Here is a 72,089-nt window from a genome sequence, read left to right on the forward strand (position 1 = left end):
ATGAGCCTCAAGTGAAGTAGAAGAGGTATGTCAAGCTTAGTGACGAGCGTTAAACGAGCGCTTCTTGGGAGAGCAACCCGAGCCTGCACTAGTTTTCTAATTTCTAGTATAGAACTTACATGAATAAGAGCTTAAAGTATTGGTGTCTTAATCTTTTTACATGCTATTGTTTTTGTTTTCTTATGCATCGTTGGTATTGTCATGTGCTTAATTTTGTTGCAAAATTCTTGGTCATTTGAGCATGTGTTTCATGATTCTCTGAATTCTGATTGCATAATATAGGTAAGAGCGTCAAATATGTGTAGATCTTCTACAAATTTTATGCAAAGTCGAGTCTAATTCATCGGAAGACACACGCCCGTGTGGAAATTCAACTGCAATAGTGTGTTTTCATTTAAAGTTTCATCATGAGGAGGACACCGGGCGTGTGTCTACCCATATGAATGACAACCTTGTGGTATTTACTGCGCTTGGGTGATGGAATTTCCACCGCGAGGCCATGTGTTTCTGCGGAGGGTTTAAAGCTCCTCCGTGGAGACGCGGAGTGTGTCTGTCCCTTTGTTGACCACATGCACTTTACACCGTGGGTAATCTCTGCCTCGTGTGAGATTCTACTTGAGGGAGAGACCTTGCCATCCCAAAGCCGGAGACTTGTGGATACACTGTGGTGATCACGCTAATTTTCATAGGGGCATGTGGAACACTTAGAAATTTTTCTCTATTGGACGGAGAAGCTACAAGGCGTGTGGGTGTCCCTATGGGTCGAGGCACAGGCGTGGAAGAATTTCCTGGCAGCGTGTTGATGCGTTCGGAGACAAAGTGTGCTATCACGAGGCACATAAGGGCATCTATGCGCTATGAGGCTCTCCTCTGGAGTCACATGGCGTGGGTAATTTCCACACACCCGGTGTGGATGTCTTGCAGGCCAAGAGGCGCGGGTTTTTCTTTAAAATCTCTTGGCGTTTCTTTTATCTTCTCACTCCCAAATACTTTGAGAATACATCCTTTCATTCTCGACTTAAATCCAGTCATTTTAGATGGATTTTACTTGAGTTTTTGGCCCGATTTTAAGTTTTATTCTGTTTCTTGATAAACACTTGTTCTCTCTCTGCTGAAACCTTGAGTTTTCTCTCAATTAAAACTAGTCTATGTGTTCGTTTCTTTTGATTAAATGGTTGGTGCATGACATGACCCGAATATGCGTGTAAACCGCTATAAGTGCATGGGTGTCAAAGTAATAAATCCCGGATGAGTGGAGTATCGTATCCATAGGGAATGAGTGAATAGAAATACAAGGGATTGCTATCTAACTATGATGAGAATAAATCAATGGCATGTTGAATGAGATTGATATAAAAAGAAAGAAATAAGAGAGAGGCACAATAATTGAGAGGAAAAAAGACAATCGATGTAAATGAGGGGTACTCGGATATTGTTCCACCTAGGATTATTACTTCAAGTGCAAAACCAACTATTATGCCTCTAACTAATGCATTAATGAGTCATGGAGATCCTATGATACATGGTCCCAAATCTAAGGTTGACCATGACTAACTCTACCAAGTCTGGTAGAGAAATCGATCGATCTCAACACCTCGCATTGTGTCACAGGTTGCAAGATCTTGTGAGGGATTCCAAGTGATAAACCCTATTCTATATGTAGACCTAACCCTGCGGTCCGGGAGGAAGGTCCCTAGATTACGAAATGAGCTTTGAGGTGCTAAAAATCACATCAACGCTTCGCTCCGTTGCCTTTGCAACTAAGCCCGTGGAAGGTCATCCCATAGCCCATTCACTCTACTATGACCGCTAAAAGAACTCTTGGGAGATAGTGGAGGTGAGAGTAAATCAAATCGAAGGGGAAAGGGACTCCGCTATCTCTCGACTCACCCTCTCAGCCTCTCCAATCTAGCTTTGAATAACCCTCATGGCGTGTTAGCCGTCCACAAAGGTTACCAATATAGATTCTCAACCCTAGTGTCACTCTAAGGGAGAAATCATTCAACAAGCATTCAAGATTGGAACTCAATTAAAAACATCAATAAATGAAAGCATAATAAAAGGTTTAAATAAATAATAGCATCCTAGGGGTTTCCCCAAATCCAAGTACCCTTTGAGAGGTTAGCCCTCCATGGAGCTAGTTACAATCAACCATGAAATCAAATGTAAAAACAAGTAATCCATAGAAAAAAACCCCCTCGGTGTTCATGTCGATGGTCATGTGGGCAGTGGCCTCGATCCTCTCTAAAGGTCCCCTTGTCAAGCCCTAGGGGCACACCTACGCCAAATCGGTGTCGATGAGCTCCCCAATAACCTTCTTCCAAGTGGGCCAGCGGTGTCAAAGGCTGGAGAACTACTCCAAAAAGCCTTGCCAAAAACCCCTCTAAACCCTAGGCTGCAACCCTCTCTCAAGTTGGGGAAAAGATGGAGAAAAGAGTATACTTTGAAATCGGGCTAAAAAAATGAAGCTTTTAAATAAAGGGTGGAATCGGGGCATCGACACAGACTGTGGATGTTCCACAAGCCCCTGTGGAATTTCGACACGGGCGTGTGGAATTTCGACACGCCCTTGTAGATTCTCTGGAATTCTGATTTTTCGGCCAGCTGTGAACAATAACTACTATAGTATCCCCCGCCAAAAACACTCATGAATCCACTTTTCATCGAGGGCAACATAAGCAGGCTACGTTTATGTCGTAGATTACATCGCTTCTTCAATAAACGGGTCCATTGGTGAAGATCTTGCTATCATTGCACAAGTTGGGATACGCAAATGTAACTACCTTCATTCCCCTCCAACTCATTGTAATGGCTTGAATACATAAAGGTTGGCGTACATTCATATATCTTAGAGCCCCACTTGTGTGTTCGCATTTGTTGCTTCTAACATTCCACCAAATAATGCATACGATCAACTTTTTGGCTTATTTTTCTTAAAAACATATCTTCACTGACCCTACATGCCCAAAAGAACACAAATACACATGTATTAGCGTTCAAACCTGATAAAAGTAATTCTCATTGTAAGGAAAGAACACTTCGCATTCTTAACACACAAGCACTTATCAGTGCATGTTTAGAATGAGTTTAGAAATGATTTTAGGGTGTATTTTTTTGGATTTTTAGTATGCGACCGTGTGGTTTTTAATGCCCAGTGGATGCACCACGGGGGTGTGGTATTTTCACACAACCATGTAGGTTTTACGCAATTTTGTTCGATGAGTTTAACTTATCATTTCTTCTTTCAACAATTTACGGACATGGCCTCCGGGATAAAGAAAGTGGGTGGCAAGCACTCTCGAGAAGGACTCACTTGAGCCGGAGCACATAGAGTTACGCCATTCTACGCAGCTGACAAAGGTCCCCTTGCGTATATCCAGTAAGTGCAGGTTTGTCGAGTAATAATCTCGGATGAGCGGTATCGAATCCACGAGGAGTAGGGAATAAAAACACTTAATCCGCTTCTTAGCTATGTGAAAGATCAATAGTGATAAGTGTGATAATGATTCAATTCTCAAAAGTAAAAGAAACAAGTAAAAGAGCACGAGTAAAGGAGGAGGTAAGGCAATCGATAAAGATGGGGTAGTAATGCTCCGCCTAGGTTAATTGTTTCAAGTGCGAGAACCCTCTATTATGCTTCCTAATCAATGCAATGGTGAGTCATGGAAATCCTTAATTACATAGTCCCAAATCTAAGGTCAACTATGCCTAACTCTATACATGTCCCGGAGGAGAGATTAGATAACCTCTCAACCTCGTGACTCGAATAGAGTTGCAAAGAGCTCTAGAGGATTCAAGTGATAAATCTCTTCTAATTATAGACCCTAACCCTTTGGTCCGGGTGGAAGGTCACTAACCAGCGATTAAGCCCTAGATACTATGATCACCTCAGCGCTTCACTCCGTTGACTCGCAACTAAGCCCAGTGGTCATCACTTAGACCATTCACTCTGTTATGGCCTCAAAGAAATCGAGGCAGGGTAGAATCTATCACGTTGGAGGAGAAAGGGAGCGCTCCTGTACCTCTCGACTCACCCTCTCGATCCTCTCCAACCTAGCTTTGTCTAGCAGCTTGTGGTTTTATTACTCACTCACAAGGTTACCAACAAGAACTCTCAACCCTAGTGTCACTCTAGGGAAATGTTTATACAATCAAGCATTCAAGGTTGGAACTCACAATAAACATCAATTAATTGAAAGCATAATAAAGAGATTCAATGAAACAAATTTATCCTAGGGTTCACAAATACCCAAGTACCCACTAGGGGTTTAGCTCTCCATGGAGCTAAGTACAATCAAAAGAAATAGAATGTAAAAAGCAATGAATCCATAGAAAATGCCCTCGATGGTCGTGTTGATGGTCTTGTGGAAAGTCCTCTACTCGTCGTCCAAAGATTCTCTCGTCCGGTATAGGATACGCCTCGATGGAAGCTCCCTACCAACCTTCTTCCCTAAGGAATGACGATGTTGGAGCCATAGAACCTCTCCAAAACCTTGGCCAATACCTCTAAAAACCCTAGTCGAAACCCTCTCTCCAAGTTGGGAAAAGATGGAGAAAAATCTGAAATCGGGGCTGAATCGGCTTTTAAATAGAAATGTGGAATCGAGGCGACCACCGGACTGTGGATTTTTCACTACGCCCATGTAGAATTTCCACACGACCGTTTATAATTTCCCTGCGCTCGTGTGGATTCTCTGAATTCTTGTTTTTCTCGGCGGCTATGAGCGAGTAACTACTACGGTGATTACTACGGTGATTGCTACAACAACACCTTTCTGATGAATTTGCCAAAAATACTCCCGAATCCACTTTTCATGGAGGTAACATAAACGGGCACACGTTTATGGCATGGATCTTGTTCTATGTGCATAAGCGCCCTTGTGCCTCTCAAATGGTTGTGCAAACTCAAATACGGGGAGGTTGGCACACACTCTAGCATCACGCAGCCCATTATATTTTAGCGTTTGAACTTTGTAGATTTCCTCAAAAATCGGTGCATTATGATCCACATTGGCTTCTTTCCTTCATACTCGGCCTCACAACCCTACCTGCACGAAAGTAACATAAAAACACACATATTAGTGTAAAAAACCCAAGAAAAGTAATACTCAACATAAGGAAAAGAGCGCTTCCCATTCATATCGCACAAGCACTTATCAAACTCTCCCACACTTAAGCTTTTGCTTGTCCTCAAGCAAAAAAATTAAACATTTTGTGCATCAATGAAGAAAATATTGAAAGTGCTTGGCCTTAGGTTCACCAAAGTATACAAAGAGAGGATTCTACAAGTAAGGGAAATTTCAACACTAAATATGAAAGATCGAAGCTCTAGTTAAAAACTTGAATAAAAAAGGACAACAAACCCGAAATCGTGAAAGTGTGTGGACTCACTCAAGTCAACCCAAGGTATACTTCTCAAATCTCTAAGTATAAGGGACTTATTTATCTACAACAAGAAAGTAACAAAAATTTTAAAGATGGTAGTAGCTTCACACATTCTCTAAGGTAGCCCTTTCCCAAGCGGCCGCTAAGGTGACTTTCACACTTTCGAGGTGGTAGCTCTTTCTACTGGAGTGGTAGCTTTCACTCATCCTATGAGATAGCTATTTCTCTCATTAGGGCATAACTAGTATCCGACTTATGAGAGTAGCTTCCTACTACATAGGTGGTAGCTCTTTCGAACAAAAATGCAAAACAAACAAGAAAACTATTTTGTTCCCTCTTTTTATCATTCATTTTTTTCATTTTTTTTCAGAATTTAACACAAAAAACAACTATAACTAGTCCCTTTAACATCGAACTTGAGTTTCCAATAGAGTTTAATGAGTGAGTAGTGCACTGAGTGTAATTCGGGCAAAAATTCTTAAAAATTCAAATAAAACTAGAGCATGAAGATATTCAATGTTAAAAATTCTCCTAAACTCAAGAATACAATCATTGCAACTAAGGTGAACCACCATTAGCTATATGAGCATGTATATCAATCAAGAACAATAAAAAGGATGTGTACACTATGAAACTCCCCCCCACACTTAAGTTGTACATTGTCCCCAATGTACACATGCAAGCTCACTCATAATGTATATCAATGAAGAATATATGTGGGAGAGGCAATCAAAACAATACTCCCCTGACTCCTAGTGCTGCATTTGATGAAGCTAAATCCTTGGGAGTAATGTTCCGAGCCAGGTTTGTGTAGCTCACACGGGCAGAGTGCAGAGCTTACCTTGGCCATGCCCATGACGAGTCTCAATTCCCATGATGATAGGACCATCCGCACGCATACGAGGGGGTTCGGTGAAGCTCAATAAAAAAACAAAAATAACTCGAGTATATATAAAAGATAGACAATGAATACAACTCGAGATAATAAAATGAAAATAACTCGGAAGGAAAGTCTTTTCTGAGAATACAAGTCTAAAATAAAATACAAAATAAAGAAAATGCAGAAAAATAAAGTCAAATGTCGGTGTCACGCTCTATCGGCTCCTCTGCTGCTGGTGGTGGTGGAGAAGCACATGGTGGATCCTGTGGTGCTAGAATAGGTGATGGAGATGCTGGAGGTGCCGAGGGAGCCTGAGGAGTCCTCGGACGCAAGACAAATGAGGAGGCGACGTTTCTCTCTAAGATCTGCTGTAATATGTCAAAACGTGCCATGAACTCTGTGTACTGAGTGGCCTGCGTGGCCCTGATCTCGGAGACCTCTGTTCGCACCACTCCAAAAGCATTCTCGAGCCTCTCATAGTGATCATGGGCTCGAGGTGGTGTAAACAAACGTACAGGGGGTACGTTCTTCGCCGCTGGAGGTGCCTCAGTCTCCATTGGTACTGACTGAGGCTTTTCACTTGTATCCTTGAATGGTATGTTCAGCACATAAACACCATTTGGATATTTATTGACCAATCCCATGAGCCTCATTGTCTCTTACCCGAGTGGTGCTGGTATTATCGTCTTCTCGGCTCCGCTGATTGTGTCTCGTAGACCCATCCCCAAAATGAGTCTAGTAATGTATGGGCCCGAGAAAATGATACCTAGTCTAGGATACTATCCTTGATGCTTCAAATACTCTGCTAAAATGTGCCCCAGACAGATCGGCTCGTTCCGAACCATGGAGTATAAGTACAGAAGTTCTTGCTTGTTTATGACTCCCGTGCTATCACCGCGACCATTCACTGACTTGCTTATGATGGCGTGAAGATATCTGTAACTAGGTCGAGATAAACATGAGGCCTTAGACACTCCTGGTTCATATCGCCCCTTACCACATAGTATTTTATACGCCTCCTTGGGAGATAAACCCGACATGTCAATTGGAAGACTCTCATACTCCTCAGTTTCAGTATACTCCTCATCATATAGACCAAGTCTAGTGGAGAACTGTGTGCCGCTCATACTATGATGTTACCCAAAAGCTCTGAACTGAATAGCGCCGACACTATCAAAATGAGCATAAGAGCGGTCAAACTCAAATGAAGCAAGAACCTCTAAAGTGAGTGAGCGGATAGCGGGGTAATGAATATTCAAGAACTTGTGCCAACTACCGACTAATAATAGTTTCTCGACCTCATCAGCCATGTCATCTACTAGTTGCACCTTCCTGAGTGACCCAACATCCGGGATTCGCGTTTGACCAAACTTAAGCTTCGCTAACCGCTCAAACCGAGCTCGATGCCCAGGAAGTGTGAATTCCATGACATCCGGCTCAGGGGCAGGCCCTCTAGGACATTTAGCAACTGCCTTCTTCGATTTGGTGGCCATACCTGCATGTATTAGAAAAAGAAAATCAATAAGTTTCATTCAGACTACAGGAAAATAACAACACACGGCCGTGCGGAAATTCCATATGCCCGTGTACTTTCACGGGGCGTGGAAAACGGACGGCCCTTGTAGCCATTCTTCCAGCTACACCCCTATCTCACTTCCAGATCTTCTCAAAAACAAATCATAACCATTTTAGTAAGAAATCAATGTGCATTATCCATTTTAATCGCAAGTAATCAGCTAGACTCAAAGGAAATCGGTGATGAGAGGAAACAAAGGCTTACCGATGAGTTGAAGCTAAACACCCCTACAATTCGTGCAATGCACAATCAATCGATTCAAAGACAACAATAAGAGGACAGGAGAATGTCAGAAAATGTTCTTTGGGCAGCTTAGGGTTAGCTTAAGAACAAGGTGTGACCAATGTATTGGGAGAGCAGACAGTCTTTTAATTCCTGGAGATCCACACGGGCGTGCGGGAATCACCCACGCCCGTACACCCTCAAAATGAAGGCCTCACATGGGCAAACGCATGCCCCTGTGGCTTCGCTGGATATCAGAGAAAAAATCGCTAAGTGTTCTACACGCCCGTGCAGAATTTCTGCACGGCCGTGGGTATTCACAGGCCCAGCTCACAGGGGCACCCACACGCCCTTGTGTCTTCTCGGGATGGCGAGAGCTCCTCTGCAGAGATTCGCACGGGCGTGCGGAAATTACCCACGCCCGTGCGGTTTTCACAAGGTCGTCCACAAGTGCGAGTTCACGCCCCTGTGCGCTCTCGGGATAATTTGACAAACTCTGCAGGAAATCACATGCCCTTGTGGAAATTACCCACGGGCGTGCGATATTTGCATGGTCGTTCACAGGGGCAGCCGCACATCCCTGTACCTTCTCTGGATGAGCTTGCAATACAAATCCACGGGCGTGCGAAAATTCCACACGCCCGTGCGTTTTCATTGGATGCCTTAGAAAAACCTGCAGGCTCTGCAGAAAGTTTCTGAACATGTTTACACACTTAGAGCCTGCCCTAGTATGCAAGTTTTACAAGTGAAAAACATGGAATAAAGCTCAAACAACACAACTTCGCCAGTTCCCCATGGAAACACACGATGAATACACAAAGCTTTCAAGAAGATCTCAGCAAAAGCATCTAAACATCAAAACACCAACACTTAACAAGTTATTCATGAAAACAAACTAAACTAGAATATAAGAAACAGTAAACACTTGGGTTGCCTCCCAAGAAGCGCTTGTTTAACGGCACTATGCTTGACGTACCTTACCTTACCTCACAGGGGTTCATGGAGGAAAAATACTTCTCTATTGTCACTACAAATCTCTCCGCCATAGTATGGTTTTAACCTATGTCCATTCACCTTGAATGTACCCTTCTCCGGATGGTTAATTTCAATAGCTCCATGAGGTGAAACTGTGGTTATGGTATACGGACCCGACCACCTTGATTTGAGTTTCCCCGGGAATAAACCTAGGCAAGAGTTTAATAATAACACCTGATCGCCTGCTTTGAAGTCCTTTGGAGTCTTAATATGCTTGTCATGCCACTTCCAAATTCTTTCCTTATATATCCTTGCGTTCTCATATGCCTTCATCCTCCATTCGTCTAACTCGTTGAGATGTAATATTCGTTGCCCTCCAGATTTGTGCAAGTCGAAATTCATCACTTTAATTGCCCAATATGCTTTGTGCTCTAATTCCACTAGTAAATGGCAAGATTTTCCATACACTAAATTATAGGGAGTGGTCCCTATTGGGGTTTTGTATGCTGTTCTATGAGCCCAAAGTGTGTCATCTAACCTTTCGGACCAATCTCGTTTCCCTTGCTCCACTGATTTGGTTAAGATTCTCTTGAGCTCTCTGTTTGTAACCTCCACTTGCCCACTCGTTTGCGGATGGTAAGGAGTAGCAAGACGATGATGAACTCCATAACGCTTTAACATTTTAGCCAAATGTGTGTTACAAAAATGAGTTCCCCGATCACTAATGATAATTCTTGGAGTTCCAAATCGAGTAAATAACTTCTTCAAAAACTTCACCACAGTTCTTGCATCATTAGTTGGAAGAGCCTGGGCTTCCACCCACTTGGAAACATAATCAACCGCTACCAGAATGTATTGATTGCCATTGGATTTTGGAAATGGTCCCATGAAATCAATTGCCCATACATCAAACACCTCACAAAATTGCATAGGATTTTGAGGCATCTCGTCCCTTCATGATAAGTTTCCAGCCCGTTGACAACTATCACATCGTAAAACGAATTGATGAACATCTTGGAATAAGGTTAACCAATAGAACCCAGTGGCTAAAACCTTCTCTGCAGTTCGACTTGATGCATAATGCCCCCCACTGGGCCTGAATGACAATGCGCAATGATATTCCAACCTTCCTCCCTAGAAACACACCTTCACACCACCTGATCTGCACAAATACGGAACAGGTAAGGATCTTCCTAGAAAAAATTCTTATGGTCACTGAAAAATTTCTTCTTCTGTTGAAAGCTTAAACCCTGCTTCAATACCCTTCCTGATAGATAATTCCCAAAATCTGTGAACCATGGAGTATCTCTTGATTCTGAATTCTGTACCGCATACAGATGCTCTTCAGGGAAGAAATCATTAATTTCCTTGCTTGCCGGTTCTTGCCCCTCACAATCTTCTAATCTCGACAGATGATCTGCAACCACATTCTCTGTCCCCTTCTTATCTTTTATTTCCATATCAAATTCTTGCAACAACAATATCCACCGAATCAATCTCGGCTTCGCATCTGCCTTGTTCATGAGATAACGGAGTGCAGAATGATCTATGAACACTGTGACATTAGATAGGATGAGATATGGTCTGAATTTATCAAAAGCAAACACTACTACTAATAATTCCTTTTCAGTAGTGGTGTAATTCTCTTGTGCACTTGTGAGAGTCTTGCTAGCTAGATCGGTTGAAATTGCTTATTTCTCCTCTGACCCAAGACCGCTCCCACTGCATAATCACTAGCTTCACACATTACTTCGAATGGCTCATCCCACTTCGGTGTTATCAGGATTGGTGCTTGCACTAACTTGTCTTTCAGCACATTAAATGCATTCAGACAGTTGTTTCCGAAATCAAAAGGAGTATCCTTCTCCAAGAGTTTGGTCAACGGTTGGGAGATCTTCGAAAAGTCCTTAATGAACCTTCTGTAAAAACCTGTATGACCCAAGAAACTGCGGATCCCTTTCACATTCGTAGGTGGAGGAAGCTTTTCAATTACCTCACCTACATGGGAAATCTTATGTTCAAGGACAATGCCTTCTTGCACCATAAAGTGACACTTTTCCCAGTTGAGGATGAGATTCGTCTCTTCACATCTCACTAATACTCTTTCCAAATTATTTAAGCAAGCATCGAAAGAGTCCCCGAACACTGAAAAATCATCCATGAAAACTTCCATAATATCTGCGACAAAGTCATCAAAAATGGCCGTCATGCAGCGCTGGAATGTTTCAGGGGCGTTACACAACCGGAAAGACATTCTTCTATAAGCAAAAGTACCATAAGGGCAAGTAAATGTGGTTTTCTCCTGATCTTCTGGGGCTATTGGGATTTGAAAATATCCCGACATGCCATCAAGGAAACAGTAGAAATGATGCCCCGCTAGTCGTTCCATCATTTGGTCAATAAATGGCAAAGGAAAATGATCTTTCCGAGTGATGTCATTCACTCTTCTATAGTCAATGCAAACTCGCCAACCAGTAACTGTCCTAGTTGGGATTAACTCATTCTTTTCATTCTTTACTACTGTCATTCCTCCTTTTTTCAGGACAACTTGTGTCGGGCTCACCCACTTGTTATCGGATATGGGGTAGATGATTCTTGCATCCAAAAGTTTTATTACCTCCGCTTTGACAACCTCCTTCATATTCGGGTTCAATCTTCGTTGAGGTTGGATCACAGATTTGTAGTCATCCTCCATTAGGATCTTATGAGTGCAGAATGATGGGTTTATACCCTTAATGTCGGAGAGCTTCCATGCAATAGCTGATTTGTGTTTTTCAACATGCTAACAAGCTTATCCTTCTGCTCCGCAGACAAGTTTGAAGCTACAATCACAGGGAGTTTAGAGTCCTCCATTAAGAATGCATATTCCAAATGTGCTGGAAGAGTTTTGAGCTCAAGTTCTGGTGGTTCAATAATTGATGGGCGCAAGCTGCCCTCTTTCAATATATCAATCTCATCGAAATCATTTGCCTCATGTTCACAGTTATTCTCAACTTCTTCCACCTGGGTATCTATTTCTTTACACTCTATAGTGGATATCAACGTGTCCATTCCACATAGTTCTGCTTTTGAAATAGCAACTCCCACTGAAAAGAGTTCTTGCCTTTGGTCTTGATAGGAAGAATCAAACTGAGCAAGGATTCTTTCTACACTTTAATCCAATTGATCACTCACTGGCACTGCGTGGATCTCTCAAACTGCTTTATCACATTATCTAATTCACAGTTTTGCCCTTAAATCCTGGCTATGTACTCTTCAACTGATTCTTCTACTGGCTGTTGAGTTGTATATTGCTCATGATGAGAATAACACAGTATGCCGTGCAATGTAACTGTTTGAACTTTCTGCTCTACATTTTCGACCATTCTCATGATAGTGTCAAATGACTCAAACATGTTATTCATTTTCTACAATAAAAAAGAAATAAGGAAAAGTCAGAAAAATAATAGAATAAGAAGATATGAATTATAATGTATGGTGAAATAGCTAAGAAAACAAAGTGCAAAGTATCTCTAAACGCCTACTCCCCGGCAACGGCGCCAAAAACTTAACAAGGTCCCCTTGCGTATATCCCACAAGTGCACGGGTTTGTCGAAGTAATAATCCCAGATGAGCGGGTATCAAATCCACAGGGAGTAGGGAATAAAAAACACTTAATTTGCTTCTTAGCTATGTGAAAGATCAATAGTGATAAGTGTGATAATGATTCAATTCTCAAAAGTAAAAGCAACAAGTAAGAGAGCACGAGTAAAGGAGGAGGTAAGGCAATCGATAAAGATGGGATACTTAATGCTCCGCCTAGGTTAATTGTTTCAAGTGCAAGAACCCTCTATTATGCTTCCTAATCAATGCAATGGTGAGTCATGGAAATCCTTAATTACATAGTCCCAAATCTAAGGTCAACTATGCCTAACTCTATACATGTCCCAGAGGAGAGATTAGATAACCTCTCAATCTCGCACTCGAATAGAGTTGCAAAGAGCTCTAGGGATTCCAAGTGATAAATCTCTTCCTAATTATAGACCTAACCCTTTGGTCCAGGTGGAAGGTCCCTAACCACGATTAAGCCCTAGATACTAAGATCACCTCAACGCTTCACTCCGTTGCACACGCAACTAAGCCCCAGCGGAGGGTCATCACTTAGACCATTCACTCTATAATGGCCTCAAAGAACTCGAGGAACGGAGGTAGAATCTATCACGTCAGAGGGGAAAAGGGACGCTCCTGTACCTCTCGACTCACCCTCTCAACCCTTTCCAACCTAGCTTTGTCTAACGCTCGTGGTGTATCACTCATTCACAAGGTTACCAACAAGAACTCTCAACCCTAGTGTCACTTTAGGGGAAATGTTCATACAATCAAGCATTCAAGGTTGGAACTCACAATAAACATCAATTAATTGAAAGCATAATAAAAGAGATTCAATGAAACAAATTCATCCTAGGGTTCACAAATACCCAAGTACCCACTAGGGGTTTAGCTCTCCATGGAGCTAAGTATAATCAAAGAAATAGAATGTAAAAGCAATGAATCCATAGAAAATTCCCTCGATGGTCATGTCGATGGTCTTGTGGAAAGTCCTCTACTCGTCGTCCAAAGATTCCCTCGTCCGGTATAGGATACGCCTCGACGGAAGCTCCCCTACCAACCTTCTTCCTAAGGAATGATGATGTTGGGGCCGTAGAACCTCTCCAAAACCTTAGCCAATACCTCTAAAAACCCTAGTCGAAACCCTCTCTCAAGTTGGGGAAAAGATGGAGAAAAGAATACTGAAATCGGGGCTGAATCGGCTTTAAATAGGGCTGGAATCGGGCGACCACACGGGCCTGTGGATTTTTCACACGCCCATGTGGAATTTCTACACGCCCGTGTGGATTCTCTGAATTCCTGTTTTCTCGGCCGGCTGTGAACAGTAACTACTACAGTGATTACTACAGTGATTTCTACAGCAACCTGCTACAGTACTCTGCTAAAAAAAATACTCCTGAATCCACTTTTTATCGAGGTAACATAAACGGGCACACGTTTATGCCGTGGATCTCTTTGCTTCTTCAATGACGGATAAGTTGATGGAGATCTTGTTCTATTTGCATAAGTCGGAATGCTTGAGTGTGACTGCCCTTATGCCCCTCCAAATGGTTGTGCAAACTCAAATACGAGGAGGTTGGCACACACTTTAGCATCTCGCACACGACTTATATCTTCGCGTTTGAACTTTAGCAAGATTTCCTCCAAAATCGGTGCATTGTGATCTACATTGGTTTCTTTCCTTCATACTCGGCCTCACAACCCTACCTGCACGAAAGTAACATAAAAACACACATATTAGTGTAAAAACCCAAGAAAAGTAATGCTCAACATAAGGAAAGAACGCTTCCCATTCATATCCCACAAGCATTTATCAAGCACCAGGCTCGGTTTGAGCGACTATCGGAGCTTAAATTCAGTCAGACACGATTTCCAGACTAAAGCGCACTCAGAGAGTGAAGTTGGTAGATGACATGGGCGATGAGGTTGAGGAGCTCCTCTTAGTCTGCAGCTAGCGCAGATTACTGACAATCCGAGAGCTAGCTATTCGTCTGCTCACTTTGGAGGTGCTCTCATCCTTTGAGTTTGACCAATTGTACTCCAGATTTGATAGTATCAACGTTATATATTTAGAGCATTCAGACATCATTAAAGTATGAGCATTACACAGTTTTCAGTCGGTTTGGGCATGTATGATGAGGCTTACACAGATATAGAGGAGTACAATCGAGTACCTACTGATTATCCTGATAGTTTGACCCCGCAGAGAGCGTACAGTATGTTATGTGGGTAGGATCAGTATGAGCCGAGAGTGCCAAAGACTACCTGCCTCTCTCGACCGAGTTATAGATATATTCATGCCAACCTGAGCATAATAGTGAATAGCCACTATGACCGCACTGGAATCCTAACCAAGCAGGAGTTATTATATTTGTACTCTATGGTGCAGAGCGAGCTGGTTTACTTAGGACATATCGTGGAAGAGTATCTGAGACATCAGGAATATTACACTCGGATCGTATTCCTCCTCTCAGGACCCTACATTACGAGACTCATTATTTGTATGGGTCTCCTGGATGCGATTAGAGGGGCCGAGAAGGTGATCATACCTGCACCCCTGGGCATAAAGACGATGAGACAGATGGGGATGGTACGTAGACATCAGCAGGGAGTTCATGTCCTGATTACAAGCACACTAGAGGCAGACGAGGGAGAGGGAGGAGTCTCAGCCGGCACAGGCTCCCCAGCCTGAGCAGATAGAGACAGAGGAGTCTCCTGCACCACAAGAGCCACCACCAGTCTGTATTTTTTCTCAACCTCAACCCCATGATCGCCTTGAGAGGCTCGAGAATGCTGTAGGGGTGCTCCAGAGTGATTTGGGTGAGGTTCGTGCGCTACAGGCCGCGAACCCAACCGAAACCTAACCTTCTTCATCCACCAAACCATTGCCGGATATCATCATTTCTTGTTCTAATTCATCTCCTAACCTCTTTGAGAAGTCGATTTAATGGTTTCCTTCAAGCTCCACTCAAGTTTTCTCAAGCTTTTGTTGGTAAGAACCTTGATGGCTTAAGTTTATGTTCTTCTATTCTTCTTGCTTTCTTGAGCTTATGTGTGGATTGTTTCAAGATTTTAGCTTGTCTTGTGTGGTATGAGCATCATGGATTTGAATTTTCTTGAATTTATGTACAAATTTTTTCGAATTTCATGTTGATGGGAACCTCTTGCAAATTGAATAGTACCCATTTTCATGCCACATTTTGCATTATCTTGGATTCCTCTAAGTCTCACATGGTTTTTTATTGATGTAGGAAAGCTGCTCGTCATGAAACTCACTTCTAAATGACCAAGGAATGAGTCTCACACCCCCGAAGCACCCCGTTTCTCAAGTGCTCTTCACAAGGCTCACTATGAAATTTTAAAGACCAAGCCCTTTGGTACTTTTCGTCACATTGAATGGAGTATTCCAGGAGTGAAGGACTTATTAGCTCATAATGGTTGGACGGAATTGTTTTCAATCGATGAACCCATTTTTTGCCAACTTAAATTGGAGGTGTTGAGCACATTTGAGGCAAAGCAAGATGAAAGGAGTGTTATCATTTGAAGACAAGGTGCCATTCGATTCCAAGCTTTTGGAAGAACTCATTACATGCACCACATGGAATTTATGATGATGAATTCATTAGCATGTTGCTGCTTAATCAGGCCAGCACTGATTATCTACTAGGCATGAGTGCGAACCAGCATTGGAATTCCTTAGCACCTAGTGACATCAAAAATATGCGGAAGACAACTCGTTTGGTGAACCTCATACACAGATACATTGATGCCCTCATTTCACATTCTATTGGGTGTCGGAAGGAGAGCACTGGGGTGGTTACACAGTCTGACATGTTCACTATGTATGGTATCATTGAGCATCATCCTATCCATCTTAGGTACCTTATTGTCAAAGCTTTCATTCATCAGGGTCAGTGTGTTCATCTGGGATCCATCTTTGCAAGACCCTACATCACCAGATTGATTCGCGGTATGAATTTGTTGGACCACACTCGAGGCATGACTATAGTCATTGATGTGGTGCCTCTTGGAGCGCCAATCTTGTGAGCAATTGGGATATTAGAGAAGAAAAGTGGCACGTACAGACTTGCTCCACACTTGTCTACGGGAGAATCCAGTCAGCGCGAACCAGATGATTCAGGGTCTGAATTTGATGGTGCACCTGCTCATGCTACCCCTTGTACTTTTTTTCCATCCGACTTTGACTCTCGGTTCAAGGTTATGCGAGGTCAGATTTACCAGTTTTTAGAGGGTCAGCGCTAGCTCACAGAGCACTTCCATTAGTTCATCATCTCCTCCTATGGATCATCCTCACTGGCCACTACTGTTTCCTGCTCCATTGCCCCGCCATCTATAGCACCTTTTGATGATCTCTTTCATTTCTAAGCATGAACACTTGTTTTTTTATTTCTGCAGCCTGTTATTTTGCTTTACTTTCTTCATGTGTGTTTGTTTGATTTTAAAAAGTTGGGGAGGGGTTGCCCTACATAGCTTGTGTAAGACCTTTTTTACTTTATCTAGTTTGTGTATTTGACTACTCCCTAGTATTTAATTTTTGCAATTTTAAATTTTGTTTGGAATGATGATGCCCCTTTATGCCATGCAGGGTATTAAGGGAATTTGGTGACCCTCTCCACATGTCATGGAAGCTGGACCCGACATGAAAAGCTTGCAACACCTTTTGTTCGGGTCACATCTCGGCACTTGCACATGATGAACCAGGGAAGTTCATTTTCACCCTCCTCTATTGTTTTCATTGCCTATATTGCCATGTTTTTCATGATTAGTGTACATTGGGGACAATGTACAACACTAGGTGTGGGGATGGGTGTATTTTATGTATTAGGGTTATTATATGCATGCTAGTGTTACCAATGATGGCTTGTTCATTCTTGTAATATTTTTCTACCATGGATTAATGATTGATGTGAGTTACATATTTGTCATTGCACTCTATTGAACCCTATCTCACCTCTAGTACTGTCTTGTGCACTGAATTTTTTTTATTGATGCCCTGGGAATAGCAAACTTTACTACTCTAACTCCCTTGTATGCTTAACACACAACTTTGAGTATTTGGCCTTAGAACACTAAATTCTATCTTTCAATGAACTCTTAAAAACTTCTAAGTCTTGTTGAGCTAACCCTAGTTTTGTGGCATGTAGAGTAGTATGAAGATGTGATCTAGTGTGAATAAAAAAATTAAAAAATTTTAAAAAATTTAAAATAATATGAGTCTATGTCAGTATTCCTCTGCTAATGAAGCATTAATGCGTCAATGTAGAGTGTAATCGAGTAGTTGGGTGGCTCTTGTGCCTAACCAGGATGTGCACCATCTAGAAAGATTTTTTGGTGCAGTCTATGTTAGTCGGACTCGAAAAAAATGAAATAAAAATGAAAAAACGCTAGTGATCTTGTTGACTGCATACTGGAGGTTCTAAGAAGAAAAATGGGAGTTAGTTCAAGTTTATGAATTACAAAGATATTATTTGTTTATTGAAGTAGCACTTAGCATTTTAAGACTTAGTATTCTCTGCATGTGGAGTGATTAGCATCTAGAGCTGTACTGATTGAAGTTAGTCGGCTAGACCAAGTCAGGGCAAATGAGATAGAACATTCACACTCACGGCACAGACATAAAAGAGGTGAAACAGGATCTTTTTGTTGTGCTTATTGTTTGTAACTCAACATCTGTATATCATTTTCCATCGCTTGTGAAGTCTTGAATTTATTCAAGCCATAGGTAATACATTTAGCCACTTATCATTCTCTTTGTTTTTTATGATTTGTTTGCTTGGGGACAAGCAAACGCTTAGGTGTGGGGATATTTGATAAGTGTCTAAATGTATTTATTTTAATATATGTATTTTGTACTTCTAGCATGTATTTTATAAGAATAGACACCTAATCGTGTATTATTTGCTTCGCAGGGCATGAAAATGCCATGGAAGACATCAAGATACGATTTGGGCGCAAAAAGAAAAGAAAAACCAGGTCTCGGTAATGGAGCATATTTACTGTAGCTAAATACTGTAGCTGGAGTACTGTAGTAGTGGCACTGTACTATCCACTCTAGCACCTGGAGAATTTTTGAACCGAGAATTGATTGAAGGGATATTGCCTCAATGAGGAGCTCATTGACCCAGTATGGACACTGTTATAAGAGAAGAATGGGTTTTTTCTTGGTTCATATTGCCTCAATGACCCCTCATTGACCCAGCATAGAGCCCCTCATTGACTTAATATGGACCCGGTGTGGAAGCCTTTTGGGGGAGTTTGAGCCTCATTTTATGCCACATACGACCTCCATTGGGTGAGTATGCTTGGGGGTGTATAAGAGAGGATTTGGAGGACTTCGAAAGAAGAAAACTTTTTGGCAGCCAACATTTGGGAGGAGGAAAACTTTTTGGCAGCCAACACTTGGGAGGAAGAAGGATGAGAACAAAGACATCTTTAGAGATCTTGGCTTGAGGCTTTGAGGTCATCAAGAGCTTGAACTTCAAGGGGAGAGCTTCATCATCAAGGGAGGAGGAGCATTCGGCATTCATTGGGCTAGAAGAAGCGTCATTCGGCCGGCATTGTTCTTCTTCATCATCATTCTTACTAGGGGAGTGCCTCTTATGCATTTGTTTTGTGTTTTTCTTGAGTTTGTTATGTTTGTTTTTATGTTGGCACACTAGACCCCCAATGCCACTGGATGTAGGTGAACCATGGGAGGTTCATCATGTATTTTGGAAGCTAAACTTTTATTTGAAATGCATTTGGGTTGATTTATATCTTGGCTCATTGTTCTTCATGTTTAGAACTATAAAATGGAGATATCCTTAGTTCTTTGTTGAGTTGTACGTGTAGATGTGACCTACGCACATGTACTAGATTGTTAATGAGCTAGAAGGGGTATTCTTGGATCGACATGCTGAGAGATTGGATGTCTATAGCCCCTCCGAATCTTAAGAATAGACTTAGGGTAAGTGTGTCCTTATTGCGGGATTTTCCTACACTTAATATAATCGTAGGAATGTGATTAGGGAGAGGTCCTTATTGACATTCGTATAGGATTAGGGTTCAATCACCGAGAAATTAGGATTGGACTAGTCTTGAGATCCTTCGGCATAAATGACCCTTGCTTTGCCATTACTGTGCATCCATATATCATGATGACCCCTTAAGGGGATCCTCATCCCTAGGTCTCAGTATTTCATTGTTGTTCTTGTGATCTCCTGTGCTGCTTATAGTTTTTATTCTTGCAAGTTTTTTATATTATTACACTTGTTAGAGTAGTAAATCATGCTTAAGTTGTAAAGTTAGATAATAGGTGATGGAGGAGTAATAGGAGCTCCTTAGCCCCATGGAATACGACCCCTGTGTCACTCATAGGTTATTACTTGGCGATCTTGTACTATTGAGGGTGAGCATATCACTAACAAACACATATTCCCCTAAGTTTGAGAATTTCCAACATTTAGCAATCATAGATCATCATTAGCAAAGCACTAATCAATAAAGGCAAGCATGCAACCCTCTCTTACACTTAATTGCTACATTGTCCTTAATGTAGAAATGCATGTCATGTATATAAAAATTGAGAACAACACAACAAAGTGGAATTGAAATGACTTTCCTGAACACGGAGATTGATGGTACCGCTCTCAACGTGTGTTTGCTATCCAACTCCAAATAACCGCACAATGCTTGAAACCAGTTGATAAACACAAGTGAAGTCCAAGGAAATAAATAGAAAATATTATAAACTAAAGTTAACAGAACAACAAAATTAAGCAAGCCAAAATGCAGCAGGGGACTTCCCTTGCCAGCTGACTACAAAAGATGGAAATAAGAACACAAGACTAAAAAGAATAGAAAGACTGGCACTGTAACGGTAAGCAAGGTGTGCTTTCGAAATCGCCAGAAGAAGAAGAACTGGCCTGAGAACCCAAATTGGATGTATCCACTCCAATATGACTCGTGGGTCGCACAGGAGAAACTGGCTCAGGAGACAGTAGCACACCTAAATGCTCAGCAATACAGGTCACACTCCTCTGCACCCACCTGAAAGCTACGGATGAACAGTTAACCTGGTCTGGGTGAATAGAGAGGGGGCGAGGTAGAGAGGTAGGAGTAGTATCACCAGCCAGAGGACAGACAGAAGCAATAATCAAGGATGAATTAGTGTGCCGCTTGACTCCGTACTCTGCCCTTCTAGCGGTCTGGACATGCTGAAACATCCCTGTCGAGCTCAGTATCTCAAGAGTCATAGATGCAATGCTGCCAACTATTCTCATCCTATTAGTCCCTTCTAGAATACCGAGGTATCTAATCATACGCGTGACGTAGGAGCCAATGAAGAGAGAGCTAATGCGAGGGTTGGTCCCTTGATGAGAGTTGGAGATGGCAACCTTGTAACCGAAATGTAGATGGAACCAATCTACCATTCTCAAAAGAAAATCAAAGTTACCATGACTGATGACTCTAGTACTGTTGCCGTATCCTGTCAAAGTGTTACTGAGTACAAAATGTATATACCAGAGTGCTAGAGTGCAGAGGATGGTGGCATTGGTATAGTGGGGGTCATAGGCAGGAGCAGTACTCAACCTCCTCCTAGTATTCTCATGTGACTCCTCAAGAGTCCAAGTGAACTCTGCATTGTAAAATCCTAGCTGGATAGAGAAATCAGTGAGACTCATCCACTGCATCATGCTGAACACTTGAAATTAATTGAAATCGGCGCGATGGAATGAAACAGTCCCCCACGACTGTTCAAAAGCAGCCTATACCTCAAGCGGCAACTGCTCGTAGGTGTTGTCTGTGATAAAAAAAAGTTATCACCATGCCCAAGCACTCAATAAATACTGGTCCTCTATCTCTAGATCAACGTCAGGGAGGATATCCGACTCAATTTTTCTCGAATCACCAAACTAGTGATGAGAATGTCGTTCATAGCGCTCTTTGTGCACCTACATATGGAAGGTAGGTACGTAATTACTGTTAGGAATGGAGGCCTCAGTTCTGGGCCTCTTGGAGACAATCTTCTTCATATGCATGGTTTGTAAGGGAAAATAAATATAATCAGTACACAGGTACCAAGGAAATAGATAAAACATGGTCGTGCTAATGGTACTTAGACCGTGTTCGACTCCGGATGCATGATCATGCATCGGGCATCATCATCCTGAATGAGCCCTAACTCGCCCCGCAAGAAAACTTAAAGATTTCAAAGAAAAAATAAAACTCAGGAGAGGTTGAAACAAGCATTAAATCAAGATGATGGACAATGGAAACACCAAATCAAAACAACGAAATTAAATGGTGGCTTACCAAGAACGACGGAGAATGTGTGAAAAATGGTGATCAAACGCGAAAAAGTAATAATTGCCTATGTACTAAGAATACGAAGTATTCTTTCCTTATGATTAGCATTAGTTTTATCAGATTTTAGCACTAATACATGTGCTTTTGTGTACTTTCGCGCATGAAGGGTTGTGAAGCCAAATATGAAAGAAAGAAGCCAAAGTGAATTATGATTCTACTTTGTTGATTAAGTCTTGGAGTGAACAAATGTGAAGACACAAGTTGTGATTGAAGATACGTGAATGTGTGCCGACTTCCATGCGCTCAATCGATTAGATTGGTTTGGAAGGGTACAAAGGCAGTTATATTTATGTATCCTGACTTCTGCAATGATAGCAAGATCTTCACCAATGAGACATTTTATTAAAGAACCGATGTGATCTACGGCATAGACATGTGCCCGTTTATGTTGCATAGATGAAAAGTGTGGATTCGGGAGTATTTTGGTGGAGTACTGCAGTAGGTTACTGTAGAAAATCACTATAACAGTTTACTGCAGCGGTTATTAATCACAGCCCGCAGAAAAGCAGATTTCCAGAAATCCACATGGGTTTATGGAAATTCAACACGTCCGTGTGGATGCTCGATTCCAGCCCTTTATAAAGCCGTGACTTGTACCGATTTGGGGATCCATCTTTCATCTTTCTTTCCATCTTTTCCCCATCTTTTGGGAGGCCGGTGGATAGGGTTTAGAGAGACTTTGGCAAGGCTTTTGGAGTGGTTCTATGGCTTTAACACCGCATTTCTCTTGGAAAAAATTTATTGGGGAAGCTTTCGTCGGCACCGATCCGTCGAGGTTTGCCCTAAGTTTGAGAAGGGGTCCTTTGGAGAAGACGATGCTACTCCACAAGACCATCGACATGAATACCAAGGTGGTTTTCCTATAGATTACATGTTTTTACTTTTGATTTCATTATTGATTGTATCTTGCTCCATGGAGAGCTAAACTCCCTAGTAGGTACTTGGATTTGTGAACCTTATGATGTATTTGTTTCATTAAGTTTCTATTATGTTTTCCTTAATTGATGTCTTTAATTGAGTTCCGATCTTGAATGCTTGTTGAATGATTTCTCCCTTAGAATGACACTAGGGTTGAGAGTCCATAATGGTAATCTTTATAAGTGAGTGACACACCATGAGGGTTAGACAAAATAAGATTAGAGAGGGTCGAGAAGGTGAGTCGAGAGGTAGCGAAGCGTTCCCTTTCCCCTTCGGTGTGATTTATCCTACCTCCACATCCCAAGAGTTCTTTGCAGTCACAATAGAGTTAAGGGTTAAGGGCTGAACTTCAATGGGGCTTAGTTGCGTGAGCAACAAAATGAAGCGTTGAAGTAACTTTAACAACTAGGGCTTAATTGTGACTAAGGGTCTTTCACCTGGACCAAAGGATTAGATCTGCATATAAGAATAGGGTTTATCACTTGGAATCCCTAGAGCTTCTTGCAACTTTATACAGTGTGAGGTGTTGAGACTAGTTGATTTCTCCGGCGGGGTATAGTATAGAGTTAGTCACGGTTAACCTTAAGTTTGGGACCATGTAATTAAAGATGTCTACGACTCATTAAGCATTAGTTAGGAAGCATAATAGTTGGTTTTGCATTTAAAGAAATAATGCTAAGAGGAATAATATCCGAGTACCCCACTTTTATTGATTGCCTTATCTCTCATTTTATTGTGCCTCTCTTTCTTATTTTCTTTAGCTTGTTTGCGTCAATCTTCATCCACACAATTATTGTTTTATCTCCACTTAGTTAAGTAGCAAACTTGGTGTTTCTATTCCTTATTCCCTGTGGATACGATACCCCACTCACCTGGGATTTATTACTTCGACAAACTCGTGCATTTGCGGGTCACACGCAAGGGCCGTTGTCAAGTTTTTGGTGCCGTTGCCAAGGAATAGGCATTTTGGAAACACTTTACAGTTTGCTATTTTGAGCTAAGGCTAGCAGTTATAGGTACGCAGTCAAATATTGTGCTATTTCGAGCTGAAGTAGAAGGTGAAGGGTCCGAAAATATGGCATAGCAAAATAAATAATAGACAACACTTTCTAACTATGCCAGACTCGCAGTTATAGGTACACAGTCAAATATTGTGCGACCCCGATTACATCTCCAAATTTTGAGCTAAGGCTAGCATTCATCCAAATGATACAGCAGTCAGCGCAGTTCAATCGTTTGGCCGATGAGGATCCAAACAATCATATTGAAAACTTCTTTGAGGTTTCTGACATGTTGAAGATCAACAGTGCTACAGATGATGCTATAAGATTGAGGGCTTTCCCATTTTCTCTAAAAAAAAGAGCCAATCAGTGGCTCTATTCATTGCGAAGAGCTTCCATTACAATATGGAACGAAATGGTCAAAGCCTTCCTTGCAAGGTACTTCCCTCCGAGAAAGTCGATAAAGCTTCACAATGAGATATCTTCATTTGTTCAGATGGAACTTGAATCCTTGTTTGAGACTTGGGAGCTATTCAAGGACCTCTTGTGGAAGTGTCCACAACACGGGTTCCCCGAATGGATGATCATTCAGACTTTTTACAATGGGTTGAGTCCAAGTATAAGACAACTTCTAGATGGCGCCGCAGCAGGTACAATGGGGAACAAGACCCTTGAAGATGCCCTATAATTGGTAGAAGAAATGGCCATGAATAGCTAGCAATGGAATGCAAGAGAAAAGAAGAAAGTGGTCGGACTCTATGAAATTGATGCAATTACATCTTTGGCAGCCCAAGTAGAGGTATTGAGCAAGAAATTGGATATATTGACTTCACCGAGGGTAGCCTCTATCACAAGTTGTGATGGTTGTAGGGGTTTACATATGCCGTATGATTGTCCTATTTCAATTGCTACTTCAGCCCCATCTAAACAATTAGATTTTGTGGGCAATTCGGGAAGAGTATAAGGCAATCCTTATAGCAACACCTACAACCAATGGTGGAGAAACCACCCAATTTCGCATGGAGTAACCAAGGGCAGCAAAAGGCCATGGCACCACCAGGTTGGCAACAACAACAAGCCCTAAATATAGAGAATCGAGTTTCAGGCTTGGAGACCCTAGTGATTGATCTAGAGAAAGCTTTGACCAGATTTGTGCAATCATCGTATACACGATTTTCAATCAGTTGAAGCTACACTTCACAACCACACTACTTCATTACACAATCTAGAGAATCAGGTGTGGCAAATTGTGAAGTCTCTATCAGAGAGACCTCAAGGGAGTCTACCTAGAAATATCGAAACTAATCTGAGGGAACATGTGAAGGCGATCACTTTGAGGAGTGGTCGTGAAGTTGAAGGTAGATCTCCTAGTGGGAAGACCAATGTTAAAGAACCTGAGGTCATGGAGGTTGAGGAAAGAGCAAACAAAGAGAAGGAGGTGGCACCCCCACCTTACAAGCCAAGAATCCCTTATCCTTCAAGATTGAAGAATGACCAAAATGATGAGCAATACAAGAAGTTCTTGGGTCTATTCAAGCAATTGCACATCAACATTCCTTTTGTGGAGAAGTTTTTGAAGGATCTTTTGACCAAAAAGAGGAAGTTGGAGGGAAGTGCATCAGTAATTCTAGATGCCTCTTATTCGCCGGTTTTGCAAAAGAATATGCTGAACAAGAAGAAAGACCCTGGAAGCTTCATCATTGCTTGCAACATTGGTAATTTGGGTGAAGATATGGCATTGGCGGATTCAATGGCTAGTATCAACATCATACCGTATTCTTTTTTTCAGAAGATAGACTTGGGAGAGCCTAGGTCCACTCAGATGACATTACAATTGGCGGACCGAACGGTGAGAAATCCAAGGGGTATCATTGAAGACGTGCTTGTCAAGGTTGACAAGTACATATTTCCTATAGACGTCATGGTGTTAGATGTCGATGAAGATGTAGATGTTCCTTTGATACTTGGGAGGTCATTCTTGCGCACTTCCAAGGCACTTATCAACATGGACGGTGAGGAGTTGACACTGAGGGTTGGCGACGACAAGTTGACCTACCACCTCGCCGAAGCCATGCGATATTCTCTTGACTTTTATGATTCTCTTTCTTTTCTTGACACTACTGATGAACTAATTAATGAATATATGCAGGAAATGTTGAGTCTGGACCAGTACGATGGGTTACTAGACCAAGAGGTGGATAATAAAGATGTGATGATGATTTGTCTAGAGGAGAAGGTACCATCTACACCGGGGATCATGAAGAAAGTTTGGAAGATGAAGCGAGCGAGACGCCGCAAGAAATTCCCCAAGGCTGTTATGGATGTGCAAGAATGGATCAAGGGTGACGAACCCTTATGTGGTAACAATCTCAATAACTCTCCCTCCATCTTCAAAAGACTATGTTCATCATGCTTCCAAGTTATGGGTAAGAGGGAAACCTTCATCTATGAGCCCTTGTGAGGTAAGAAGAGATACGTCAAGCTAAGTAACGTTAAAAAAGCACTTCTTGGGAGGCAACCCAAGTCCTTTACTGTTTTCTAGTTCTTCGTTTAGTGTTTGCACGAGTAAGGCTTGAGTGTTGTTTTCTTGATGTTTACATGCTATCATTGTGATTTTCTCGTGGATTATTTGGTGTTTTCGTGTGCATAAAAGTGTGTGACGGAATACCTTGGTTGTTTGAGCATGTGTTTTATGATTCTTTTGTTCATTTTGCATTGTAGAAGCAGGTTCTGAGTATGTATACATGTTCAGGAATTTTTTGCAGAGCCTGCAGATTTTCCCAAGGCCTCTGGAGAAAACACACAGTTGTGTGAAAATTTCACGTGGACATGTGTTTGCATTCAGAGATTATAACAAGAGGATACAGGAGCGTGTGTCTGCCCCTGTGAACAACCTTGTGACGGTAACACGCTCAAGTTGAATTTCCACACATGCATGTGTTTCTCTGCATACGTTCAGAAAGCTATCCCGAGAAAACATAGAGGCATGTGTCTGCCCTTGTGTTTGATACTATGAACTACACACGGATGTGCATAACTTCCTCAAGCCCGTGTGAATTCCTGGTGAGAGTTCTCCTCTATCCTGAGAAGACAGAGGGGTATGTGAATGGCCCTATGAGTTCCACTGAGATGGAAAAAGCTACAACCTATAAAGTATGAAGCTATTCTCATAAGTCAGATACTAGTTATGTCCTAATGAGAGAAAGAGCTATCTCATAGGATGAGTGAAAGCTACTACCCTGGTAGAAAGAGCTACCACCTCAAAAGTGTAAAAGAAACCTTAGCGGCCACTTCGGAAAGGGCTACCTTAGAGGATGTGTGAAGCTACTACCACCTCTTTACTTTTTTTTGTGTATAAAAAATTCCCTTATGGTTAGAACTTTGAGGACTATACTTTGGTTGATTTGAGTGAGTTCACACATTTACACGATTTCGGGTTTATTGTCCTTTTTTATTCGAGTTTTTAGCTAGAGCAATAATTTTTTATATTTAGTGTTGAAATTTCCCTTACTTGTAGATTGTTACCCATGCATGCTTTGGTGAACCTAAGACCAAGCACTTTCAATATTTTCTTCTTCTATGCTTCAATGTTTTAGTTTTGCTTGAGGATAAGCAAAAGCTTAAGTGAGGGAAAGTTTGATAAGTGTCTGTGTACTAAGAATACGAAGTATTCTTTTCTTACGATGAGCATTATTTTTATCAGATTTTAGCACTAATTCATGTGCTTTTGTGTACTTTCGTGCATGAAGGGTTGTGAAGCCAAATATGAAAGAAAAAAGCCAAAGTGGATTGTGATTGTACTTTATTGATGAAGTAGTGAACAAATGTGAAGACACAAGTTGTGATTGAAGATACGTGAATTTGTGCCAACCTCCATGGGCTAAAGCGATTATAATGGTTTGGAGGGGCGCAAAGGTAGTCACATTTGCATATCACGACTTGTGTACTGATAGCAAAATTTTCACCAATGAGACCTTTTATTAAAGAAGTGACACGATCTATGGCATACCCGGTTTTTTACTATAAATAGCCCTTTTGCACAATTCTTTTGAGACTTTTTGGTAGCATTTGAAAGGCAATGCGGCTAGGGGTTTGAGAGGAGGTCTTTGGCATTTTTTGGGGGGTTTCTTCACCAACTTGGATAGATCTCTTCTTCGTCATAGCATCAAGGGAGCCTTCGGTGACCTATCTTCGGAAGGGATCCTCGAAGACAATGAGAGACCCATCAAGGCCATCATCACGAATTCAAGGGGTTTTATTCCATGGTTTTCATTGATTTTCATTGCATTATTAATTCCTTTGTAATTTGCCCCATGGAGGTATAAACCCTAGTAGGTATTTGGGCATATGAACCTTAGGATCTTGTCTTTGTATTGATTTCTATTAAATCCGAGTTTGATTGAGTTTCAATCTTGTTTTCTCATTTCTTGCATGTCGTATTAACTTGTGATTGATTTGTTTGCATGATTTGTTTATCTTGGTGTGAGAGAGGTCTCCATTAGGGATATAACTCCAAGATTGAAGAGAGTTCAGATAGTGAGTCATGAGATAGTGGACTGTCTCCTTTCCTTTTTGATTAGTCCACTCTATCTCAGTATTCCCTAAGCTTTATCTAACCATATTTGGTGTGAGGCATGAGATTAAGCAATTTCTATGGCTAGACCTTGTAGGGGTTTAGGGACCTTTCACCAAGAAGTAGGGTTAGGTCTATCCTTAGGAATCGGGTGTACTCCTAGGTATCCCTAGAGTCTATTGTGGTCATATGTGGTGTGAGATGTTGAGATTAAGCGATTTCTCCACCGGGACCTCGTAGGGCACTATCATTGGCGGCCTGGAAGCAAGGACTAACTATTCTTGGATTACCACGACTCGTTTAACTCAGTTTAGAAACACATATTGAGTCTTGCACATCATGTTGGATCCTAAGGAGAGAATTGCCCAGGTACCTCACCTTTATTGATTGAGACTTCCCTCTATTTTTCATAGCTCGCATGCGATATTCATATTCTTGTGATTCAGTTGATTTCAATATAATCTTGATTCTGACTAGATAACTGAGAAGTAGTTACCACTGATACTTCCATTCCCTATAGATTTGACTACCCAACTCATTGCTTACTTTATTACTTCGACACTTATGTACTTGCGGTACACGCACGCAAAGAGATGTGTCAAGTTTTTGCCACCGTTGCTGGGGAACGGGATACTAGGAACACTAGGACTTGGTTACTTTAGTTATTCACTTTTTCATTGTTTTCCTACTTCATACTTCTTTCTTTAGCCATTTGACACACCCTTTGCGTGTGTCTACCGCAAGTACATGGGTTGTCCAAGTAATAAAGTTTCCTGGTGAGTGGGTAGTCGTATCCATATGGAATAGTTATTAGGAAGAAAGTAGTGATGCTTTTTAGCTAACAAGTGAATCGATTCATGATTTGGGTGAACAATATCAATGCAAATAAAATAGAGAAATGAGAAAGGAAACATAATAGGAATAAGGAGAGGTAATCGATAGAAAGATGGGGTACCAGACATTGCTCACCCTAGGACTATCGTTTCAAGTGCAAGACTAATCATTATGCCTTCTAACTGATATTTAATGATTCATGAAAATCCAAAGACATACGGTCCCAAACCAATGGTCAACGATAACTAACCCTACACTATATCCCGGTGGAAAAGGAATGCTCTCAACGCCTCACATTGTGTAAGGTTGCTTAAAGCTCTAGGGACTCCAAGTGATAAACCCTATTCCCTAATATAGATCTAACCCTTTGGTCCAGGCGATAGACCCCTAGTCATGATTTAGCCCCAACACTAAGGATTACTTCAACACTTCACTCTATTGCTTGCGCAACTAAACCCCAGTGGAGTTTATCTCTTAGCACTTCACTCTATCATGACCACAAAGAATTCTTGGAACATGGAGGTAGGATAAACCACATCGGAAAGGAAAAGGGATGTTCCGCTACTTCTCGACTCACCCTCTCGACCCACTCCAACCTTGGTTTGTTTAATCTTAATGAAGTGTCACTCATTCACAAGGATTACCAAGATAGATTCTCAACCCTAGTGTCACTCAAAGGGAAAATCAGTTCAACAAGCATTCAAGGTTGAAAGTCAATAAAACATCAATTAAAGAAACATAATAAGAGTCAGTGAAACAAAATCATCCTAGGGTTTACAAGTCCAAGCACCCACTAGGGGTTTAGCTCTCCATGGAGCAATACACAAGCAACTATGAAATCAAGAGTAAATATATACAATCCATAAATAAAACCCCCTTGTAGTCCATATCAATGGTCTTGTGGAGCCGCCTCGTCTTCTCCAAAGGTTCCTTTGTCAAACCTAGGACACACATCACCGAATCGATGTCGACGAAAGATCCCCCAATAGTTTTCCTCTAAAGGAACTTGACGTTAAAGGCCGTAGAACCACTCCAAAAACCTATCAAAAGCTTCTCCAAACCCTATTTGAGAGTGCCTCCAAAGATGGGCAAAAGATAGGAAGAAGATCCCCAAAGACTCCTCAAAACGTGGTGTCTATAGGGGATGGAATCGGGCATCCACACGGGTGTGACGAATTTTCACACATCGTGTGGATTTCCAGAAATTTGTTTTCTGCAAGCTATAAACAGTAACTGCAGCAGTGATTTTACTATTGTGATTTGCTACAGTGAACTGTTACAATACTTTGCCGAAATACTCCCAAATCCACTCTTTCCATCGAGGCAATATGGATGGGTAAACATCCATACTGTAGATCGCGTCGTGTCTTCAATGAAATCACATTGAGGGAGCTCTTGCTAAAGTTACATGAGTCTGAACAAATGAGTGTGATTGCCTTTGTGCCCCTCCACTTTGTGTATTCTCTTGAGCACAATGGAGGTTGGCACACACCGATATGTCATTGAGCACAACTTATGTCTTCACCTTTATTCAATCCAAAATCTTAATCACAATCATGTCCATGATCTATTTTTTCTTATTTTTCTTCTAAACTTGACTCCATAACCCTAAATGCAAAAAAGAACACAAATAAACACGAATAAGTGATAAAATCTTATAAAAGTGATGCTCAATGTAACAAAAGAATAGTTCGTATTACTTATACACAAGCACTTATCACCATTCTTATTGTTTCTTTTCTTGATTTCAGCTACATGTTCTGACCCGAGGGAATCCTTCAACATTGGTTGAAGAAGATCCTGAAATTGACCACAGATTGCATTGAAGGGGCAAGGAACCTTTACAAGAATAGAATTTTCCAGCTGATAGAGGTTGAAGAATCTGAAAATATGGTAAAACAAGACGGGCAACAAAGAACACTTTTAGATTTTGCTTGACCTACAGGTCATAAGACAAAGTCGAGCATTGTTAGGCCACCAATTGTAGCCCATAATTTTTAGTTGAAGGCAAGTTTCATTTAGATGGATTAGCCCAAGAAGAATCGAACAACGACATCGAGAATTTTCTTGAAGTGTATGACATGCTGAAAATTAATGGGGTATTGGATGATGCAATTCGCTTGAGGGCTTTCCCATTCTCATTGAAAGGAAGAGCTAAACAGTGGCTCCATTCATTGCCAAGAGCTTCCATCATAACATGGAATAAAATGGTAGAAGCTATCCTTGCAAGATATTTCCCTCTGAGAAAATCGTAAAGCTTCAAAATGAGATCTTGTCATATGTTCAAATGGAGCTAGAATCATTATTTGAGATATTGGAACAATTTAAAGATCTCTTACAGAAGTGTCAACAACATGGGTTTCCCGAGTGGATGATCATTCACACATTCTACAATGGGTTGAATCCAAGCACTAAATAGATCCTTGATGCCCCCGATGGAGCAACATTAGGAAAAAAACCCTAGAAGAGACTGACAGTTGATTGAAGAAATGGGTTTGAATATGTATAAATGGAATGCAAGAGAGAAGAAGAAAGTGGTCCGAATTCATGAGATTGATGTGGTTACATCCTTGGTAGGCCAAGTAGAGGCATTGAGTAAGAAATTGGATACTCCAACTTCACCAAGTGTAGCCCCAATCACAAGTTACGATGGTTGTGGGGGTTCACATATACCACCCGATTGTCCTATCTTAATTGCTATTTTAGTCCCAAATGAACAAGTAGACTTTGTGGGTAATGCGGCAAGAGGACAAGGCAACCCTTATAGCAATACCTGCAACTAAGGATGGAGGAACCACCCAAATCTTTCATGGGGTAACCAACGACAGCAAAAGCCCACTGTCCCACCAGGATTTCAGCAAACACCTTTGATTCCGGAGAGAGTTTCAGAGTTAAAGAGGGTTTTCTCAAAGTTCATTCAGTCAACTGACACAAGGTTCCAAAATATAGAGGAAACACTTCCCAATCACACTGCTTTCTTACACAATTTGGAGAATCAAGTGGGACAAATAGAGAAGTTATTAGAGGAGAGGCCCCAAGGAAGCTTGCCAAGCAACACCGAGACTAACCCAAGGGAACATGTGAAGGCAATTACTTTGAGGAGTGGTTGAGAGCTCCAAGAAAAGCTCACTGTTGAGAAAAATTCTAAAATTCTCAAAGAAAAATCCCCCACTGGGAAAACTATAGAAATTCCTCAAGAAAAGCGAAGGGATAGGGTACAAGACAAGGAGAAGGGAACAGTTGTGTCACACCCTTCATATACTCTATGAATTCCCTATCCGACGCGTTTTGAAGAAAGACCAAACTGATGAGAAAAACTAAAAAACTCTGGATTTATTCAAAAAGTTGCACATTAAGATCTTGTTTGTGGAGGCTTTACAACAAATGCCTTGGTATGCAAAGTTCTTGAAAAACCTGTTGACCAACAAGAGAAAAATGGAGGAGAGTGTAGCTGTGGGTTTGGAAGGAAATTGCTCAGCAATGCTTCAGAGAAATTTGTCAAACAACATGAAAGATCTGAGAAGCTTCATCATACCATGTGTAATTGGAGGTTTGGGGAAAAACAACATTAGCTGATTCGGGAGCCAGTATTAATGTCATGCCATACACTTTATTTTAGAAATTAGGGCTAGGAGAGCCAAGGCAAACCTGCATGACGTTACAGTTGGCCGATCACTCAGTTCATCATCCAAGAGGTATAAATGTTTTTGTAAAGGTTGATAAGTATATTTTTTTCTACAGATTTTGTAGTGCTTGATGCTGATGAAGATGTGGAGGTTCCACTAATTCTAGGGAGACCATTCTTACGAACTTCTAAGGCGCTCATCGACGTGGATGAAGGCGAGATGACACTACACATAGGAAAAGAAAAGATTACATACTGTATCCCCGAAGCAATGAAGCATTCTCTTGACTTTGATAATTCATGTTATTTCTTAGATGTCAATGATTAGATTTCTAATGAGTATTTGTAGGAATTTTTACATACGGATCCATATGAAGAGTGGCTAGACATTGAGGAGGAGAAGAAGAGTAACCATATATAACAAGTCCTCGAAGAGCAACCAAAAAGAGGATTTCTAAAACAGATTTTTTTATCGCATGAAGACATCGAGACATCGCCATAGAAAGCACTCCAATGCACTTGGGCATAAGCACACATAGGTATAGAGTGGCACTCCCTCATTCGGTAACATGTTCAATCAATTCTCCTTGAATATGTAGAAATTTTGTCCTCCATGTCTGCAGGTTGCAAAGAATGAAATTTTCCATCTCTATGGGCTACCGTGAGGTAAGGACAGTTATGTAAAGCATAGTAACATTAAACAAGGGCTTCTTGGGAGGCAACCCAAGCTTTTAATTATTTTTCTAGTTAGTTTTTTATTTTCTACAGTAATAAAATTAATGAGTGTGTGTCGTGATTGATTTTTGTTGGTGTTGGAATTTTCATAAAATTTTTTTGATGAATTAAATTATTTTTCATGTGTGTGGCATGGTTTAGAGTGTAGTTCATGTCTATAATCAAAGAATTAGTGTTAATTTGTAGAATGAATGCTCGCGTGGACTGTCTGCAAAAAAACTGTAGTCCACACGGTCGCATGGAATTTCCATGCAATGTTGTATTGTACACATTCAGGGGTGTGGAATTTCCACACCCCATGTGGCTTACAAGAATGTGAATGGATACTATAGGAGTGTTTTACCAGCCTTTACACTGAAGTTCATTCTTCGATTCACATCGGTAAGCCCCCATCTCTTCCCATCTTCTCAATGCCCTCATTTTCAAATCTATGGAGATTTCTTGGTTTTTAGTTGTTATTTTTCATTAAAATTCATGGTAAACACTTAAGAATGCATGTAAAATCAGTTTAGTGAGGCATAGAGGTCTGACCTTGGCCTTTGGACAAGGTCAGGCTCCCACATGGTCACATGGATAGCCCACACAACCGCATTGGTTGGTCAAGCCTACCAAGGTTCCCACGCGGTCGTGTTGGCTAGAGCAGCTTGGCTAAAGAAACCACGCAACCGCCTAGCTGGGCCACGCAACCACGTGGCTGGACCATACGGTCATGTGGCCCTTCTGCCATACTAGACAACGCCCATGCAGCCATGTGGGCTGGAACGATGGCAAACAAAGCCACGCGGACGTGTGGCTTGCCCACACGCCCGTGTGGATTCCTGCAATCACCAAATTCATGCCGAACTGACTTCTTTTGATGTTTTACTCATTGGTATGGAGCCTAGGACAAAGAAAGTAGCTCACAAACATCTACGCCAAGATAGGGAGCCAACCCCACCACCAAAGATAGAATTTACTAGACCTGAACACCAGCAAATGTTCGAGCGTCTCTAGAAGCTTAAGTTTGGACTATCACGCCACATCGATTGGGATACACTTGGGGAGATCAGACTTGCTAATGAGGTTTGAAAGCTTTTTGATGTGGGAGATTGGGACTGGTTTCTTACTATTCATGATCCCGTCCGGTGAGACATAACTATGGAGGTCCTTTCCTCGTTCTCCTTTGATCGCTTCATGGCAGACACTGATTTCGACTAGGAGGACACTATTCATTTCTGAGTTTTTAGTCCGCCCCATGGGATGTCGTTGACCAAGTTTGTTGTTATGCTCAGATTGTACGATGAGGATTATATTGACATAGTGGAGTATGCACAGCTTCCTACTTATTATCCTACTGGTATTACTCCAAGTCGAGTATTTCATGATTTGTGCGGAGCCTACCAGTATATTCTTGGCAAGTTGAAGGGCTCTCTGCTTTCAGGACTAGCACACAAGTATATACATGTTATTCTCAATAGGTCAATAACAGGTCGTGGTGATGGTACGGATGCACTTAGCCGATTAGATCTTCTATACCTATATTTCATGACTCAAACAGAGCCCCTTCATCTTGGGTACATTATAGTCGATTACCTCCACCATCAGAGTCAATATTTGCGGATAGGAGCACTCTTCACTAGGCCATACATTTCTAAGCTCCTATTTAAGATCGGTCTTCTTCGTTGGATACGAGGGTAGGAGAAGATCAGTACCCCGCACCTGTGGGACTGGTTAATCTCTGACTGATGGGCATAGTGAGGCACACAAGTTCAGTTGGATGCACGGTAGTGGAGTCATTGTCTGAGGATGATGATGAGCCTACTGACGCTCCTGATGCACCACCTGAGGGAGAGCCTGATAAATGCTTGATTAGACATATTTTTCTATATGTTTTACATGCATTGAGCGTCATTTTTATCATGGTTTATGTCTCATAAATTTTATTTGGTGTTTTTTTGTGCAATTAGGCTGTGAATGCCTTGAAGAAAGAAAAGGAAGTAAAGATAGTTTATGAAAGCACATTTTGGGAGTTTTTGTATAATATAAGGATCAAGACACAAAAGGAGCTCACAGACATGGGGATGTGTGCCAACTTCAAACAAAATTCAAGCTAAATTATGAGTTAGAAGGGTAGCCATGTCTGTATTTATGTGCAGAATGCAAGAGCTTCCCAATGATGATTCCATGATGAGAAGCATTATAACCTACCATGTGGACATGTGCCCGATCATGTGGCCTCAATAGAAGAATGTGGCAAAAAAACTATGTATGCAACGGCGTGAAATTTCCATGCGATCATGAGGGAATTTCTGTAGCTCACGTGGTCCTGTGGGAGGCTCATGAGGTTACGTGGAGGCACGTGATAGCCCAATTTCTAATTATATATAGCTGTTTTGCTTTATTTTTTTGACATCTTTGTAAGGGTCTTGAGGGGTGAGATAGCTAAGGTTTGAGGAAGAGGTCTTTGGGGCTTAGGAGGCACTTCTTCATCAACTTTAATCGATTTCTTCTCTGTCATAGCATCAAGGAAACCACCGACGACCCTAGCTTCGGAGTGGATTCCATCAAGACATTGAAGCTCTCCATCAAGGCCATCAGTTCATATATACGGAGGTTAATTTCTACAATTTTTTTATACTTTCATTTATTAATGGTCTGTTTTATATATTGCTCTATGGAGAGCTAAACCCCTAAAGGGTATTTGGGCTTGTGAACCCTAGGATTCTAATCTTTTTGTGGATTTTCTTTGTGTTTCTATTTAATCCAAGTTTGGTTGAGTTTTAATCTTGTTCGCCTTATGATTTCTTGTCTTAGTGATCTTATGGTTGTTTGGTTTGCATGATTTGTCACCTTGGTGAGAGAGAGTTCTCTATTACGGTTAGAACCCCTAGATTGAAGAAGGTTGAGAGGGTGAGTCATATGATAGTGGAGCATCCCCTTTCCCCTCTAATTGGTTTATTCTATCTCCGTATTTCCTAAGCTTTGTGAAACCATATTTAGTGTGAGGCATAAGATTGAGATATTTCTTTGGCTGGACCTTGTAGGGGGTTAGGAACCTTTCACCTAGAAGTAGGGTTAAGTCTATTCTTAGGAATCAAATACACCTTTGGGAATCCCAAGAGTGCTTTGCTATAGGGGACCAGTATCGGTGATCTAGAGGCAGGATCTGATTATCTTTGGATTTTCATGAATTAATTTACTCATTCTAGAAACACTTTGCACACCCTGTACTTAATACCTGAATCCTAGGGGGAGCATTACCTAAATACCCCACTTTTACTGATTGAGATCTCCCTCTATTTTACCCTTGAATATTTATGTTCGGTATTTATTTCTTTACACATTAGATCATCACATCATTCCATTTATCATTAGGCTAGATAGCAGAGAAGCAATTAGTACTAGTAACCCTGTTCTTTATCGATACGAGTACCCGACCATTTGGGTACTTTATTACTTCGACAGGCATACACTTGCGGTACACACACACAAATTGGTATGTCAAGAAACAAGCCATGGAGAGCTTCCAATGATGCCACCTAAGGGATGGCTTCCTTGTTGTTTACAAGCTTCTACACTAGGAGATGAGGGGAGATCTTGCCAAATCTTTATTCTTCCTTTGATTTTCACTCCAAAGAATGTCTTCTTGAGCTTTCTTTACCCCAGATCTAGTGGTGGAGAAGAGAGGTCTAAGGTGGGAGATTAGTTGCTCTCAAAAGCCCTAAAATCATGTTTTAAAGTCCTTCTCGGATTAGCTTCCCGGCCATGTTCACAGGTGTGAAGGAATCGGCCAGAGTCTTGTGATTTTTGCCAAAAATTCCATAAAGTGCTATAAAACAAAATATTGCAGTAACCATCGTAAAAATTCATGGAATGCTACATTGTTTTAAAGTCATTTTTCAGTGTCTATTTCTTTATTATTTGAGTTGTTGAGCTCACTAATAATTGCTTGTGTACTAAGAATACTAAGTATTCTTTTATTATAATAAGTATTACTTTTATCAGGTTTTATTGCTAATATGTGTGTTTTTGTGGTTTTTTGCACATATAGGCTTGTTGAGCCAAATAGAGAAGAAAAGAGCCAAAGTAGATTGTAAGAAGCAAGTTGTACTCGAAGACATATGAGTGTGTACCAACCTTCTTTATGCTTGAGGGGCACAAAGGCGGTCACACTCATATGTTCCGACTTATGTAAGGCTAGCAAGATTCCCGTCAAATGTGCTTTTACTTGAAGATGTAACACGATCTACAGCATTGACGAGTGCACGTCTGTGTTGCCTCAATGAAAAGAGTGGATTCTGCAGTATTTTGGTGGAGTACTACAGTAGGTATTGTAGGAAATCACCATAGCAAAATTTTATAGCAGTTACTGTTCAAAAACTGCCGAAAACAGTCTTTCTGCAAATTCACACGGCGTGTGGAAATTCCACACGTTCATGTGGATTCCTGATTTCAGCCCTATAAAAAGCCACGATTCAGCCCAATTTGAGGATCCTTGACACGACCGAATATGCGTGTAAACTGCAAGTGCAAGAGAGTCGAAGTAATAATACCCAGGAGATAGGGTAGTCGAATCCACAGGGAATAGTGTTTAGAACCACCAAGTTGAAATATACACTCAAAGCCTGCCTGACAATGCAATTTTAACAAGAGAAAACATGAAAAACACGCTCAAACGACCAAGATTCTTCACCACACACGATTAGGCACAAGATAACACCACAATGTCCACAAGAAAATCACAGCGAAAGCATCTAAGAATCAAGACAACAACACTCAAGGCCTTATTCATGCAAATACTAACTAAAAACTATAAAAACATTAAACACTTGGGTTGGCTCCCAAGAAGTGCTTGTTTTGCGTTAGCTTGACACAGTCCAAAATCTCAAAATGGTATTCCGCTTCTTCCTTTTAATTCTCTGCACCAATGTACTCAATTTGCCCAACTTTTTCATTGTTGTTCACTACCACATCATTTCTATAAGGAACTTGAGTTGCTTGCTAAAATACTTGTTGTTCCTTGGAGATTGTGTCAAGTATCCCTCCTAATTGATGCTCAAGGTTTTTAAAGGAGGTTCCATGACATCTTAGTGTGGTCTCAATATTTTGGACATGGACATTGATTGCTTCAATAAAATTAGCTAATACTTTTTGCAATTGAAGTGCATCGTCTCCAATTATCTCATCCTTTTGTCATTCCTCTTGAGGTGCTTCCCAATATTGTCCATCATTATTCCACAAGAAGTTTGGGTAGCCCTTTTCAATTGGATGATATGTGTTGCAACAAGGAATGCTCTGTTGTTGTGAAGCAATAATTTAATCAACTTTTTCACTCAGAGTTTCAACTCGACAATACAGAGCAATGAGCGGATCAATCATCATTTAAACTCCTTGCAGGAAAAGTAAGCATGAAAAAAGAAAATAAATGAGAATGATGGAAGAATAAGAAAGTGTGAAATAGAATGTATGATAAATAGTTAAAATAGCAAAGTGCAAAGTGTTTCTAAATGCCTATTCCCAGGCAACGGCACCAAAAACTTGACACGACCGAATATGCGTGTAAACCACAAGTGCACGGGTGTCGAAGTAATAATAACCAGGTGAGAGGGTAGTCAAATCCACAGGGAATAGTACTTAGAACCACCAAGATTGCTATTTAACTCGAATGAAAATATGTTGATAGTGATGTGAAAACAAACTCAATGCAAATGAAAATAAGAAAAGATAAAGGAGACGCAAATAAAAGATAGGGGAGGCAATCGACGAGAAATAGGGTAATCAGATATTGAACCGCCAAGGACAATCATTTCAAGGGCAAATACCTTCTATTATGTTTCCTAACTAACGTATTAATGAGTAATGGAGATCCTTTAATACATGGTCCCAAATCTAAGGTCAACCATGCCTAACCCTATACATGTCCCGGAGGAGACATTGAACAATCTCTCAACATCGCACTCGTATAGAATTGCAATGAGTTCTAGGGATTCCAAGTGATAAATCCTCTTCCTATATGTAGACCTAACCCTTTGGTCAAGGCAGAAGGTCTCTAGCCATAATTAAGCCCTACATGCTAAAATCACTTCAACGCTTCACTCCATTGCACTCGCAACTAAGCCCCAGCGGAAGGTCATCCCTTAGCTTATTCACTCTACTATGACCCTAAAGAATTCGAGGAATTGGAGGTAGAATAAATCACACTAGAAGGAAAAGGGGACGCTTCGCTACCTCTAGGCTCACCCTCTCAACCCTCTCCAATCTAGCTTTGTCTAACTCTCGTGGTGTGTCACTCACTCACAAGGGTTACCAACAAGAACTCTCAACCCTAGTGTGACTCTAAGGGAGTATTCAATCAATCAACCATACAAGATTGGAACTCAATTTAAACATCAATTAATTAAAATCATAATAAAAAAAAAATCAATGAAACGAATACATCCTTGGGTTCATAAATATCCAAGTACCCACTAGGGGTTTAGCTCTCCATGGAGCAAAATAGAGTAGATAATGAAATCAAAAGCAAAGAGATGCAATGCATGAATGAAAACCCCCTTGTGTTCATGTTGAAGTTCTTGTGGACTGGTCGCGTCTTCTTTAAAGGTCCCTTGGTCAAACCTAGGGCACACCTCGCCGGATCGGTGCCGATGAAAGCTCCCCCAATAGCTTTCTTCCGAAGGAAACGCGGTGTCGAAGGCCGTCAAACCTCTCTAAAGCCTTGCCAAAGCCTCTCCAAACACTAGCCGTGGGCGCCTCCAAAAATGGTGAAAGGTGGAAGAAAAGATAGGGGAAAAGATGGAGAAATTGGGGCTGAATCGCTGCTTTTAAAGGGCTGGAATCAGGCATCGACACGGCGCTGTGCATGTTTCACACACCCCTGTGGAATTTCCACACGCCCGTGTGGATTCTCTGAATTTTTGATTTTCTGCGGGCTATGAATAGTAACTGTTACTATACATTATTACAGTGATTTGCTACAGTACTCCACCAAAAACATTCCCCGAATCCACTTTTCATCAAGGCAACATAAACGGGCACACTTTTATGCTGTAGATCGCGTCGCTTCTTCAACAAACAGGTTCATTGGTGAAGATTTTGCTATCAATGCACAAGTCGGGATATGCAAATGTGACTGCCCTTGTGCCCCTCCAAATCATTGTAATTGCTTGAATACATGGAGGTTGGCACACATTCACGTATCTTTGAGCCCAACTTGTGTCATCACGTTTGTTCCTTCCAAAATTTCATCAAATAGTGCATTCATGATCTACTTTTTGGCTTCTTTTCTCAAGATCAATGGTGTTACGGATGGTGCCATCAAGTTGAGAGCCTTCCCATTTTTCTTGAAGGGGAGAGCAAAATAATAGCTACATTCATTACCTAGAGCATTGATTACTACATGGGAGGAGATGGTAGAAGCTTTTCTTGCCCGATATTTCCTTCCTGAAAAATCTCCAAAGCTTAGGAATGAAATATCCTCCTTCATGCAAACGGAATTGGAGTCTCTATTTCAGACATGGGAGAGGTTCAAGGAGCTCCTACAGAAGTCTCCTCAACATGGGTTCCCTGAGTTGATGATTATTCAGACTTTTTACAATGGGTTGAACCCTAGCACAAGGCAGTTACTTGATGCAGCAGCCAGAGGTACCTTTGGTAGCAAGACCCCCGGAGAAGCACGATAATTGATTAAAGAAAAAGGTTTGAATAGCTACCAATGGAATGCAAGAGAGAAGAAGAAAGTGGCCGGTCTCCATAAGGTTGATGCTGTCACATGGTTGGCGGCTCAAGTGGAGTCATTGATAAGTGTTTGTGTGTTAAGAATGCAAAGTGTTCTTTCCTTATGATGAGTATTACTTTTATCAGTTTTAAGCGCTAATACATGTGTTTTTGTGTTCTTTTGCGCATTTAGGGTGAGGAAGCTGAGTATTAAGAAAAGATGCCAAAAGTAGATTGTAAACGCACTATTTGGTGGAATCTTAGAAGGAACAATGCGAAGACACAAGTGGTGCTCTAAGATATGTGAATGTGTGCCAACCTCCATGTAGTCAAGGCAGTACAATGAGTTGGAGGGGTACAAAGACAGTCACATTTGCGTATCCGAACTTGTGCATTGATAGCAAGATTTTCACCAATGAGGACTTAGATCGAAGAAGAGTTGCGATCTACGGCATAAAAGTGTGCCCGTGTATGTTGCCTCAATGAAAAGTGTAGAATTGGCAGTGTTTGGTGAAGTATTGTAGTAGTTACTATTCACAGCCGGTCGAAAAATAGGTTTCCAGATAATCCACACGGGCCTGTGGAAATTCCCCATGCCCGTGGGGAAATTCCACAGTCCCGTGTAAAAAATCCACAGGGGTGTGTGGATACTCAATTCCAGCATTATTAAAGCCGCAATTCAGCCTAATTTTACGGAAATCTTTTCACCCTTCTCTCCAACTTTTCTCCATCTTTTGAGATGCCGTCGGCTATTGTTTTGAGAGGCTTTTAGCAAGTCTTTGGAGTGGTCCTACGGATTTGGAGTGGTCCTACGGATTCAACACCATGATTCTCTTGGAAGAAGGTTGTTGGGGGAGCTTTCACCGACACTTATCCGGCTTGCTGTGCCTTAGGCCGGACAAGGGGACCTTTGGAGATGAAGAGGCTGCTCCACAAGACCATCGACATGAATAACGAGGGATTTTCTTATGGATTACTTGTTTTTACTTTCGATTTCATTATTGATTGTATCATGCTCCATGGAGAGCTAAACCCTCTAGTGGGTACTTGGATTTTGTGAACCCTAGGATGTTAATGTTTCTTTGACCTTTTATTATGCCTTACTTAATTAATGTTTTTAACTGAGTTTCAATGTTGAATGCTTGTTGAATGATTTCTACCTTAGGGTGACACTAGGGTTGAGAGTTCATCTTGGTAACCTTTGTGGATGGGTGACATGCCGCGAAGGTTAGACAAATCTAGATTTGAGAGGGTTAAGAGGGTGGGTCAAGAGGTAGCGGAGCGTCCCTTTCTCCTCCAGTGTGATTTGTCCTACCTCTAATTCCTAGAGTTCTTTGCGGTTACAATAGAGTGAAGAACTAAATGATGAACTCCGCTCGGGCTTAGTTGCGCGAGCAATAGAGTAACGCGTTGAAGTGACTTTAGTATCTGGGGCTTAATTATTACTAGGGGTCATTCGCCTGGACCAAAGGGTTAGATCTACACATAGGAATAGGGTTTATCACTTCTAATCCCTAGAACTCCATGTAACTTTGCATAGTGTGTGGTGTTGAGACTGAACGATTTCTCCGCCGGGACATAGTGTAGAGTTAGTCACAGTTCACCTTAGGTTTGGGACCTTGTACTTTAGTATTTCCATGACTCATTAAGAATTAGTTAGGACGTATAATAGTAGGTCTTACACTTGAAACATTAGTCCTAAGGGGAGTATTATCGAAGTACCCCATTTTTATCGATTGCCTTTCCTTTCACTTACTTGGGCCTCTCATTTTTGTTTCTTTCATTTATGGTTACATTACACTTTATCAACACAATCATTATTCATCTTCGCTTGGTTAAGTAGCAATTTTAGTATTTTTATTCCCTACTCCCTGTGGATACAATATCCCACTCACTTGGGATTTATTACTTCGACAAACTCGTGCACTTGTAGGCAACACACAAGGGGCGTTGTCAAGTTTTTGGCGCCATTGCCGGGGAGTAGGTGTTTAGAGATACTTTTCACTTTGTTATCTTAGCCTGTCATCATTCATTCTACTTCACATCTTCTTATTCTATCATCATTCTGATTTGTTTTCTTTATTTTGGTGCATCATCAGGGTATGACCAAAGGGAACCCTTTGATATTAATTGAAGGTGATCCATAACTTGAATGTACACTCAGAAGAAAGGGTAAAGAACATGTGTAAGAACCGTTGAATCTAGCTGAAGAGGAAGTTGAAGGGTCTGACAACATGGCAGAACAGAATGAACAACAAAGAATACTTTATAATTACGCTAGACCATTATTATTAGGGATACAATCTAGCATTATGCGGCCCCTGATTATAGCTCCAAACATTGAGCTAAAGCCAGCATTCATCAAAATGATACATCAGTCGGCGCAGTTCAATGGTTTGGCCGATGAGGATCCAAACAACCATATTAAAAACTTCTTGGAAGTTTGTGACATGCTGAAGATTAATGGTGTTACAGATGATGCTATAAGATTGAAGGCTTTCCCATTCTCTCTAAAAGGAAGAATAAAGCAATGGCAACATTCTTTACCAAGAGCATCCATCACGACATGGAATGACATTATCAAAACTTTTCTTGCAAGGTACTTCCCTCCGGGGAAATCGGCGAAGCTTTGTAATGAAATATTGTTATTTGTTCATATGGAGCTTGAATCCTTGTTTGAGATATGGGAGTGATTCAAAGACCTCTTGTGGAAGTGCCCACAGCATGGTATCCCCGAATGGATGATCATTCAGACTTTTTACAATGGGTTTAATCCAAGTACATGACAACTTCTAGATGCCACCACAGGAGGTACAATGGGGAATAAGAGCCCTGAAGAAGCCTGGCAGTTGGTAGAGGAAATGGCCATGAGCAGCTACCAATGGAATCCAAGGAAAAAGAAGAAAATGGCCGGACTTCATGAAATTGATGCTGTTACATCCTTAGCAGCCAAAGTAGAGGCATTGAGCAAGAAATTGGATACATTGACTTCACTGAGGGTGGCTGCAATCATGAGTTGTGATGGTTGTTGGGGTTCACATAGGCTTTATTGTTTTGGGTTTAATGGTTTATAGTTGGGTATTTAGGGTTTAGTGTTTAGGGTTTATAGGTTTAGGGTTTATTGTTTCTTGTTCCAGGGTTTAGGGTTTAGGGTTTCGGTTTTAGGGTTTAGGGTTTAAGGTTTAGGGTTTTGGTTTTAGGGTTTTGGGTTTATAGTATAGGGTTTGGGGTTTGGGTTTTAGGGTTTAGGTTTTTGGGTTCATGGTTTACGGTTTAGGGTTAGTATAACACAAGTGATACTAACCCTAATTCTACTTAATTTACAACTTCAAAACTCAGTAGTTGAAAAGACGCAAGTAATACTACCGAGCGCTAGCCTTTAGAGATCCTTTCTTCATGTCTCGCTCTCTCATTCTGGAACCCATACACTGAAAACGGTATGAAGCATAGGGAGAATTATTTTTGCGATGTTTGCATTTTTTAAATAAAACAATAATAATATTTTTCATGTTTTAAATATTTTCTTACTCTTTTCCCTTCATGAAACTCTTTTCTTGAGTTCTCTCTTTAAAAATTATTTATATAAAAAATATTTATATAATTTTGGACTATTGATATTTTACAAATTAGTTTATGTCACTTCTTAGCTTCACTTGCCTCCTCTCCTCATCCATCATGATTACTATATGGCTTCATTATTTTACTTTTTTTGTTTTCTATTTAGAATACTTTAATTTTATTTATTATTTGAATTAGTAAAATCATTATCTAATTATAATAAATTAAATTATTTTAAATAAAAAAATAAAAAGTAAAAATATTGAACCAAAATAGTAAGCATGATGGATGAGGAGAGGAGCAATGAAAAAGAAGTATTTTCCTTAAAAGTATTAAGATGTTTATTAAGTTTAAAGTTAAGATCTTTAATTTCTTACAAACTAAAATAAATAAAATCATGAAAAAATTACTATGATGATTGATGTTGAGATTCATTTTTTTTTTATTTTATCTAAATTTTTAGCAAAACATCTTCATATTTTTTAAAAAATATTATTTCATAAATTAAATTATTTTAAATAAAAAATAAAAAAGTAAAATAATGAACCAAAATATTAAAGTATTTTAAATAAAAAATAAAAAGTAAAATAATGAACCAAAATAATAAATTAAAATATTTTAAATAAAAAAAAGTAAAATAATAAACCCATATAGTAATTATGATGGATGAGGATTGTACCCATTTAGTAATAAAAATAAAAATAAGTAAAATAAGTAAAAAGTCAAGCAAAGAATTGACATAATTAGGTGATTGTACACTAGTCAAGCATAGTGTAGAAAAGTAAACATCTTTTCAACATCAATCACTTTTAAGCTAATTAATTAATTAATATATATTATTTTAATATATATGGCATGCAACCTATTCACGCTTCTGTTCTTCTTTCTTTACTTCTTTTGAAAAAGCACGCCCGTGCATAATACCGTGGAAATAAGCACTCCAGTGCAGAATACCGTGCTTCGGAGCACACCCATCGGAATTCACATCTTTTCGTTCATATATATATATATGTCATTTCTTCAGCATTAATTATTCAATAAGAAAAACTTAAAAATATTATGAAGTTAATCTTGGAAATGAAATATATTGCATTCATCCCAAGGCAAGTCATTTCATAGTTTAATTGATCTTTTTCTTTACTTCTTCTTCTTCTTCAAAGCTTGCAACCCTAACTTTCTTCGTCTTCAAATTGCAACTTCTTTTCCTTCCTCTTCTTCTTCTTCTACTACTACTATTACTAGTACTACTACTACTACTACTACTACTACTACTATGGATTGGGCAAATGCAACCCTTTTTGCTTTGTTAGTTGTAATGATTTTTCTCGTTGTAGTTTCAATTTTTTGACATTGCGTTCCGGAAGAGGAGAATCAAGGGTTGCCACCACACTCCCCGCCGGAGCCACCACACTCCCCATTGAAGCCGAACCTACCACGCTCGCCATTGAAGCCGAAGCAACATATCCTTCATTTTAAAAAGTTTTATTCGTCTGAAGAGGGTAATTTTGGTTGTATTATAGAACCCTAGGTTTAGTGAAGTTTAGTGAAGTTTTTGAAGTTTGTTTTGTATAGTTTTTTTGTAATTTTTTCTTTTTGTAAAAAGTTGTTTGGAATGAAAGTTGTTTTGTAGTTGTATGGGTTATCAAGTTTCATAAAATTTAGTTTTTATCATTTGATGAGAATTACTCATAAGTTTTTAGGTTTTTTTTTGTTTTTTTTTTTTTTGTGTGTGATTATCCAACATGAAATTAAAGGAGCAAGCAATTGATATCAGTTAGTTAAGGAAAGATAAGGTTCATATGAAACATATCTTATGAATATGCACTACATGTGTATTGCCTTTTTTTTATATCAAGTACTTGTTTCTTTAATTTATACTCATTATTGTGTGATTAACATGATCCTTTTTTTTTCCCTGTAAACTTTGCATTTTCTACCCTTTTTTTCCTTAATTTCCTCTCATTCCACACACTGTCTAAAGGACCAAGAAAAAGTATATACATGGTTGAATTTTTTTTTAGATAATACCGTAATTGGCACCCCACAAACTCACAAACATAGAGCATTGGGTTTGCAACTGGACTGGCTCCAATATCACTGTTAAAACTGGCCTAGACCAAGGATAAATCCAAACAAAGCAAGTTTGCTTGAGAAACATAGACTCATATTAGCCATTGAAGAACATATTCGCCGTCTTATATATCTCTTCTTCCTTTTCTCTTTTTTCTACAGAATATGTTTAGTTACATGTTTGATTTGCATTTAATATGATATCTGAGCCTGATTACTTTTGCTTTTGTTTATCTTTCCTTTATCGCCTTGAGTTTTTTTGAGTTGAATTGAGGTAGTTCATATGTTTTTCATTTGCGCCTCATATGATTTAAATATCTAGGCTGGATTATGCACTATATTTATCATCTATATGCCCACTTATCATCTCTAATTAGTAGGATTAAAATTCCTAATCCTTCATTGTCTTCATTTATTAAAATTAATTAAGTATTAAGTACAACATATTAGTTGCCAAGTGGTGCCAGTATATGGATTGCTTTGAAATTTCCAAGTAAGCTGATTTGGACTCTTGCTCCATTTTCTTCATCATAGCTTACATCACTACATCATCAAGTTCAGAGACATCTCAAACCAAGTTCCTTCTTCTTCAGAGGTATGTTCCTCCCCTTTCTTTTTCTCTGAATTTTGTATGGATTGAAGAGATTTATTTCAATTTCTATAGTTTTCTTTTCTAACTTGTTGATTAGTGTTTAACTAGGATTGAGGGAAGAACATGGGCTATGTGATTGTGATATCCTTGCCACTGCTTCTCTTGATTGTGATCCTTGCTCTAGCATGCTTCCTTTGCGGCAGGGCAAAAGGACGTTATGAGACACACCGGCTGACACAGTTCTGTGGCCCTCCTGCTCCTGCTCCTCCTCTTCCTGTTATGGCCCAAGAAAAAGTTGTACAAGCTTAATGAGATAAAGAACAGAACAATCTTGTAATGCCAAAATTTTCATAGCTTGTAACTCATGTGATCATAACAGTAATAAATGAATGAATGAATGACTGTATAATTGTGTTGTAGTTAATAGTTCTTGACTGACATGATTTATGTTTCACAGAAATGCACAACTAACTCTGTTCATATACCAAATTGCAAAAAATCATGTACTATTTAATTTCTTTATCATTATGTAGGGATCTGATTTCTTAATGATATGATCAGTTCTTTTTATTCTATAAACTATCAGTAATGAATGAAGGTATAATTGTGTCAGTTCTTGATATGCAGTTTGACAATTCTTGATTTGCATGAACTTATGTTTGGAGGAAATGCACACAGATGTTCATGTACCAAATTGCATAAATTATATATTATTTCTTTGTCATTATCAAAGTATCTATTTTCTTAATGAAATAATCTTTTTTTTTATAAATTTTCCATTTCTCATTCCAAGCTCACAAAGATGGACTATTTTGTTTCATAAAAATAGCTATTTTTTTATTAAGAACAAAAAGACAATACAAAGAAGTCACAAAAAAACAAAAAAACACTATAACTAAACCCAATAAAAGCACAGATTACAAAGAACTCGAAAACCATTAGAATGAAAGATCTTCATTAACCATTTGGGTAAATCTCTCCCTTGATGAAATAGAGAAAGTGAAGTAGTTGATATACTATGGCATGCAAGTTTAATAAAGACATTGCTTCCAAGTTTTTGGGACAGTGTGGACCAGGCAGCATCACCTCTTGGAAGGCAGGGAGCAACAGATCATGGAAGGCAGCAGTAGCAGCATCTCTTAGAAGGCAGCAGCAGCTCTCCAATTAGTCATCCCATCATCCAGACAGAAAGTAGAATGAAGAGTCGGACAGCTAATTAAGATCTGCTTGAATTGAAGCCCATACCAAGCTGCAACCTGAATGGCCAAAGCCAACCCTTTAATTTTAGCATCCAACTCCGAATTGATTACAATAGGGTAGCAACCTAACAATAAAATCAAGTTAACAAAACTAGAATATACATTAAAATCAGCCTCAATCCATGTCCCAAAAGCAAAACCATCAGGAAACGAAACTGTTTTCCTAGACAAATTACTAACATCAATCCAGATGGCTTGAGTTCGAGGACACAAATTCAAGAGATGTTCAGTTGTTGGGAGCCATTCTAATAGACCACAGAATTAGTTTCAGTCTATTTCTTGGGTATCTTCACTGACGGAAACCACAACATACAATAACAGCTTAAAGAATAACAAGTGGGTATGATAAGTGCTTGAGTAGACATATTTCTATATATGTTTTGCATGCATTGAGCATCATTTTAACCATGGTTTATGTCTCATATTGTGTATTTGGTGTTCTTTTATGCATATAGGTTGTGAATGCCTTGATGAGTAAAAAGGAAGCAACGATAGGCTATAAAGACACAATGTTGGGAGTTCTTGTTCAATTCAAGGACCAAGACACGAGAGGAGTTCATGAACGTGGAGATGTGTGCCAACTTCAAAGAAGATTCAAGTCAATTCATTAGTTGGAAGGGCACAAAGGCAGCTACATCTTCTTGTTCCTTCTCTTTGTGAAGATTGCAAGACCTCTCAAAGATACGTCGATGAAGAAAAGTCTTATAGTCTACCACATGGACATGTGCCCGGCCATGTGGCTTCAAGAGAAGAGTGTTTGGACCGCGACTATGGAGAGTACTATGGAAATTCCTGCAGCCCACCCGGGCGCATGCAAAATCCATATAGGCACGTGGGGGCACGTGACAGACGCGGTCTAAGGCCTATAAATAGCCGTTTTGCCCTATTCTTTCTCATCTTTTGTACTGCTCTTGAGGAGTGAGACGGCTAGGGCTTGGAGAGGAGGTCTTTGCTGATTTGGAGGGTGTTCATCACCAACTTTGATAGTTTCCTTCTCTTTTGTGCTGCTCTTGAGGAGTGAGATGAATCCTTCAAGACGTTGAACCACCCACCAAGGCCAATCATCACCAATTGAAGGGGGTTTTCTCTATGGTTTTTGTTGCTTTTCATTGTATTAATCATTGTCTTGTAACTTGCCCCATGGAGGGCTAAACCCTAGTATGTACTTGGGCATGTGCACCCAAGGATATATTCTTTTGTATTGATTTGCTTTATGTTTCTAGTTAATCCGAGTTGATTTGAGTTCTAATCTTGTCTTCCCATTGCATGCATGTTTTATTGATCCTTGTGGTTGATTGTAAATACATGATTTGTTACTTTGATGAGAGAGAGGTCTCCATTAGAGTTAGAACATCAAGGTTAAAGAGAGTTGAGAGGGTAAGTCATGAGATAGTGGAGCGTCCCCTTTCCCTTCCGATTGAGTGTTTCCTATCACCGTATTCCCTAGACTCTATGCAACCATATTTGGTGTGAGGCCTGAGATTGAGAGATTTCTCCACCAGAACCTTGTAGGGGGTTAGAGATTTTTCACCGGGAATTAGGGTTGGATCTATCTTTTAGGAATCGGTTTCACTCTTAGGTGTCCCTAGAGCGTATTGCGGTCATATGGGGTGTGAGGTGTTGAGATCTGTCAATTTCTCCACCGGGACCTTGTAGGGGACTAGTACCGGTGGCTTGGAGGCAAGGGCTGGTTGTTCTTGTATTACCTTGACTCATTAGACTCGGCTTAGAAGCATTTAGCGAATCTTGAACTTCATGTTACATCCTAGGGGTAGCATTGCCCGGGTAGCTCATCTTTATTGATTGAAACACTCCCTCCATTTTACCCTTGTATATTCATCTCCGGTATTCATTTCTTCACACATTAGATCACCACACCTTTCCGTATATCATTAGGCTAGAAAGCAGAGAAGAAGTTAGTACTAGTAGCCCTGGTTCATGTGGATTCAACTACCCGACTCACCGGGTATTTTATTACGTCGACACCGATACACTTGTGGTACACACACGCATATTCGGACGTGTCAGGGTATATTCTTCTATTGAACACAAAATCTGCAGATTAGGAGGTAGCAACAGATCATTGTGATGAGGTGTGGTGGAATACTTGGCATCTTCATTCTCCTCCAAACCAGTATGAACAAAATAGATGGGATTCAGTTTCAAATACAATCGAATTAGATGACAGCAATGCTATCAGAGCAGGACCTTTCAGATCATCAGGTCATACATAAATCATATGAACATAATTCAAAATGTTTATACACAAGATATCCACAAGATATCAAACTTTCATGTTTATATAGCAATGTTTATACATAATGCAAGGAGTAACATCTTGAAGAACATCACATATCCACATAACCCTTCATTGAACCACATGCTTTTTATAGTTGCAAACAAAGAATTATATGGGACATTTTAAAAAAGCAAATAATTAATGATGAACATTAAAGAAAAACAATGCATTGGTGGAATTCACAAACCTTATCAGAGGGAGAAGCCTCCAAGCTCTCCATATAAGCCATCCTCAAGCTTTCTTATGCTTCCATAAATGAATGAAAATAATTATGTGAGATAAAAATTTATGAGCGTACACTTAACTAAAAATGTAAGTTATATTTTTACCTTTCCGTGCTTTAAATTTTTTTTTCTTCTTCTATAATGAAGATCCACAACAACATTATCTTGTGTAAAGGATTGTTGGAGTTTTGATGGGATCTTTCAAGGATCGAACATTGCTCGAACTCATAATATTTTTTTCTCATCAACTACTTCATGTTTTTCTTTTTTTCTTGGAGAGCGGTGCATGCCCTCTACACAAATATACCAAAGAAGATCACCTACTTGGTCATTAAGAAAAATATCAATTTAAATGGTTGTCCTGAAAAATCAACTTACTTTCAGCCACATCTTTTGATGCCTGAAAAGCCTCCTCAGGAATATCATCGACTGGACAATCACCTGTGATATTTCAATAAAAAAAAATCAGTAATTAAAGACCAAAACAACTTACAGAATTCGAAAACTTCAACTTAAATACCAAAACAACTTTTTTGATGTTGAGGACTTGATATATAGTAGTCTAGTTATATTATTCATACTACATGGTATTTATATTAATTTTCAAACATATGCTAATTCTATTTAGTACTTCATCCTTAAACCTAATACATAATACGACATTGTTGATTACGTAGGAAAGGAGTGCAGAATGCTGAGCCTCGTGTAGTTCTGACTTGGAATCAGAGAGTGAAAATTGCATATGGTGCAGCAAGAGGTCTTGAGTATCTCCATGAGAAAGTTGAGCCTTCCATTGTTCACAGGGATATAAGATCAAGCAATGTACTTTTGTTCGACGATTATGCTCCCAAAATTGCCGATTTTAATCTAACCAACCAGTCACCATACACTGCTGCCCGCCTACATTCAACTCGTGTTTTAGGGACTTTCGGCTACCTTGTACCAAAGTAATATTTTTCAACTATTAAACTTCCGAACTTCCATCAGAATGTATAAATAAATATCGCTTTTCACTTATCAACCATCTAATTATTTTCAGGTATACAATGATTGGACAATTAACTCAGAAAAAGTGATGTGTATAGTTTTGATGTTGTTCTTCCGCGAGCTTTTTGACGAGAAGAAAACCGATGAGATCACACAATGCCAAAGGGACAACAAAGTCTTGTAACTTGGGTGAGTTCTTTTTACTCCCTTTAGCTCTTATTCCTTCTATAATTCTTATCAAATCTCTTGATTGAAATTGAATCAATAATCTGCAGGCCACTCAAGGTTAAGTGAAAAACAAAGTTAAACCGATGTGTTTATCCAAAGCTAAACAATGAATACCCTCCCAAGGTCATGTGCTAAGGTATATAAAAATTCAATCTTTATATCAAGTATAGATTAAGATTAAAATTGAAGCTGCTTTAATTTAGCTCTTATTCCAAAATTTTACTAATAACAATGAAAATGTTGTGTTAGCTAATACAAAGCATTTTGGCTCTTAACACAAAAACAAAAGATAGTTAAATGTGTGTGGCCCTTGTTTCAGAAATGGGATAATACAAGTGTTTGGTAGGAATTACAGAAAGATTAAGCCTCTTGTCAGGAATAAATTAATTGAAGTGTTCAATGTTTAGTGTTCAGATAGGGAATAAGGCAAAGATTAAACGTCTTATTTGTAGATTAAGACAAGAATAACTTATTCCAAATTACTATGCTATTTCTTTCTTTAAATCTAACAGAGATAGGCCGGAAATTCATCTCATTGTTCATCTATTATCATTATGAGATTTCAAATCTAGCCCAAACACTTAAAAGTAGAACATATGAACAATTTAATTCACAACTTTGAAAACAATTACTAGACACGATGAGGGCCTTCAGAAAGTCCAGGGTTCGTAGTAAACCGGGCAAACTCAGTGAACTCCGAGACGCGCAACCTTCTCGGTGGCAAACTGGAGAACTCGGACGGGCAAACTCAGTGAACTTGGAGACGCGCAACCTTCTCGGCGGTAAACTAGAGAACTCGGAGAGGCATCTCAGCGGCAAGAGGGAGAACTCGAAGAGGCTTCTAGGTGGCAAACGGGGAAGTCAATGAGATCGTGTTTGAGAGTGTGCTTAAAATGCCCTTTAAATCCATAGAAATTTTAGAGAAGGCTGGGGAGGGAACACATTATTATTATTATTATTATTATTATTATTATTATTATTATTATTATTGTTGTTGTTGTTGTTGTTGTTGTTGTTGTTGTTGTTGTTGTTATTTGTTCCTAGGTTCCTTTCTTAGATATAAAAAACTCTAAAAATTATTTAGTTGTAGTTATATTTTTTTAATAAAATCAAATGATGTGTATAATATAAAAATATATTATAAATATTAATTTTTTTATAATGATGAAAATATAATTTTCTTTAAATTCTCAAACTACTTTTAATAATATTAGTTTACATTATTTTTATTTACTCTAAATAAAAAAATAATAATAATAAAGACATATATATATACACGTAAGGAACAAAAAGGTTTGAATTCTGAAAGTAATATATATTAATTAATTAATTAGTTTTTGGAATACAATATCACAATATCTGATGGATCTCCAAATATTTTTTATTTTTAATTTTTATATTTAGATGTTTAAAAAATAAATAAAAAGTAGCGCTTTTCATATAATTTGGATAATAAGATAAAATCTTGCTAAGAGTTTTTTGCTTTATTCAATTCCATTCTTCCTTTCAAATCTTCCAACTCGTTGGTAACCATATCAAGGCATTCCGATAATATTTTTTTTAGCATCTCTTAGCTCTTCTTGTTCACTTTCATTCACATCTTTAATAATAACATTATAAATATTTCTAAAATGCTTTATAGCAGATAAAGCTGCTTCATTTTCAGCTCTCTTTTTTTGTATATGATTCAATTCCATACTGGTCATGAATTCCACAGCTATCTTCAATTTTCAATTTTGCTCGAAAGTATGGCTTATGATCTGGCCCATACTTCTCACATTCAAAGGTTGCTGCTGGCAAACGCAATTTTTGGAAGAGCTCATTAAGTACTAACTTGAATTGGATAGTCAAAGTAACATGTCCCACATCTTCCATTTTTTCACCTATTATGAAAGTATTATAACATCATAATGTTGCTAAAAGGATAAGGAAAATCATTATGATAAATCTAAACAGGCAACAAATCTTATTTACTAAAATTGTTTTAAAAAAATTAGGAAGTAGAAAGCTGACCTTTTATAAGCAAGAGAAGCTTACAAGCAAGAGAGGCTTATAAAACTTTATTGTTGGTGAAAGAAATCATGCAACTTCATCCTTTTATAGGCAAGAAAGCCGTATAAAACATTATTAAGTGCATTCCAAAGACAAACTTTTTATATTTTCAATGCTAATACAAAAGCACGATAACGCTAAGGATTGTGCTGACAAGCACGGTTAGAAACCCATATGAGCTTATGTGCTTATAAAATTTTATTGAGCCCATTCCCAAGACTGTTTTTATTTTTCCAATAATAATAAGGTTGCTCATGTTTTTGAATTCCCTAAGACAAAGTTTTTACTTTTTCAATAATAATAATGTTTCTCAAAATTTTTAAAAATTTATTGAATGCATTCCCAAGACAAACTTTTATATTTTCAATGCTAATACTAAAGCACGGGGGCGCTAAGTACTGTGCTGAGAAGCATAGTTAGAAGCCCAGACATGATTATATGCTTATAAAACTTTATTGAGCCCATTCTCGAGACTGTTTTTATTTTTTCTATAATAATAAGGTTTCTCAAGTTTTTGAAATTCCAACACAAATTTTTACTTTTTCAATAATAATAATGTTTCTCAAATTTTTCAAAAATTTAAAAACTTTATTGAGCCCATTCCCAAGACTGTTTTTATTTTTTCAATAATAACAAGGTTTCTCATGTTTTTCAATTCCCAAGACAAATTTTTACTTTTTCAATAATAATAATGTTTCTCAAATTTTTTAAAAATTTATTTAGCGCATTCTCAAGACAAACTTTTATATTTTCAATGCTAATAAACTAAAGCACGGAGGCGCTAAGGACTATGCTGACAAGCACAGTTAGAAGCCCTGACTTGCTTATGTGGTTATAAAACTTTATTGAGCCCATTCCTGAGACAGTTTTTATTTTATCAATAATAATAAGGTTTCTCATGTTTTTGAATTCCCAAGACAAATTTTTACTTTTTCAATAATAATAATGTTTCTCAAATTTTTCAAAATTTTTTTGAGCGCATTCCCAAGACAAACTTTTATATTTTCAATGCTAATACTAAAGCACAGGGGCGCTAAGGACTGTGCTGACAAGCACAGTTAGAAGCCCTGACTTGCTTATGTGCTTATAAAACTTTATTGAGCCCATTCCCAAGACAGTTTTTATTTTTTCAATAATAATAAGGTTTCTCATGTTTTTGAATTCGGAACACATAATAATAATGTTTCTCATGTTTTTAAATTCCCAACACAAATTTTTACTTTTTCAATAATAATAATGTTTCTCAAATTTTTCAAAAATTTATTGAGCGCATTCACAAGACAAACTTTTATATTTTCAATGCTAATACTAAAGCACGGGGTGCTAAGGACTATGCTGACAAGCACAGTTAGAAGCCCAGACTTGCTTTTGTGCTTATAAAACTTTATTGAGCCCATTCCCAAGACAGTTTTTATTTTGTTCAATAATAATAAGGTTTCTCATGTTTTTGAATTCCCAACACAAATTTTTACTTTTTAATAATAAGGTTTCTCATGTTTTTGAATTCCTAACAGAAAGTTTTACTTTTTCAATAATAATAATGTTTCTCAAATTTTTCAAGTATTTAAAAACTTTAATGAGGCCATTCCCGAGATAGTTTTTATTTTTTAAATAATAATAATGTTTCTCATGTTTTTGAATTCCCAAGACAAATTTTTACTTTTTTTTATAATAATATTGTTTCTCAAATTTTTCAAAAATTTACTGAGCGCATTCCCAAGACAAACTTTAATATTTTCAATGCTAATAATAAAGCACGCGGGCGCTAAGGACCGTGCGTATAAGCAACGGAGTGCTTCCAAGACAGTTTAAATTTTTTCTATACTAATAATGTTTCTCATTTTTCCAATTCCCAAGACAATTTTTATTTTTTCAACAATAATAACGTTTCTCATGTTTTTTCAATAATTATTGAAAAAATTACTTTTTCAATAATAATAATGCAATTATTGTTTTACTTTTTCAAAAAAATTTCGAAAATTTGACCTCATAAATTTCTGAGCTCAAACTTTACAAAAAAAATAAAATAATTTCTTAACTGGATTTAATTTAGAATATATATTATTTTAAAATATATATTATTATTTAAAAAAAACTTTTTTAATCATTTATATATTTTTTTAAAATATATCATTATTTTTATTATTATTATTATTATTATTGCTTTATATTTTTTTTCTTTTTAAGTAATAATTACTGTTCAACCACATTTTTTAGATATTATTATTATTGTTATTATTATTATTATTATTGTTGTTGTTGTTGTTGTTGTTGTTGTTATTATTATTATTATTATTATTATTATTATTATTAGGGTTTAGGGTTTAGGGCTTAGGGTTAAGGGCCTAGAGGTTTAGGGTTTAGGGTTTTAGGGTTTAGGGTTTCGGGTTTATGCTTTGGGGTTTAGGGTTTAGGATTTCGGTTTTAAGGTTTGGGGCTTAGGGTTTATGGTTTAGGGTTTATGTTTTCGGTATAGGCATTAGGGGTTAGGGTTTAGGGCTTAGGGTTTAGGGTTTAGGGTTCATTGCTTCGGGTTTATGGTTTATGGTTTATGTTTTAGGGTTTAGGGTCTAGTGTTTAGGGTCTAGTGTTTACGGTTTAGGGTTTAGTGTCTAGGGTTTAGGGTTTAGGGGCAAAGCTCATTGCCCTAGGGGTTAGGGCTTTAGGGGCCCTAGGGTTCGGGGCTCATTGCTTTAGGGCTTTAGAGCCCTAGGGTCTTTAGTGTTTGGGGTTTAGGGTTTAGGGTTTCGGATTTGCGGTTTAGGCTTTTATTGTTTAGAGATTTAGTGTTTAGGGTTTAGGGCTTATGGTTTGCGGTTTAGGGTTTAGTTTTTAGGGTTTTGGTTTTAGGGTTTGGGGCTTAGGGTTTATGGTTTAGGGTAATAACAAAAAGCTGCACCACCTCCACAAGGTCCCCAAATGCAACAACTAGTGCTAGAGTAGAGGTTCACTACTGAAGATGTACTTGCCAAGATCATGATTAACACTGAATCAAGATTCAATAGCATAACCAGCAGTATTGATACTCAATTTAGTAAGGTCTATGCTTAGCTTGCGCAACATGCCGGACAGTTCAATGAAATTGGCTCCATCTTGCGGAACCTTCAAGCTTCTGTACAGTTCCTTGAGCACAAAGTGGGGCAACTTACAAAAGCAAATTCTGAGGGACCTTCAGGCAGTCTTCCTAGCAACACTTAGGAGAACCCAAGAGAGCACTTGAAGGCCATTGTCCTTAGAAGCGGTAAATAGTTTAAGACAAGGATCAAAGTTGACCCAAGTGACAAGGAGACTAGGGTAGCCGAAGTGGAAGACCCTAACATAGTGGAGAAAGTTATCGAGAAAAACAAGCAAAGTGAAGATATGGAAAGTTCAAAAAAGGGTTCATCAAAGCGGTCTAAATACAAACCTCCAATTCCCAATCTGGCTAGATTGAAGCAAGATAAGGAGGATGCTCAATTCAAAAAAATTTATCAACATCTTCAAGCAACTCCACATAAAACATCCCGATTGTGGAAGTTTTAACTCAAATGCCCAAGTATGCCAAGTTTTTGAAGGAATTGCTTACAAACAAGAGAAAATTGTAAGAAGAGGGCACAGTTGCACTAACGAAAAATTGCTCGGCCATTTTGGAGAAGAAGCTCCCACAAAAATTGAAAGATCCGGGAAGCTTCATAATTCCATGTGTACTTGAGGGTGGAGTTCAAGAAAATGCACTAGCGGACTAGGGGGCAAGCATTAATGTTTTGCCCTATACCATCTATGTGAAGCTAGGTCTTGATGAACTTAAACCCACGAGAATGATTTTACAACTGGCGGATCGATCAACAAGGAAGCCTCATGGGATTGTAGAAGATGTGATTGTCCGGTGGACAAATGTGTGTTTCCTATGGATTTTGTCATCATGAATATTGATGAAAATATGGAGACACTGTTGATTCATTGTTGGTCATTCCTCACTACCTCCGGTGCCCTAATTGACCTTAAAGGAGGAAAATTAACATTATGAGTTGGTGAGGAAGAAGCAGTGTACACTCTACCGGCGGCCATGAAACACTCTTTAAACCATGATGACATGCTTTATTTTGTTGATGAAACTAAACTTTTAATTTCTGATTGTGTGCAGGAGGTGCTATCATTAAACCCATTGGATGAGTACTTGGGAGAGCTAGGAAATGAAGATCAAGAAGAACCTCACTCTCCTCTATCAAGTCCTAATTTGAAGAAACCAAAGGAGAAGGTTATGTGTACCAATGCCAAAGAAAAAGAAAAGAAAGATTCAATATTGAAAAAAATTTGGAAGAAGGTCCGGAGAAAGAAGAAGAAAGGGATCATTCACTCCTGAGAACCATCGGCATGGTCCAAAATTCAATCCAATTTAATTGTCTTGCAAATGAAGATGAACATGATCATCTTTCCCGTTTCCTTCAAATCTGTTCTACCTTAAAGATAAACGGGGTGACTGACGATGCGATCCGGCTACGATTATTCCCTTTCAGTTTGAGAGATGGATCATACCGGTGGCTCACATCCTTATCGCCGAGTCGATCAAAACATGGAAAGATATGGTAAAAAACATTTTGGGAAGGTATTTTCCTCCTAGCAAAGCGATGAAGCTAAGGCAAGAAATTTCGGCATTCAAACAAGGAGAATCGGAGACACTATTTGAAGCTTATGAGAGATTCAAAGACCTTCTTCGAAGATGCCCCCCATCATGGCTTTGCTTCTTGGATGCGGGTTCCGATCATCTACAATGGGTTGAATTATGCAACTCGTTAATTAATTGATGCCACAGCGGGTGGATCTCTTAGTAACAAGTACCCCGATGAGGCCGAGCAACTCCTTGAATCAATGGCAAGCAATGAGTCTCTTTGGGCCTCAAGAGGTGCACCACAAAAATTGGTCGGAATTTATGAAGTCAATGCTAATGTTTCATCTTCACTTAGTTAAGTAGATATCATTGTGTTTCTATTCACTATTCCCTATAGACACGAAAATCCACTCACCTAGGATTTATTACTTCAACAAACTCGTGGACTTTTGGATCACACGCAAGGGGTGTGTCAAGTTTTTGGCGCCATTGCCGGGGAATAGACGTTTTGGAAACACTTTGCAGTTGCCTATTTTAGCTTTCCACCATTTATTCTATTTCAGATTTTCTTATTCTTCCATTGTTCTGATTTGCTTTTTTTCTTTCTTTGGTTACATCTCCAGGTTATGACCCGAGGGAACCATTCGACAATAGTTGAAGGAGACCCTGAACTGTAATGAACACTTCGTAGAAGGGGTAAAGAACCTCGTAAGAACAGTCTAATCAAGCTAAGATAAAAAGGTGAAGGGTCAGATAATATGGAATAGTAGAATGAGCACCAAAGGACAATGTCAAATTATGCCAGACCCTCAGTTTTTGGCGCATAGTCTTGTATTGTGCGGCCACCAATTATGGCTCAGAATTTTGAGCTAAAGCCGGATTCATCCACATATTACAACAATCCGTACAGTTTAATGGTTAGGCCGATGAGGATCCAAATAGTCACATAGAGACTTTCTTGGAAGTGTGTGACATGCTCAAGATCAATGGTGTTATGGATGATGCCATCAAGTTGAGAGCCTTCCCATTTTCCTTGAAAGGGAGAGCGAAATAATAGCTACATTCATTACCTAGAGCATTGATTACTACATGGGAGGAGATGGTAGAAGCTTTTATTATCCGATATTTCCTTCCCAAAAAAACTGCAAAGCTTGGGAATGAAATATCCTCCTTCATGCAAACGGAATTGGAATCTCTATTTCAGACATGGGAGAGGTTCATGGAGCTCCTGCGGAAGTGTCCTCAACATGGGTTCCCTGAATGGATGATTATTCAGACATTTTACAATGGGTTGAACCCTAGCACAAGGCAGTCACTTGATGCAGCAGCAGGAGGTACCTTTGGTAACAAGATCCCCGGAGAAGTACCACAATTGATTGAAGAAAAGGGTTTGAATAGCTACCAATGGAATGCAAGAGAGAAGAAGAAAGTGGCCGGTCTCCATAAGATTGATGCGGTCACATCGTTGGCGGCACAATTGGAGTCATTGATAAGTGCTTGTGTGTTAAGAATGCGAAGTGTTCTTTCCTTATGATGAGCATTACTTTTATCAGGTTTAAGCACTAATACATATGTATTTGTGTTCTTTTGCGCATTTAGGGTGATGAAGCTGAGTATTAAGAAAAGAAGCCAAAAGTAGATTGTGAATGCACTATTTGGTGGAATCTTAGAAGGGATAATGCGAAGACACAAGTGGTGCTCTAAGATATGTGAATGTGTGCCAACCTCCATGTAGTCAAGGCATTATAATGAGTTGGAGGGATACGAAGACAGTCACATTTGCGTATCCCAACTTGTGCATTGATAGCAAGATTTTCAGCAATGAGGACTTAGATCAAAAAAGAGTTGCGATCTACGGCATAAAAGTCTGCCCGTGTATGTTGCCTCAATGAAAAGTGTAGAATTGGTAGTGTTTGGTGAAGTATTGTAGTAGTTACTATTCACAGCCGGTCGAAAAATAAGTTTCCAGATAATCCCCATGCCCGTGGGGAAATTCCACAGTCCCGTGTAAAAAATCCACAGCGGTGTGTGGATACCCAATTCCAGTATTATTAAAGCCGCGATTCAGCCCAATTTTAGGAAAATCTTTTCACCCTTCTCTCCAACTTTTCTCCATCTTTTGAGAGGCCGTCGGCTAGAGTTTTGAAAGGCTTTTAGCAAGTCGTTGGAGTGGTCCTACGGATTCAACACCACGATTCTCTTGGAAGAAGGTTGTTGGGGGAGCTTTCGCCGGCACTGATCCGGCTTGGCGTGCCTTAGGCCGGACAATGGGACCTTTGGAGACGAAGAGGCTGCTCCACAAGACCATCGACATGAATACCGAGGGGTTTTCTTATGGATTACTCATTTTTACTTTCGATTTCATTATTGATTGTATCATGCTCCATGGAGAGCTAAACCCTCTAGTGGGTACTTGGATTTTGTAAACCCTAGGATGTTAATGTTTCTATGACCTTTTATTATGCCTTACTTAATTAATGTTTTTAATTGAGTTTCAATCTTGAATGCTTGTTGAATGATTTCTACCTTAGGGTGACACTAGGGTTGAGAGTTCATCTTGGTAACCTTTGTAGATGGGTGACATGCCACGAGGGTTAGACAAATCTAGATTTGAGAGGGTTGAGAGGGTGAGTCGAGAGGTAGCGGAGCGTCCCTTTCCCCTCCAGTGTGATTTGTCCTACCTCTAATTCCTAGAGTTCTTTGCGGTTACAATAGAGTGAAGAACTAAATGATGAACTCCGCTCGGGCTTAGTTGCGCGAGCAATAGAGTAACGCGTTGAAGTGACTTTAGCATCTGGGGCTTAATTATGACTATGGGTCATTCGCCTGGACCAAAGGGTTAGATCTACACATAGGAATAGGGTTTATCACTTCTAATCCCTAGAACTCCATGTAACTTTGCATAGTGTGTGGTGTTGAGACTGAGCGATTTCCATGACCCATTAAGCATTAGTTAGGACGTATAATACTAGGTCTTACACTTGAAACATTAGTCCTAAGGGGAGCATTATCGGAGTATCCCAGTTTTATCGATTGCCTTTCCTTTCACTTACTTGGGCCTCTCGTTCTTGTTTCTTTCATTTATTGTTACATTACACTTTATCAACACAATCATTATTCATCTTCGCTTGGTTAAGTAGCAATTTTAGTATTTTTATTCCCTACTCCCTGTGGATACAATACCCGACTCACTTGGGATTTATTACTTCGACAAACTCGTGCACTTGTAGGCAACATGCAAGGGGCGTTGTCAAGTTTTTGGCGCCATTGCCGGGGAGTAGGTGTTTAGAGATACTTTGCACTTTGTTATCTTAGCCCGTCATCATTCATTCTACTTCACATATTCTTATTCTATCATCATTCTGATTTGTTTTCTTTATTTTGGTGCAGCATCAGGTTATGACCAGAGGGAACCCTTCGATATTAATTGAAGATGATCCAGAACTTGAATGTACACTCAGAAGAAAGGGTAAAGAACATGTGTAAGAACCATTGAATCTAGCTGAAGAGGAAGTTGAAGGGTCTGACAACATGGCTGAACAGAATGAACAACAAAGAACACTTTCTAATTATGCCAGACCATTATTATTAGGGATACAATCTAGCATTATGCGGCCCCTGATTATAGCTCCAAACATTGAGCTAAAGCCAGCATTCATCAACTTTTTACTTATTTTACTTATTTTTATTTTTATTACTAAATGGGTACAATCCTCATCCATCATAATTACCATATGGGTTCATTATTTTACTTTTTTTTATTTTTTTCTTATAATATTTTAATTTATTATTTTGGTTAATTATTTTAATTTTTTACTTTTTATACTTTAATTTATTATTTTTGTTCATTATTTTACTTTTTTATTTTTTATTTAGAATAATTTAATTTATTAAGAAATATTTTTTTTAAAATATTAAGATGTTTGGATAAAAATTTAGATAAAATAAAAAAAAAAATGAATCTCAACATCAATCATCATAGTAATTTTTCATGATTTTTTTTTATTTTAGTTTGTGAAAAATTAAAAATATTAAATTTAAACTTAATAAACATCTTAATACTTTTAAGAAAAATACTTCTTTACTTCAATTGCCTCCTCTCCTCATCCATCATGCTTATTATTTTGGTTCATTGTTTTACTTTATTTTTAATTTTTTATTTAAAATAATTTAATTTATTATAAATAAAAAATAAAATAATTTAATTTTACTTTTTTTTAATCTCAACATCAATCATCATAGTAATTTTTTTAATTTTTTATTTAAAATAATTTATTTTTTTAATAATGAACCAAAATAATAAATTTAAGTATTTTAAATAAAAGATAAAAAAAATAAAATAATGAACCAAAATAATAAATTAAAGTATTTTAAATAAAAAATAAAAAAAAGTAAAATAATGAACCCATATAGTAATTATGATGGATGAGGAGAGGAGGCAAGTGAAGCTAAGAAGTGACATAAACTAATTTGTAAAATATCAATAGTACAAAATTATATAAATATTTTTTATATAAATAATTTTTAAAGAGAGAACTCAAGAAAAGGGTTTCATGAAGGGAGAAGAGTAAGAAAATATTTTAAACATTAAAATTATTATTATTTTTTTATTTAAAAAATGTCTAACATCATAAAAATAATTCTCCCTATGCTTCATACCATTTTCAGTGTATTGGTTCCAGAATGAGAGAGCCAGACGTGAAGAAAGGATCTCTAAAGGCTAGCGCTCGGTAGTATTACCTGCGTCTTTTCAACTGCTGAGTTTTGAAGTTGTAAATTAAGTAGAATTAGGGTTAGTATCACTTGTGTTATACTAACCCTAAACCCTAAACCGAAATACCTAAACTTTAAAACCCAAACCCCAAAACCTAAACAATCAACCCTAAAACCCAAACCCCAAACCCTATACTATTAACCCATAACCCTAAAACCGAAACCCTAAACCCCAAACCCTAAATCAGAAACTCTAAACCCTAAACCCTAAATCTCTAAACCTAAAACCCTAAACCTTGAAACCTGAAAACCTAAACTCGAAACACCAAACCCTATACTAGAAACCCCATACACTAAAACCAAAACCCTAAACCCTAAATCCAAAACGCGATTACTTGATTCTTTTCAACTACTTGGGTTTGAAGTTGTAAATTAAGTCGAGTTGGGGTTAGTATCAGTTGCATTATAACAACCCTAAACGTTAAACATTAAGCCTAAACCGTAAACTCTAAACCTGAAACCCGACAACCTAATCCCTAAATCCTAAACCCCAAACTCTAAATCCAAAATCTTTATACCCTAAGACCTAAAAAAAGGAGCGCCAGATCGTGGTTATATGCACGGTAGTTACCACTGTCCTACTTATGATCATGCTTACAAGCACGATCGTTAGCACTGTCCTGCTTGTGATGGTGCTTGTAAGCATAGTAGTTAGCACTGTCCTGTTTATGACTATGCTTGTAAGAACAGTATCTAGCATCGTCCTACTTATGACCATCCTTAAAAGCACGGTAGTTAGCACTGTCCTGCTTACGACCATGCTTAAGCGCTCGGTAGTATTACTTGCGTCTTCTCAACTACAGAGTTTTGAAGTTGTAAATTAAGCAGAATTAGGGTTAGTATCACTTGAGTTATACTAACCAACCCTAAACCCTAAACAGTAAACCCTAAATCTCTAAACCCTAAACACTAAACCCTAAACCCTGAAACTTGAAAACCTAAACTCGAAACCCCAAACCTTATACTATAAACCCAAAACCCTAAAACCGAAACCCTAGCTCACAACCCGCCCCTACGAGTCCTACATTTTCACCATCCCATCCATCCCATCAACCAAGATATAAATGGTTGTGCGACAAGAAGTTTGGCGAGTTTCGCATGATTGATTGGCAAGTATTGGATGATGTGGCACTAAATGAAGAGGTCAATGGACTATTGGATGATCAAGCCTGTTTTCAACTCTTTGACATCACCAACACCACTTAGCGAGCTTTGAGCTAAAGCGGAGGCTTATCGATTTTCATAGGGATGATACTATTCAATTTCAGGCATTCGGCAACATACATAAGATGAGCCTGACAAAACTTGCTATCCATTTGGGTCTTTATGATGAGGCATTCACTCATACACCTGAGGATAATGCCTTACTGATTGAGAGGCCACTAGAGGAGCCTGTGGAGACATGCCGGAGTCGCTTGAGCACTTTTGGAGATTATGATCCTTGCCGCACGAAGGCTACTAGCCTTCACACAACCGCACTAAGGTACATCCATTACTTACTGAGTTATATCTCGACAGGGCATGGCGATAGTACCGGCGTGGTGAGTCTGAGGGACTTCAACTATCTCCTTAGCGTGGTCGATGGGTTTCGGTTGCACCTAGGATATGAGATCGCCCTTGCTATGCATCATCAGGCGACTGATCCTAGGGTTGCATTTGTATTCACTGGCCCCTACATCACTCGGCTCATTCAGGGAATGGGTCTTGGAAGCTGGGTTAGCAGGACTCAGTACCCCGATCACCCTCGACACGCTCCGAGCTATGACATTGGTTGAGCCTATAGAGACTGTCGACGGGACCTGTTTCCGTGTCATTGGTGCTCTTTCTCCCCATCCTAAGCTAGTCGCTTCTTCAACTGTAGTACACCAAAAGCTGGTCCCTCCACCAGCCATACTGCATCATCTTCGACTTCATCGCTTTTTGAGCAGTGGGTGGGTAGGAGTTTGGTTCGTATGGCTACCAAGATGGGGATTCAGTTATCTCCTCCCCCATCTTCTGCTGAGGATATTACTACAGGTAATCCACGAATGATGCAATAACTTGTATGCTTACTCGAATTGCATTCCAATAATTATTAATTTTTTTATTGAAATATCACAGGTGAATAAGAAAAAACACCTGCAGAGCCAGTTGCACAAGGAACATCTCCTTGTCCAGCTGATGCCCCATCAGTTATTGATGCAGGTAATCCAAAAATGATGCAATAACTTGTATGCTTACTCGAATTACATTCCAATAATTATTGATTTTTTTTTATTGAAATGTCATAGGTGAAGAAGAAGAAACACCTATAGAGCCAGCTGCACAAGGAACATCTCCTTGTCTAGGTGATGCCCCATCATCTGTTGATGCAGGTAATCTATGAATGATGCAATAACTTGTATGATTACTCAAATTACATTCCAATAATTACTGATTTTTTTTTATTGAAATGTCACAGGTGAAGAAGAAGAAGAAACACCTACAGAGCCAGTTGCACAAGGAACATCTCCTTGTTCAACTGATGTCCCATCGGCTGTTGGTACAGGTAATCCATGATGATGCAATAACTTGTATATTTACTCGAATTACATTCCAATAATTACTGATTTTTTTATTGAAATGTCAATGTGAAGAAGAAGAAATACCTGCAGAGCAAGTTACACAAGAAACATCTTCTTGTTTAACTGATGTCCCAGCGGCTGTTGATATAGGTAATCCATGAATGATGCAATAACTTGTATGTTTACTCGAATTACATTCCAATAATTACTTGTTTTTTTTATTGAAATATCATAGGTGATTGTCCAGTCGATGATATGCCTGAGTAGGCTTTTCAGGCATCAAAAGATGTGGCTGAAAATAAGTTGATTTTTTCAGGACAACCATTTAATTGATATTTTTTGAATGACCAAGTAGGTGATCTTCTTTTTTGTTGGTATATTTGTGTAGAGAGCATGCACCGCTCTCCAAGAAAAAGAAAACATGAAGTAGTTGATAAGAAAAATATTATGAGTTCAGGCAATGTTCGAGCTTTGGAGATCCCATCAAAACTCCAACAATCCTTTACACAAGATAATGTTGTTGTGGATCTTCATTATAGAAGAAGAAAAAAAATTTAAAGCACGAAAAGGTAAAATTATCACTTATATTTTTAGTTAAGTGTAAGCTCATAAATTTTTATCTCACATAATTATTTTCATTAATTTATAACAGCATAAGAAATCTTGAGGATGGCTTATATGGAGAGCTTGGAGGCTTCTCCCTCTGATAAGGTTTGTGAATTCCACCAATGCATTGTTTATGTTTAATGTTTGTCATTAATTATTTGCTTTTTTAAGATGTCCCATATAATTCTTTGTTTTCAACTATAAAAAGCATGTGGTTGAATCAAGGGTTATGTGGATATGTGATGTTCTTCAAGATGTTACTCCTTGCATTATGTATAAACATTGCTATATAAACATGAAAGTTTGATATCTTGTGTATAAACATTATGTATAAACATTGTTGTATAAACTTGAAAGTTTGATATCTTGTGTAGAAACATTTTGAATTATGTTCATATGATTTATGTATGATCTGATGATCTGAAAGGTTTTGCTCTGATAGCATTGCCGTCATATAATTCGATTGTATTTGAAACTGAAGCCCATCTACTTTGTTCAGACTAGTTTGGAGGAGAATGAAGATACCAAGTATTCCACCACACCTCATCACAATGATCTGTTGCTGCCTGCTAATCTGTAGATTTTGTGTTCAATAGAAGAATATACCCTGACACGTCTAAATATGCGTGTGTGTACCGCAAGTGTACTGGTGCGAAGTAATAAAATACTCGGTGAGTCGGGTAGTCGAATCCACATGAAACAGGGCTACTAGTACTAACTTCTTATCTGCTTTCTAGCCTAATGATAAATGGAAAGGTGTGGTGGTCTAATGTGCGAAGAAATGAACACCAAAGACGAATATGCAAGGGTGAAATGGAGGGAGAGTCTCAATCAATAAAGATGAGGTACCCAGGCAATGCTACCCTTAGGATCTAACATGAAGTTCAAGATTCGCTAAATGCTTCTAAGCCGAGTCTAATGAGTCGAGGTAATCCAAGAACAACCGACCCTTGCCTCCAAGCCACCGGTACTAGCCCCCTACAAGGTCCCGGTGGAGAAATCGACCAATCTCAACACCTCACACACCATATGACCACAATGCGCTCTAGGGACACCTTAGAGTGAAACCGATTCCTAAAAATAGATCCAAGCCTAATTCCCGATGAAGGATCCCTAACCCCCTACAAGGTCCCGGCAGAGAAATCTCTCAATCTCACGCCTCACACCAAATATGGTTGCATAGAGTCTAGGGAATACGGAGATAGGAAACACTCAATCGGAAGGGAAAAGGGACGCTCCACTATCTCATGACTCACCCTCTCAACCCTCTTTAACCTTGAAGTTCTACCTCTAATGGAGACCTCTCTCTCATCAAAGTAAGAAATCATACATATACAATCAACCACAAGGATCAATAAAACATGCAAGCAATGGGAACACAAGATTAAATTTCAAATCAACTAAAATTAACTAGAAACATAAAGCAAATCAATACAAAAGAATAGATCCTAGGGTTCACATGCTCAAGTACCTACTAGGGTTTAGCCCTCCATGGGGAAAGTTATAAGACAATGATTAATACAAAGAAAAGCAACAAAAACCATAGAGAAAACCCCCTTGAATTCATGATGATTGGCCTTGGTCGGTAGTTCAACGTCTAGAAGGATTTCTCTCCAAAGCTATGTCACCAGTGGCTTCCCAAGTGATATGACGGTGAAGGAGACTATCGAAGTTGGTGAAGAACACCCTCCAAATCGGTAAAGACCTCCTCTCCAAACCCTAGCCGTCTCACCCTCAAGAGCCGCACAAAAGATGAGAAAGAATAAGGCAAAACGGCTATTTATAGGCCTTAGACCGCATCTGTCACATGCCCCCACGCGCCCATGTGGATTTTCCATGCGCCCACGTGGGCTGCAGGAATTTCCACGCGGGCGTGTGGACAGTAATTTTGCTACAGTACATAACTGCAGCAAAATGCTATAATATTTCGCTACTGTAAATGCTAGAGTACTCTCCATAATCGCGATCCAAACACTCTTCTCTTGAGGCCACATGGCTGGGCACACGTCCATGTGTAGACTATAAGACTTTTCTTCATCGACGTATCTTTAAGAGATCTTGCAATCTTCACAAAGAGAAGGAACATAAAGATGTAGCTACCTTTGTGCCCTTCGAACTAGTGAATTGATTTGAATTTTCTTGGTAGTTGGCACACATCTCCACGTTCATGAACTCCTCTCGGGTCTTGGTCCTTGAATTGAACAAGAACTCCCAACATTGTGTTTTTATAGCCTATCTTTGCTTCCTTTTTACTTTTCAAAGCATTCACAACCTATATGTATAAAAGAACACCAAATACACAATATGAGATAGAAACCATGGTGAAAATGATGCTCAATGCATGTAAAACATATATAGAAATATGTCTACTCAATCACTTATCAAACTCCCCCACAGTTAAGCCTTTGCTTGTCCCCAAGCAAAATTAAACATTAAACTCATGGAAAGAAAAGAGAAGTGCTTGGCTTACCAAGTGCTATGACGGTGAAGGAAACTATCAAAGTTGGTGAAGAACACCCTCCAAATAGGCAAAGACCTCCTCTCCAAACCCTAGCCGTCTCACCCCTCAAGAGCCGCACAAAATATGAGAAAGAATAGGGCAAAACGGCTATTTATAGGCCTTAGACCGCGTCTGTCACATGCCCCCATGCGCCCATGTTGATTTTCCATGCGCCCACGTGGGCTGCATGAATTTCCACATGGTCCCGTGGAATTTCCATGCGGCCGCGTGAATAGTAATTCTTCTACAGTATTTATCTGCATCAAAATACTACAGTATTTTGCTACTCTAAAATGCTATAGTACTCTCCATAATCGCGGTCCAAACTCTCTTCTCTTGAGGCCACATGGCCGGGCACACGTCCATGTGGTAGACTATAAGACTTTTCTTCATCGACGTATCTTTGAGAGGTCTTGCAATCTTCAGAAAGAGAAGGAACATGAAGATGTAGTGGTTGAACACCCGCAAGTGTACGGGGTCGCCAAGTAATACCTTGTGGAAAAGCCCAAGGATCATATTCCACGGGGCTCGGGAGCTCCTATTACTCCTCCATCACTCACTTTCTAACCTTACAACTTAAGCTTGGTATACTACTCTAATACATGCAAGAATATTAATAAAACACAAGTATAACAATTCCAAGGCGAGCAAGAAAATCACAAGAACAATGATGATAAGAACAGGCCTAGGAATGAGGATTCCCAAGAGGGATCATCATGATTTATGAATGCATAAGAATAAAATAGCAATGGTAATTTAGACCGACGGACCTCAACAATAGTTCAACCCCAATTTCTCGGCGGTTAAACCCTAATCCCGTACAAATGATGACAAGGATCTCTCCTTAATCATGTTCCTACGATTGAATTAAGTGAATGAAGATCGCGCAACAAGGATACACTTAACCTAAGTTCATCCTCATGGCTCGGAGGGGCAACCTACATCCAATTTCTTGGTATGTTGGTCAACAAATACCCCTATTAGCTCATTACCGATCTAGTACACGCGAGTAGGTCACGTCTACATGTACAACTCAAACAAGAACTAAGGATTTCTCCACATAATAGTTCTAGGCATAAAACATAATGCGCTAAACCATAAATCACACCAATGCTTTTCCAAATAAAAGTGAAGCATCCAAAATACATGATGAAACCCCCAAGGTTCACCTACATCCGGTGGCCTTGGGGGTCTAGTGTTCCATCATACAAACAAGCATCTCAAACTCAACAAAAACAAGAAGTAAATGCATAAATGAAACTCCCTAGTCCGAATGATGATGAGGATGGAGAATGTCGGCCGAATGACGATTCCTCTAACCCAAGGAAGGCCGAATGCTCCTCCTCCTTTGATGATGAAACTCTCCCCTTGAAGTTCAAGCCCTAGATCTCTCCAAGCCTCAAGCGAAAACACACTCTCCAAAATGATGTCTTCCTTTCTCCTCTTCTCCCCAAGTGTTGGCTGCCAAGAAGTCCTCAAAACGTATCACAAAAAGTCCTCATATACCCCCACAATCACTCTCCAAAATGTGCTCAATGAGGACCTCATTGGGGTGGTATACTGGCTCAATGTGGACCTCATTGAGGTGGTATCCTGGCTTAATGAGGATCTCATTGAGCCCCTCATTGACACTATTTCGGGTAGGCAAATTCCACAAATGCTCTCAGAATAGTGTCCATACTGGCTCAATGAGCACCTCAGTGAGCCAGTATGCCTTCAAACAAACATCTTCTTTTATAGCTACAGTGATCACCCCGGGCTCCATACCGTGCAGCATTGAGGCCGTATGCCATGATTCAATTCCTCACTTGAAACTCTCCAGGTGCTACAATGGCAGCTACAGTGATCTTGCTATATTGTTGATGTTCCAGTTCCACTGCTACAGTACCGCCGCTGGTTTTCTTCTATTTTTCGCCCAAATTATATCTTCATGTCCTCCGTGGCATTTTCGTGCCCTGCAAAGCAAATAAGACACGATTAAGCACAAAATGAGCATCAATTCTTATAAAAATACATGCTAGAGGTAACAAATACATATACAAAAATACGTACATTTAGACACTTATCATGTAGCTGCCTTTGTGCCCTTCCAACTAGTGAATTGACTTGAATCTTCTTGGAAGTTGGCAAACATCTCCACATTCATGAACTCCACTCGTGTCTTGGTCCTTGAATTGAACGAGAACTCCCAACAATGTGTCTTTATAGCCTATCTTTGCTTCCTTTTTACTCTTCAAGGCATTCACAACATATATGCATAAAAGAACACCAAATACACAATATGAGACATAAAACATGGTGAAAATGATGCTCAATGCATGTAAAACATATATAGAAATATGTCTACTCAAGCACTTATCATACCCACTTGTTATTCTTTAAGCTGTTGTTGTATGTTATTTTTCTGTCAGTGAAGATACTCAAGAAATAGACTAAA

The 72,089-nt window shown here is 39.2% G+C and overlaps 5 non-coding genes across 5 annotated transcripts; all 5 read right to left on the reverse strand.

Moving 5' to 3' along the window:
• Window positions 1-24,378: 24,378 nt before the first annotated feature.
• Window positions 24,379-24,484, reverse strand: LOC120252204. Its single transcript, XR_005533745.1, has one exon. It is a non-coding gene; the product is annotated as a small nucleolar RNA R71 (small nucleolar RNA).
• Window positions 24,485-41,114: 16,630 nt separating this feature from the next.
• On the reverse strand, window positions 41,115-41,221 carry LOC120252284. Its single transcript, XR_005533827.1, has one exon. It is a non-coding gene; the product is annotated as a small nucleolar RNA R71 (small nucleolar RNA).
• A 2,776-nt stretch (window positions 41,222-43,997) lies between these two features.
• Window positions 43,998-44,104, reverse strand: LOC120252353. The gene has a single exon (XR_005533890.1). It is a non-coding gene; the product is annotated as a small nucleolar RNA R71 (small nucleolar RNA).
• A 15,148-nt stretch (window positions 44,105-59,252) lies between these two features.
• LOC120252364 lies at window positions 59,253-59,360 on the reverse strand. The gene has a single exon (XR_005533899.1). It is a non-coding gene; the product is annotated as a small nucleolar RNA R71 (small nucleolar RNA).
• A 1,017-nt stretch (window positions 59,361-60,377) lies between these two features.
• Window positions 60,378-60,484, reverse strand: LOC120252405. The gene has a single exon (XR_005533937.1). It is a non-coding gene; the product is annotated as a small nucleolar RNA R71 (small nucleolar RNA).
• Window positions 60,485-72,089: the final 11,605 nt, after the last annotated feature.

This window comes from Dioscorea cayenensis, chromosome 20 (genome assembly GCF_009730915.1).
Source record: "Dioscorea cayenensis subsp. rotundata cultivar TDr96_F1 chromosome 20, TDr96_F1_v2_PseudoChromosome.rev07_lg8_w22 25.fasta, whole genome shotgun sequence".
Lineage (NCBI taxonomy): Eukaryota > Viridiplantae > Streptophyta > Magnoliopsida > Dioscoreales > Dioscoreaceae > Dioscorea > Dioscorea cayenensis.